This window comes from Pocillopora damicornis, chromosome 4 (assembly GCF_964200805.1).
Source record: "Pocillopora damicornis chromosome 4, jaPocDami1.2, whole genome shotgun sequence".
NCBI classification, from domain to species: domain Eukaryota; kingdom Metazoa; phylum Cnidaria; class Anthozoa; order Scleractinia; family Pocilloporidae; genus Pocillopora; species Pocillopora damicornis.
The window spans coordinates 7,233,127-7,299,127 of record NC_142673.1 but is presented as its reverse complement, the minus strand read 5'-3'; the positions used below and the strand labels follow the sequence as shown (position 1 = coordinate 7,299,127).

At 37.9% G+C, this 66,001-nt stretch overlaps 4 protein-coding genes across 5 annotated transcripts; 3 read left to right on the top strand and 1 right to left on the bottom strand.

Annotated features, from left to right (window-relative positions):
* The first annotated feature begins 7,155 nt into the window (after positions 1 to 7,155).
* LOC149046654 (uncharacterized) lies at positions 7,156 to 8,759 on the top strand. The gene is made up of 2 exons (XM_089204484.1): positions 7,156 to 7,603; positions 8,011 to 8,759. The coding sequence occupies exons 1-2, from the start codon at positions 7,276 to 7,278 to the stop codon at positions 8,754 to 8,756; spliced, it is 1,074 nt and encodes a 357-aa protein (XP_089060610.1). The 5' UTR covers positions 7,156 to 7,275; the 3' UTR covers positions 8,757 to 8,759.
* An 8,711-nt stretch (positions 8,760 to 17,470) lies between these two features.
* On the top strand, positions 17,471 to 44,308 carry LOC113679087 (golgin subfamily A member 2). 2 transcript variants are annotated; one of them, XM_089204483.1, is made up of 36 exons: positions 17,471 to 17,584; positions 17,675 to 17,812; positions 20,168 to 20,205; positions 20,904 to 20,940; positions 21,142 to 21,194; positions 21,837 to 21,870; positions 22,022 to 22,054; positions 22,676 to 22,729; positions 23,593 to 23,673; positions 23,935 to 23,973; positions 24,534 to 24,596; positions 25,128 to 25,221; positions 26,492 to 26,598; positions 27,116 to 27,174; positions 27,692 to 27,728; positions 29,272 to 29,352; positions 30,017 to 30,106; positions 30,341 to 30,448; positions 31,932 to 32,019; positions 32,198 to 32,313; positions 32,923 to 32,948; positions 33,408 to 33,533; positions 34,034 to 34,100; positions 34,622 to 34,735; positions 35,093 to 35,167; positions 35,245 to 35,319; positions 36,242 to 36,316; positions 36,635 to 36,709; positions 37,251 to 37,334; positions 37,888 to 37,984; positions 38,540 to 38,805; positions 39,406 to 39,567; positions 40,148 to 40,339; positions 40,775 to 40,877; positions 41,493 to 41,599; positions 42,293 to 44,308. In XM_089204483.1, exons 1-36 carry the CDS (start codon positions 17,537 to 17,539, stop codon positions 42,740 to 42,742), a joined length of 3,492 nt encoding a protein of 1,163 aa, XP_089060609.1. In that variant the 5' UTR covers positions 17,471 to 17,536; the 3' UTR covers positions 42,743 to 44,308. The 2 variants fall into 2 exon arrangements, with proteins under 2 accessions (XP_089060609.1, XP_089060608.1); XM_089204482.1 differs by having other exon boundaries at positions 27,692 to 27,752.
* Positions 44,309 to 45,731: 1,423 nt separating this feature from the next.
* On the top strand, positions 45,732 to 57,441 carry LOC149046653 (uncharacterized). The gene is made up of 9 exons (XM_089204459.1): positions 45,732 to 45,991; positions 46,078 to 46,174; positions 48,794 to 49,143; positions 49,662 to 50,268; positions 50,549 to 52,650; positions 53,770 to 53,857; positions 54,933 to 55,245; positions 55,809 to 55,918; positions 56,309 to 57,441. The coding sequence occupies exons 1-9, from the start codon at positions 45,936 to 45,938 to the stop codon at positions 56,810 to 56,812; spliced, it is 4,227 nt and encodes a 1,408-aa protein (XP_089060585.1). The 5' UTR covers positions 45,732 to 45,935; the 3' UTR covers positions 56,813 to 57,441.
* A 5,003-nt stretch (positions 57,442 to 62,444) lies between these two features.
* Positions 62,445 to 64,570, bottom strand: LOC113679108 (uncharacterized). The gene has a single exon (XM_027196055.2). The coding sequence runs from the start codon at positions 63,451 to 63,453 to the stop codon at positions 62,476 to 62,478; it is 978 nt and encodes a 325-aa protein (XP_027051856.2). The 5' UTR covers positions 63,454 to 64,570; the 3' UTR covers positions 62,445 to 62,475.
* Positions 64,571 to 66,001: the final 1,431 nt, after the last annotated feature.

The window sequence follows — 66,001 nt, the reverse complement described above, 5'->3', positions numbered from 1 at the left end:
CGAGCTCGAAAGCCTACCCGAGCTCGAGTCACAACCTTTGTAATCGAGCTCGAATCAAATCGAGCTCGATTTGGTAATCGCGCTCGAATCAAATCGAGCTCGCGTCCGACCGAGCTGAATAATATTTGTTCCCGGGCAACTGAGCTCGATATATACTGGCAGGGGGAGGGGGGGGGGGGAAAGTGCAGATCATGCTCGATATAAGACTATCAAGGGGAAGAGATAATATTAAAAACTATGGTGAAGAGAAAAATTTAAAAAAACTTTTGGTTTTTCCTGTTTCATGTTTTTTTCTTAAGTTTAAAACAGCATTTGGACAGAGAACAATTAATTATTGAATGGTTTCCTCATGCAACCAGTTGGACGATTCTTTTAAACTTTGTTACTCAATCTAGGTTTTAAACACAGATTAAGAAGTGAGCACGTAGAACGGTTCTTGTGGTCCTAGTCCTTAAGATCTAAAATTTTTACACTATACATTGAATTAAAGCTTGTAACAACCAAATTTTTAATGTTAAACTCTAACCACCAGATTTACACGTAAGATTCACATTGTTCATTTTTACAAGTTACTTAAGTGATTAACGGACTTAAGCAAAAATTTGAGTGAGACGAAAAAAAAAAGGGGGGGTTTTCTAAAGTTTTAAAGAGTCCAATCGCTAGAGTGGGTCGAGTCTTGTTCCACGGAGGAGTGACCGAGAGGCTGGTATCCAAGGAGCAGCGCATCTACACTTTATTGCAGAAGCTCAAAGACGCGACTGGTCAATGAAGTTTGGGATTAACGGACTTAAGCAAAAATTTGAGTTCGCTGCCACTATAAAAAAATCTCGGGAAGCAGGCGAATGTAAAAATTGAAAATGTTAACTATTCGGTATCATTTTTCTTACGACACCGTTATCGAGCTCATTGTAATGCAGGAACTAGGTAAGAACGCTTTCTTACACTTGTGTATCGCCCATAAATGGGTTCTCTATTCTTTCTTATTTCGTGGCTGCTAAACTACCGAAATTACGAAACTTCGTGACCAGATGATGACGCAACTTTTTTGGGTCTTAACCTCTCTTCCCCTCAACCCCTTCCCCGTTAATATGAGAATAATCCAGAATATTTAAAAGAGATATGGTAAGGGATGGGACATTCATTTTATTGTTAAAACATGTGTATGTTAGTGTCTAACAAAATGCTCTCCTCCTTTGACGTTCCCTTTCTACCACATATTTAAAGATAACTTTCAACATGCCATTGTAAAGTGCACATGTTATTTGCAAAATTTATTAAAATTCATAATTGATAAATACGCATGATTACCAGCTGATTAATCATAACCACTAAATACTTAATGGATAAAAAAACATGAACATAATTAGAATACAAACTATTTTAAACACTTGCATTAATTTTTTAACCCTCTAACCCCTAGAAGGGATAAACATGAAACTTCTCCCCAGAATATCCTTACGTAATCCAACAAATAGGTAATGAGAATACTCATGTTTATCAGGTAGAAATTGTCATCTTGATCTAATACCCAATTTGCATAAGCTATCTACAAGGAATTGTGTAGCAGTTTGAGGGGACAATTAAGAAACAGTTTCAAAAGATTGAGAGTTAACTTTTAATTAACAACTGCTCTACATCTGTTGAATGTGATACAGCACAACAACAATAATTTATATTTTTCTTTGATCAAAATTTATAAACATGCATGATTACTTGGTGAATAATTATAACCACTAAATACTTAATGAATAACAAACATTAACATAATTAAACAACAAACTAGTTTAAAAACTTGCATTCATTTTTTCACCCTTTGACTCCTAGAAGTGATTAACCCTTTAACTCCCAGATTGAATTTTTAATTCTCCTTACTATCAACCATACAATTCTTATGATGTTAGGTCAGAGAATTTAGTATTGATCAACTAATTAACCCAAAATTGATATTCTTCTTTGGTCTCTTCACTTATCTGGTTGATATTGTATTAATATTGTAGGGAGAAATTCTGTCTGGGTCACTCGTGGCAGTTAAAAGGTTAACAACTTCTTCCCATAAAATCCTTATGTTATCCAACAAATAGGTAACAAGAATACTCAAATTTATAAACATGCATGATTACTTACTGAGTAATCATAACCACTAAATACTTAATGAATAACAAACATTCACATAATTAAATTACAAACTAGTTTAACCCTTTAACTCCCAAGATCTGATTGTTAATCCTCCCCTGTAGCTGCTACACATTTCCTTGTGAATTAGTTATGAGAACTTGGTGCTAGATCAAGATAGCAGCTTCTACCTGATAAGTTTTAATATTCCCTTTACCTGTTTGCTGGAGAATGTATGGATATTGTAGGTAAAAGTTTTATGTGAATCACCACTGGGAGTTAAAGTGTTAAAAACTTCCATTAATTTTTTTCACCCTTTAACTTCTATAAGTGATTAACAAGTAACTTCTACCCATAATATCCTTACATTATCCAACATCTGACTACTTCTTCAACTTCTTCCTTTGGCAGCCAGTTCTTTTTTCCCTTTTTTTCTTTTCCCCTTTGGCATTGATTTCCTTTATTTCTTCTTTTTCTACCTTTTCTCCTTCCTCACCTTCCATGCTGGCATCTTCTCTTCTACATTCTCCATCTTTATCTACTCTTGCGTCTTTTTTCTCTTTGCTCTTTTGCTTCTTCTTTTCTCTTTTCTCTTTCCTTTCCTTTTTTCTTCTTTTTTCCATTCTTCTTTCCTTTTTATAATGGTCTTGGTGGTCTTCATCTGTCAGTAAAAGTGATGATGGTTTAATCCCTTTAACAATCAACTCAGGCATTGGTAATGGATTTTACCAAGAAGTCACCATTTCCACCCCCCTTCCCTCTACCCGCCTCCACCACCCCCTCTCCCCCCCCTTATTCTTTTTCCCCTCCCATACTAGGCAGACGGCTAGAAATCATGTCCTCGCTAGCTTTGAAACAGGAAAAACCAAATATATTTTTGAATTTTTCTCTTCACCATAGTTTTTAATATTATCTCTTCCCCTTGATAGTCTTATATCGAGCATGATCTGCACTTCCCCCTCCCCCCTCATCATGTTTTAAGTTACTTTAAAAAACTTGATAATTTTAATCTTACATGTAAATCTGGTGGTTAGACTTTAACATTAAAAATTTGGTTGTTGCAAGCTTTAATTCAATGTATAATGTAAAAATTTTAGATCTAGATGTCTGAAAAGCTGGTGGTTGCAAGCTTAAGGACTAGGACCGCAAGATTCGTTCCAGGTGCTGACTTCTTAATCTGCGTTTAAAATCTAGATTGAGTAACAAAGTTTAAAAGAATCGTCCAACTGGTTGCATGAGGAAACCATTCAATAATTAATTGTTCTCTGTCCAAATGCTGTTTTAAAAAGTAGGATGTTTAGAAGGCGAGAGCTACGAGTTGTCCTGCGAGATATATCTCCTCTGTTTTCAAATAGTCTGATGCATATGCAGTCATGCAATTTCAATCGGAACAACAAATTTTTCAACATCTCTTGGGCGGCGCTTAAAGTCTTATAAAATGCCAAAAAATAGTTATTAAAGCGGTCGACAAAGCCGGCGCTGTGGTCGTTTGGCGGGCCGACCTCAACAAAAGAGAAGCGTCAACTCTTTGAAACCTATTTTTATGCAAAACTTTAAAAAAATCTCACCTACAGAGAACAAAAACTGTCCAAAGCATTGCGAACGGCCTTCTAGCGAAACAAAAACTGCCACAAATTTAATCATCACAAATCTTCAAACAGTGCACATTTCTTTCTTTCTTTTAACCAAAAAATCACAAACCCAACAACCCTGGTCGACCCATCGTTTAATCCTGCAGTCGGCTCCACCACACAGATCTCTACCTATTTATACTCTGGGAAAAGAGAAATCACATGGAGACATATCAGTCTGGCCTAAGCTATGTAACCTTTTTTTTTTAACTGAATGTAAAGCTTTGTCTCTGAGCAGATCTTTAGGCTTCCTGACCATGAAAAACAAACTAAGGATATGGGGATGACGACGCTTGCATAACTTACACTCTGGTGGAAGTTTTGGGTGACAGAACCGCGCGAATGAGCGGCGAAGTAACGGAGAGAATGTGAAGGAATAAACTAACGCTCGGCCGCATAAATCTTCCTTGAACGAAAAAAAACATTCAGTCACGCAAGCTATAGACATACAGAAATCCTTTTCAATTCAAGAAGTCATCATTTCAAACCCCCCTTCCCTCTACCCGCCTCCACCACCCCCCCTTATTCCTTTTCCCCTCCCCCTTATTCCTTTCCCCACCCCCCCACCCCCATATTAGGCACACGGCTGGAAATCATGTCCTCGCTAGCTTTGAAACAGGAAAAACCAAATATTTTTAAAAATTTTTCTCTTCACCATAGTTTTTAATATTATCTCTTCCCCATGATAGTCTTATATCGAGCATGATCCGCACTTCCCCCCCCCCCCTCCCCCTGCCAGAAAAATATATATCGAGCTCAGTTGCCCGGGAACAAATATTATTCAGCTCGGTCGGACGCGAGCTCGATTTGATTCGAGCGCGATTACCAAATCGAGCTCGATTTGATTCGAGCTCGATTACAAAGGTTGTGACTCGAGCTCGGGTAGGCTTTCGAGCTCGAGTCACTTATATCGAGCTCGGTTGCTCAGGATCCTTCTAGTCGAGTTGTGACTCGAGCTCGGATAGGCTTTCGAGCTCGAGTCACCTATTTCGAGCTCGGTTGCCCAGAAACAAATATTGATCCACAAAAAGAAAGGAAAATTAGATGAGTCAAGTTACCTTCTGAATTATTAAGGGAAACTACTTCGTTCTTTTTTTTCTGAAAGCTGATAACCTTTCACTTCATTAAACGATGCAAACTCGCATAACTCTTTTAACCAAGATGGGAGGTTTTCCATGCGGTATCGCTTGCCATGTAATGGATTGATTATTTTATTTTATTTCTTATAATGGGCTTGTAGAGATTTTGTGTATAGCTGTATCATATTTTGTACCTTTGTATAATGCTTTAGCAAATAATATCGATCCAGGATTTGAGTCAAAATTGTATATTTTATCAAGTTACTGTATAATCTCTAAAATATACTTCTGTATTGAGAGTGACGCTCAATTATTTGAAGTTATCGAGTCTTACATAGGACAGCGAATTGTTTTTTTTAATTTTTTTCTGACCTCCACAGTGTGTTCCATTTGTGCTTTCATTATAGAGTCGGCGTTTTGAGAATGCTTGGACGTTTTGCACTAAGAATTTTTATCAGCAACTCATTCGCTGCACTCACAACAGAGGAAACTGGTTTGTACTTAACTCCAAAAGTGAATGAATTGTGGTAGGATCCACTTGAGCGGCTCAATTCAAGCTTAACATGATTTCATGGGCTTTTAAAGAGAGAAAGGAAATCATTTTTTTATTTTACTTATTCGGCACGTGATCGATTTTTTTTCATTCTTTTCCGTCTATCTTTGATTTAACTTCGCGATTTGACTTAATTGAATTCAGTAGGCCACTGTTTATACATACATGCTCAGAGTAAAATAAATGCTATTATTGTAACCAATCAACCGTTTGTATTGATTTAAAAATAGGAAGTATAAATAGTTCTAAAAAAGCTTAACTGTGGTCTTTTGTTGGTACTGTGAGTAACGTCAATACTGTCAAATTTATCTTTAAAACAAGAAATATTTGCCTAACAACCATCAGCGCCTCTTAAGGTTGCATGCACAATAAATAAAATACATCGCAGTTCCTTTTTCAATACGAGACCAAAATAGCAGGTAGAGAAACTTTAGTATCTTGTTGGGACTTGGTGGTTAGTGTTCCACAATATACCTCTCGTGTTCTTATTTTATAGTTATGAAGCTATACCCAAGCAAATATTCTACACCGACAACGTCATTCAAACTGACATCGGCCTGTCTCATCAAAGAAAATTATTATCAGGAGTGAAATATGTGCTTATTAACTGAGTGGGAGAGTCGGACAGAAAAATATTTGGCTCGAGGTCATGAAGTTAAGACCGAGCGCAGCGAAGTCCGTTACCCCATGAACAAGAGCCAAATATCTTAGTGTCCGGCCGACCAAACCTAGTCGGTAAGCATTTCATGATATGGTGTCAAATTAAGGAGGCTCCAAAGGGTTTTTTGACCGTGTGAGATCTAGGTGCGAACATAGTGCGGGCTTTGAAAGTGTCAACATGCAAAACAAACATGGCGGCTCGATGTCATCGCACGATCGTTACCTGAAGAAGTGTTTTAAAACAGTTTAACACGATACAGTTTTTTAGGTGATGGTATCTAGGGTTTCCAGTAACTGCACCCGTAATATTTATAGGCCATCTACGCCCGAAAAATACTTCAACCGAAAAGATTGCCAAAATGCGACAGATTCGAAAGTTTACGCATGCTCAGATATAGATCTCGGCGAAGTTCTATTCCATTACGTAATATTTTGCCACAAAGAAAATAGGGATCTATCGGGCAAGATTTCTCGAGTTTTCTTCCATGGAATTTCCTAAGATTTACTGGAACGTTTAACATGTTTGTGCCCTTCCTCAATAAAAAATAATGATAAAATAAGAAAAACAGCTCATAGGACCAAATTTAAGATGGAGCAAGAAAACACAAGATTGCAAATAGCGAGGAAGCTTCCCTTTTAACCCCGATTTTTGGGACCTTTTAAATAAATCTCTCAAAATGTTCACAAATTGTGAACATTTTGACAGATTTCACCGAAGCAAATTGAGGAAAATCAAAGGCAAAGCCAAATTATTACTTGCGAGCGCCTCCCCTCATGGAGCCTTAGCTTAAAAGCGAAAAAATTTTGATAATATTTATTACAGCAAACGATAGTTCGAGCCTTGCTCATCGCCTTTTGATGGCTTTTAGTGACCTTTAAAAGCCAAAACATAAAAATTTTCTCGAAAAAAATTACGTTGACGCGCGCGACAACATTGAGCAAAAACTCTTTAGAGCCTACTTATGTAAGACGCGATAGATCAGTGCACGTGCGACAACCACAAAAAATTACATAACAATAGTTCTCCTTTATTTTTTTGAAGTCAAAATAACGAAGGCGAAAGAGTCTTATGATACTAATTGTTATGTAATATGCTTCTAACGTCTGAGAACGTGAGTAACGTCTGGTTTCAATTTGCATCTGATTGGTCGAGAGCTTTGCGCTCATGATGTAAACCAATCATATTCCGGATCATTCCCGACATATAGTCCAAAACTGCACCTGCTCTGTATCCGAGCGTATGCAGTCGTTGACCACAGTGACCATGAATCCAACTCGAGAGCGCCTCTTTCCACCGTTATACAATAATGTCGAAAAAAGGCAGGAGTTTCAAACAAACTCGCGCCCCCCTCGTTCAGGATTCAAAGGCGATACTTTCGCTGCCAGCAGCCATTGTGCAACACATGCAGCAGTTAACGAACAAAAATACCGTGCAGATCTTGTAGAAGGAAATAGAGATTTACAATTGCACTTGGTACCAAACCAACGTTTCTCCCGAAGGCATGGGTCGCTAATCTCAGATTGTTCTCACCGCAGAGAACAAATGTTCCTGAGTGATCAGAAAGGAGGTAAGGTGCATTTTTATCGTACTAAAAGATTGCTTGTTATCTTCGAGAGTAACGAATTGCAAAGTTCTTTGCACGATATTAACAGCGGTGAACTTTGCTTCCCATTGCATAATCTGCCAGATGCTAAAATGAGGGCAGGCAACTTTTAGGCTACTGAATTTTACGGAATACCCTGTAAAGAAATAAGCCACAATGAAACGAGGGCAAAACTACTTCACCACAAAGATATTCCACTAAAGGCAGATAAAGATTTTCTGTTATTCGCGACACCAAACCGACGCGTCCCCTAACCGCAACTATAAAAAACTTCGCATTTTCATAAACAAATGGAAAGAAATATGTACTGTGTTCACAAATGTAATGTAGCACAATTTTCACGTCATCAAACAATCCCGTTGCCCTTACAGAGACCGAAGATTTGGACAATTATTTACACCATGCTGACTGCCGTGGAAATTACTTATCGTTACCTCATTGGCATGACTCGGCTGGAATAAGAACAAGTAATTCTAAAGCTACCAATCCTTCTAAACCAATTTGCAAAGAAATAAAACAACTGCAAATGAACGAGAGAAGAGTGGGCCGCAACCATATTTGGCCGGTGAAAGCAATGACTGCTCAGGGATACTGTTCCTGTCTTCAAGAGTGCTATCAACCCGTTCCCGAGTTGCAAACAGACATACGAGTCGGACAGCAGACACAAACAGGCCTGCCGACAAAAAGAGGGCAGGGTTCTACCGTCGGTGCCGCAACGCCTATTCCCTCTGCACAGAAGTATACCCTAAACACAGCTTCTCCTGCCAATGCCAGCACTTCACGATGGATCAGCAACCAAATGATCCCTTCGCCAGGATGCTCACGACAGAGCCTTCAGCATTATGAAGCAGACCTATTAAGGGGAAGGGAATGGAACAACCGTGCTGCTACTGTTAGACTGCCTCCAATACAGAACAGCACAAGAGGCAGGTCATTCCACCCTAGCCAGTGCGAAACTAAACAGCGTCGTCACGGTCAACATATTCAAGCTACGCTCCTTGAGGAAATGGGAGAAGTAAGAGACCACCCAAGGAGCAGAGGAAATGGTAGGTGCCTAGAAAGTGACACTTCTCGTCGAAACCTGATATTTTGTAGAGTGTGGCATAAACGTTTCTAGGCTCGTCAGAGTCAGGATTGAACTTCCATTACGATAGATGTATAAAGTGTACAAAAATTATAAAGTAAATTATTACGCCATAAAAATACCATTTTACCATATTAGGGCCTGGAACGTGCAAAATATACCATCGAATGACATCTTAGAGTAGTAAAAAGTAGAGGCAGCGGTGAGAAGAGTTGGAGGTATTGAACCTTCCAAAGGCTTTTCTTTTTAAGCAACGAACCTTTAAGAATTAAATTTCAGGCCATTTCATTGTTCATTATTACACTTTCTCATGGTTTCATTTTGGTTCTTTCTCGTCTTTCGTGCACGCATGATGTGATCAGAACAATCCTCAGTCGTGAAACCACAGAATGCTTGTACATTTGCCTTGCTCCAATGAGGTTCCAAATAAGATGATGCAACTCGCAAGATATCCGCCTGTAGCCTGGGTTAAACCATCGAATATTCATGTCTACTGTCAATTAAATACTGTTATCATAACCAGTTAGCTGTTTGTATTGTATTTATAGTTGGTACCTAGTTTAGTTAAATAAATAGTAATTGTTGTTTTCTGTTAGTGCAGTGAGCAACGTTTTTCCTGTAACAAAATATGGTCGTTGTTAGAAACGTTGGCCCAACAGGTAACAGTTAAACTGTAGTAAGAGTAAAAGTGAATAAAGTATATAACACTGTTTTATCAAACATATCTAAGCGTTTTATTTGCTTTGAACATAGCACTAAGAGGATGTCTAACTACGACTGACTAACTTAGTTTTTAATGCCAGACTAAAATAGCGTAGTCTAGCGGTTATCGACCAAAATTGTTCAAATTAATGATAAAAGCATGAAACTTTGGCAACTAAAGTAACGGAAGAGAATGTCAAATCAACCAAAGACATAAGCTTTATGTTTCTATGGTAAAAAAGTTTTACCAATCGTGATTCAGAAAATAACATAAACAGGTACATTTTAACGTTTAACCACAGAGCACCCAAACATTATGATAAATATTATAGAGGATAGTCAGGTAATGGCGTAAGATGAATACAAATGGACAGAAAATGACTTGGTTGTTATGTTTGAAGGCTTTTGTCGCAAATTTCCCCAAGCAATCTTGTTAAAGAGGTTTTTTATTCTTAGCCTCGTTTTCATGTTAGCGAATTTCTGACATGCGTGGTTCTCGTCACCAAAAGTTAATTTGGATTGGCCCTACATCAGAAAATGTTAGTCTTCGGGTCATAAGCTTTGTGGCAAAGTTTCATGCTTTTATCATTAATTTGAACAATTCAGTGTTTATTGGTCGATAACAGCTGGATTAGCAGGCTTGTCTAATCACGAAACCAATAATATGCAAGATGAATGACTTTTGTTAGCTGGTGAGCGGTATGGATTTAGATTTCATTCAGAGAAACTTTAGTGTCTCTTCGGGATTTAGTTCCAACATTAGAATATGCCTCTCAGTTTATTCTTATTATAATGCTGATTAAGCAATACTCAAGCAGTCAATTTTCATTCTAAACACCGTCAAATAGCAACCGTATCCAAACTAAATTACAATTTCGCATCAATCTGATTAATCAAAGAAAATTATCATCGGAAGTCGAAATATGTACTTATTGACTGAGCGGGAGGGTCGGATGGGAAAAATTTGGCTCGAGATGCCGTACGGACAAAGCAGCGAGGTCTGCTTTCATGGATGAAAGGAATGATTTTCTTGTCGGCTCGATCAAACTCAGTCATTAATTAAGCATTTTAAGATATGATCAGCTAGTCTTTAAAATTTAAAATTTTCTTTGAGAGATTTCACCCAAGCGAATTGAGGAAAATCAAACAAAAAAAGTAAAATTACCTTTGGCGAGCGCCTCCCCTAGTGGAGCCTTAGCTAAATACTATCATTTTGATAGTATTTATTACAGCAAACGATAGTCCGAACCTTGCTCATTGCCTTTTTGATGGCTTTAAGTGACTTTGAAAAGCTAAAACATAAAATTTTTTTAGAAAAACATTACACTGGCGCGCGCGCCAACATTGAGTAAAATGCCTATAGAGCCTACTTAAGTAGGACGCAACAGATTAGTGCACACGGGACAACCACAAAAAAAAGATTACACAATGTTCTCCTTTATTTTTTTTCAAGTCAAATAATCGGAATAGTCTTATGATAATGATTGTTATGTAATATGCCTCATACGTCTGAGAACGTGAGTAACAACTGAGAACGTGAGTAACGTCTGGTTACAATTTGCATTGATTGTTTGAGAGCATAATGGCGGTCACGTTTTGCTGTAGCTCCAAGGTTCAAAGAGGTTTTCTACTTTTAGGCTTGGTTTTAACACATCTAAATGTCATCCATAATGCAGCTAAGTATCCTCTTCATCAGTACACTACCTTGATTGTACCAGAAACACTAAGTACTGCAATTGAGGGCGTTATTTGTCTTCGGACTCCTGCCGGCGACAACAACTTCAAGCCCGCGACTTCTGGCGGTTTTTGTAAACGCAAGGGTTCCTGGAGTTCATGCAGAGTTTTGTACTATGCAAACTCTGTGGCTACTACACAGATACTTTTACTTTCTGGTGATGTAGAGCTAAATCCTGGATGGCGAGGCATATCTACGGAAGGTGAAGATTATTTACTCAACTTTGCGAGTGAAATCAACCGTGGCTCAAATAATTTCAGTATAGCACAATTGAATGTTCGAAGCTTGAGGAATAAGATGGATGAAATCAAGCTATTACTTAAAGTGTGTCGTTTCGACATTTTAGCAATTACCGAAACATTTCTAGACGCGAGAATATCGAACAAGCAACTACATGTGGATAACTATAAGATTGTTAGAAGGGACAGAAATACGGGACAGGATGGAGGTGGCTGCTTGATTTACATTGCGAGCCATATTTGTTATTCAAGGCTCAAATCCCTAGAGCCCCCTGATGTTGAATTAATCTGGATCAAAATTATGCATAATTCGTCTGCGTTGATATTAGGAAATTGTTATCGACCTCCTTCTGACTTCCAGTTCTACGAACGATTTTGTGATTGTCTGGAGAAAATGTGGCTTAGGCACAGGAATGTGGTGCTTGTCGGTGATTTTAACTCGGACTATTTTCGTAGCTACAAGGGTGTTACATCATACGCCGGTAGAAGATTACAAGATATACTCCAGCAATTCAGCTATAGCGTAATGAACGATAGGAGCCAGCCAACAAGAGTTACAAGTGAGACAAAAACACTGATTGACTTGGTTATTACCAGCAAGCCGGAGATTATCAAAGGAACTATTAAAACAACTGAGTTGGGAATCTCAGATCATAAGCTGGTTCTTGCTACAATATGGTCCAAAATAAAAAGGCCGCCTCCAAAGATAGTCAGGGCCCGCACCTTCAAAAGATTTGATCAAGCTACTTTTGTGAAGGATATCGAGAGTGCCCCGTGGTCAGTATGTTCAGTGTTTAACGATCCAGACGATTGCTATTGGGCGTGGTTACGCATATTCAAAGATATCTGTCAGGTGCATGCGCCTTACAGGGAAGTTAAAATTAGGAGCGTCTCGGTACCTTGGATAACACCGCAAATACGGCACTTGATGAATAAACGTTTCAAAATGCTTAAAATGGCACAACGTCTGGGTGATCCAGACCTGTGGGCTGAGTATTCGGAGTTGCGGAATAGAGTGACACGGGAAGTGAGGCTTTCTAAGAGCAGATACTATTTGGAACTGTTCAATGAAGTGAAGGATTGTAAATCCTACTGGAGACTGGTAAAAAATGCGACAAACGGCAAATCGATTACCCCGATATTAGGGATCAGGAATGCGGATGGAAAAGTTGTCACCTCCGATCTGGACAAAGCGAACATACTTAATGAACATTTCTCAACTATAGGCGAAAAACTGGCCAACGAATTGCCGAATACCAACTCGACACAAAGTAACGTTCATGTATCTACCGTCGCGCCTTGTGTTATGAACATAAATTTATCGCAGGAGGTTATTGTTAGTTCGATGGCTAAGTTGAGAGCCGATAAAGCCTCTGGGCACGACAGAGTTGCTCCAAAACTTTTAAAGTTTGCCGGTGACTCAATTATTCCATCTTTATTGTCTGTTTTTCAAATAAGCGCCACCTGCAACAGTGTACCGGCTACTTGGAAGGCTGCAAACATCTCAGCTCTCTACAAAAGTGACGATGAAACCGTTAAGCAAAATTACAGGCCTATCTCGCTATTAAGTGTACCAGGAAAACTGATGGAGTCTATGGTGGCGTCAACTATTACCACGCATGTCACTGAACAAGGACTTGGGAACCCTCACCAGTGGGCGTATAAAAAAGGTCATTCCACCGAGCTGTTGTTAGTGAAAATAACGGATGACTGGAGACAAGCGATCGACAAGAAACATGTTGTAGGCGTGGTTTTTGTAGACTTTCGTAAGGCGTTTGACGCAATTCCCCACTCCATTCTGCTCCGAAAACTTCAAAGTCTTGGTGTAGCTGGGGACTTGTGGTGTTGGATAAGAGATTACCTCTCTGGAAGAACACAAGTAACGACGATTAATGGGTGTCAATCTCAAGCTATGCCAGTTACTTTTGGTGTACCTCAAGGGTCGGTGCTGGGCCCTACCCTGTTTTCCATCTTCTGTAATGATCTGCCCAATATTACTGAGGGAATAGATGGTGACCCACAGCTTCACATGTACGCAGACGATACCACCGTCTATGTCTCAGCTCCGACCTATGATCTGGTGGCCTCCAAGTTGAATGAAGTACTAGCAAGGCTATATACATGGTGTTGCGAGAACTGTCTCACTCCACATCCCACCAAGACGGAATGTATATTGCTTGGTGGACGCGGAAAATTTACTGGGCCAAAACAAGCTATTAAGATGGGTGATTATGTTGTCGGGGAGGTTGTTTCTGCAAGATGCCTAGGTGTTCAGATAGATAATGCTCTTAAATGGGATCATCATGTACCGGAATTAGCTAAGTCATATACGCAGAAGTTGAATTTACTTAAATCCTTGTATTTCCTTCCTATACAGGCAAGAATTGATTTCTATTTTAAGGTTATTCTGCCGTCTGTGACATATGGTATGTTAGTTTGGGGCTCTTGTGGTCGAGTATTTTTCTCAAGCTTAGAATCTATACATGTTAGAGCGGCGAAAATAATATTTAACTTGGATTGGTGTACTCCAAGCAAGGAGGTTCTTGCCACAGTAAAATGGAATACCTTAGAGATTATGTATGAGAAACGATTACTAATCTTAGCGCATCAGGCTTATTATAATCTTTTGCCACGTCCTATGAGCCGTCACTTTGAAAAGTATGTAAGTAGCTACGACTTCAGGAGGAAAATGACATTTAAGTTACCTAGACCTAAGACCGATATGGTCAAGAAATCATGCTCATACAAGTCAATTACTCGGTGGAACGCTCTGGAAAATCAAATGAGATCAATTCAAGACGTTGACGCTTTTAAAAAGTCACTCAAGTGTATTTTTAAGCCACGCATGTTATAATGATGTACTATGTAGAATTTTTATTGTTGAAAATATGTAGAAATCTTACATTAGTCTTCTTATAATTAGTTAGGAATTTAGTTTTATTGGATTTAGTTAGGAATTTAGTTTTATTGTCCGTACACGACCACATCAGCTTTTGCTGAATTTTTTATCGTGTTTAAATAAATGCTGTTGTTGTTGCATCTGATTGGTCGAGAGCTTTGCGATTATGACGATGTAAACCAATGATATCCCGAATCATTTTCGACATACAGTCCAAATTTGCATGTGTCAAGATTCAAAAGTGGTATTTCTTTGTATCCGATTGTATGCGGTCGTTCACTACACTGACCATGAACCCACTTCAAGAACGCCTCTTCCCACCGTTATGCAATAATGTCGAAAAAAGGCAGGAAATTTAAACAAACTCGCGCCCCCCTCATTGAAGATTCAAAGGCGATACTTTCGCTTCCAGCAGCCATTGTGCAACACATGCAACAGTTAATGAACAACAAAACCGTGCAGAACTTCTAGAAGGACATAGAGATTTGCAATTGTACTCGGTAACGAACCAGCGTTTTTCTCGACGGCATGGGTCGCCAATCTCAGATTGTTCTCAACGTGGAGAACAAAAGTTCCCGAGTGGCCAGAAAAGAGGTAAGGTGCATTTTTATCGTACTAAAAGAATGCTTGCTATCTTCGAGAGTAACGAATTGCAGAGTTCTGCGCACGATACTGACTGCGGTAAACGTTGCTTCCTATAGCATAATCTGCTAGACGCTAAAATCACGGCCGGCAATTTTCGGACTGCTGAATTTTATAGAATGACTTGTGAAGAAATAAGTCACAATCAAAGGAGGGAAAAATAACTCCGCAAAGATATTCCATCAAAGGCAGATAAAGATTTTCTGTTAAACGCGACACCAAACCGACGCTTCCCCTAACCGCACATATCAAAAACTTCGTATTTTCATAAACAAATGGCAAGGAATATATGTACTGTGTTCACAAATGAAATAAAGCACAATTTTTACGTCATCAAACAATTCCGTTGCCCTTTACAGAGACCGAAGATTTGGACAATTATTTACACTATGCTGACTACCCTGGAAAGTACTTATTGTTTACTCATTGGCATGACTCGACCGAAATAAGGACAAGTAATTCTAAAGCTACCAACCCTTCTAAAACAAATTGCGAAGAAATTAAAAAAAAACCGCAATTGAACGAGAGAAGATTGCGTCGTAACGACATTTCGTCGGTGAAAGCAATGACTGATCAAGAATACTGTTCCTGCCTATGAGGATGCTATCAACCAGCTCCCGAGTTGCAAACAGATATGCGAAACTTCCTTCCATGCTGTCAGTTTCATGCAAGAAACAGAGGAAGGATCCGAAAATGCCAAGGTGGAAGATCGTTCATACACGGACAGCAGACACAAACAGGCCTGCCGACACAAAGAGGGCAGTGGTCTACCGTCGGTGCCGCAACGCTTATTCCCTCTACACAGAAGTATACCCTAAACACAGCTTCCCGTGCCAATGCCAACACTTCTCGGTGGATCAGCAACCAAATGATCCCTTCGCCAGGATGCTCACGACAGAGTCTTCAACATTATGAAGCAGACCTGCCGAGGAGCAGGGAATGGAACATATGTGCTGCCACTTTTAGACTGCCTCCAATACAGAACAGCACCAGAGGCAGGTCATTCTACCCTAGCCACTGCGAAACTAGTCAGCATCGCCACGGTCAGCATATTCCTGCCACGCTCCCTGAGGAAATGGGAGAAGTAAGATACTCTGACCACCCAAGGAGCAGAAGAAATGGTAGATGCCTAGAAAGCGACACTTCTCGTCGAAACCTGATATTTTATAGAGTGTTATATAAACGTTTCTAAGCACGACAAAATCAGAATCGAACTTTAATTATGATAAATGTACAAAGTGTACAAAAACTATCATTACTATTAATAAAATTATTACTACAAAAAAATACCATTTTGCCATAAAGGGCCTGAAATGTGCAAAATATGCCACGGAATGACATCTTAAAAGAGGAAAAATTACAGACAGCGATGAGAAAAATTGGTGGCACTGAACGACTCAAAGGCTTCGCTTCATAAGCAACGAACCTTTAAGAATTTCAGATTATTCAATTGTTCATTATTACACTTTATCGTGGTTTCGTTTGTGTTGTTTTTTGTCTTTCGTGCACGCCTTATGTAATCGATACGAACCTCAGACACGAAACTATAGAATTCTCGTATATTTTCCTTGCCCCAATGGTGTTCCAAATAAGGTTACGCAACTCGCAAGATATTCGCCCGTAGCCTGGGTTAAACCATCGTATATGTATTTATTTATGTTTACCGCAAAAGAAAGATACTCTTATCATAACCAGTTAGCTGTTTGTATTGTATTTAAAGTTGGTATTTGGTTTAGTTAAATAAATAGTAATTGTAGTCTTCTGTTAGTGCAATGAACAAAGTTTTTTTATGTTAAAAAGCATGGTTGTTGTTAGAAACGTAAGCCTAACAGGTAACAGTGAAACTTTTCTGAAGAATAAAGAAGAATAAAATATATAACACTGTTTAAAAAAATCAATCGTCCTTGCTCTTGTACGACAACGAATCCGTTTTAAATTTTTTTTAGCTGATTCTTCTAAATTATCTTATGTTAATGAAATCCTTTACTCCTCTTGTCACTAGGAGCCCACTCTAGGGTTCAGTGATTGAAAAGAAGTGCTATAGTAAACAGCGTGGAGGCTTGGGCAGGTCGTGTGACCCGACCCGACCCGACCCGACCCGACCCGACCCGACCCGACCCGACCCGACCCGACCCGACCCGACCCGACCCGACTCAGATCTCCTCACATTAGATCCTCGTGCACCAAGCTACTGAGATCTCGTTAGTGAGTTAAGCTAGTGCGTATACAAAGTACATATCAGACGTACGTTCTACATTTTATGGAAGGACATAGGTCAGCTATGTGGAAAGACTAGAAAGCGTCACGTGTGTGTTAAAAAATGAGTGTTTTCCTTTTGTTTTTTAACTTTGAAGCTATTTTGGTCATTTTTTTAGGCAGTTTCATTTTTTTTTTTTGTTTTTTTTTTTTTTGTTCCTTCTAACAACCTTTTCGATAACTTCCCGATTGACAGTTTTCTTAAAAAGCTGGGACACTACGCGACGATCCTTTGGTTATCTAATGGTATAATTCAAAGCCCGCGCAGCATGATGGGTCTGTGTTGTGAAGCGAGGCAACTAAGCTTAAATGTATGTGGCAAAATGTCGTGAACTTGTAAATGGCTGATAGTGGTCGGGAAGAAAAGCTGGCCGCGGCCAGGAAAAAGGTACAACATTATCGCAATTGTTTTTTATCGGGAAAAAACTACATTTTAATTCATGGTCGTGAGGTTTGATTTCTCTCTTATGCCTTGTAGCTCAAGAAATTTCAACAAAAACGGACTCCTTCCTCGAGTCCGCTGGTAAAGGATGTGGAACGTAGTGTAGATTGCTCGTCGAATTATTCACCGAGTTCATCAGAATCCGGAGGGAACTTGTCAACAGCAAACGAAAATGTTAGTATAAATCTTTCGTGTGTGTCTTTTTCTTCTTCGCACACACAGATCCTTTTAGATCGGTAGGCTCTATAGTTACTAAGAGTGTGTTTTAAAAAGTGTTTGGGTTTTGTAGCGTTAATGTGGAAGTTTGTCCTTCAGTTTAGAAGATATTCACGCTCACTCAGTCAGTTACTATCCACTGACTAATTATTTGTAGTTTACTTTTTAAGTTATCTGAATTTATGCCTTCTTGTTTTCCAATCTTGCTCGTTTTCCTTGGGCCAGGTACACGAAAGCAAAGCTTGTTTCATTCAGACATTGTTTATATACAGTCTCAGCTGATACCACCTAAGGGCGATTTGGCGTTCTCTGGTTGGTTTATGATTTAGCAGCTCGAATTTTCGGCAAAAAGTGGTCTGCCCTCGCCCAAATTGAATATATTTGGGTTCCTTTTCGTTTGAACAAAATTTCAGATCAGAACTACAGGTTAGCTGATTTCTAAGTGAACGTACTTTTGTAAATACTTTAGTGATCTTGCTTACTGAATGAATATCTTAATTGAGCTATTTAAATTTGAATTTCAGTGTTTGTTGTAAATTGTCTCAAAATTAGTCATTTTTAATAATAAAATAAATGTACAGCCATGCACTAACCATAAAAATCTGCATTGACCAGCAATCCACATGTGGATATTGCCAAATTTTCATTCACAATATCATATCAATAAAATTGTTTTCAAGTATCATAACTAGTTCTAATCTGCCTGAAGCTAAATAAGAGCATAGCAATTTATACCTCCCACAGGTAATTATCTGTCATATACATTTTGATCTAAAGGGATTTACCCCTTTTTGCATGGTAGCTGTTTGTAAATGTTGTCCATTTGAACCTTAAAGTAATCCTAGGTAATTTAGTGTTAACAACTGAGTTGAAAACGTAAATTGGCTACCATAAAGGGTAAAAAAGCTGACGTTTTAAATCACTCTGATGAAGGGCTAACACTCAAAACATCAGCTTTTTTATTCTTGGTGGCCAATTTACATTTTCAACTCAGTTGTTAACACTAAATTACCTGACCTAAACTAAATTACCCCACTAACACAGCACCACAGTTTCTTTAGAAACTTACCCCCTATAAAGTAATCCTAGTTACTTGAAAAGATCTGTAGTTTAGTTGTTAAATTCCAATGATGAGACCAATGGAAACATCCATGAGGGTACCGTATTTATTCAGTTAAAAGTGCAGTGTTTATTGAAGGGTGGCATTTATACGAGGGAGGCATTTATTTAAAATCCAGTTTATTTCTTACAAACAAAAACAATAGTATGGTCACTGACCATTTTAATTTTAAAAAAACAGAAACATGCTTGTCTAAAAAAATCATTTTTTATATCATTCTCAATTTCACAATCTGCATGTTAATACATGAAGGTAATAAAAGTGAATAAAGATCTAATGTCAGGTATGCTTTCTCAACATCACAACTGGTACATTCAAAAGGATTTGTGTCTGGTTCACCTAAAATTTCCAACAGCGATCGAAGCATTGATTGCTGTGTACATTTTGAGTCTATTATTCAAGGGCAGCTTTTATTTAATATTTTTGCCCTAAAATGAGGTGTTTATTTGAGATGGGCACTTAATCAAATAAATATGGTATACTATTATTAGTTGATCCAGTACCAGATTCTTAGAACTAATATAATCAGAAATGTATGGTGAACAGTAAGGAGAATTACTAATTAGATCTTGGAAGTTCAAAAAAATATAAATTGCTGAGGAATTTCACCTAAACATTATGTGGAAATACACTGTTGTTATCACCTTTCCACCAGAGCAGGGGGATGGACAAAGGAGGAGGTTTACAAGATAATTTTGGTTGTATGAACTGAGATCATAATCATGTAAATTGGCCACTGTAAAGAGTTTCTAATACCAATGTTCGAGTATCAGCCCTTCATCAGCACTCGGACAAAGGGGTACTAACCATCAAAATGTCAGCTTTAGAAAATCCAAAGTGTCTCTAGGTGACTTTGATTTAACTTCATGTAAAATTAGAAAAGTGTTGTAATTTATTTCAGCTTGCACATGTCATGTTATTTATATGTATCTCTTCATATGATCAATTCACCTGTATTACCACACTGAAACTTAACTATTTACACAGATGAAATGATTCATTTGTTGTCTTTCAGTGGTGAATAAAAGGATAACCATACATGAAATAGGCATAGCTTTGTTGTACACATATATTATGTTTGGTACAGTCTATATAGGTTAAATGAACCACTGAGTCTTTTTGCAAACATTTGTAAGTAATATTGTTGAAAAAGTGTACTTACTCATATTTGTTCTGTTTTGTTTTTTTCAAAGGTAAATCATCTCAGCCCACCATTATTACCTGTAAATGGGTATGTAAAGTGTAATTATAATGAAGTTTGTGGATGTGGCTGCAAAGTAGACTGTTTTATTTCAAGTTTTGTAGCTAATGTACTCAGACATCGTAACTATGCCAACTCACCCAGTTAAGATTGTCTTCAGTGTAGAAGCAGTAGTCTCCCAGTTACAGAATGAATTGGTCTTTCAGAGATTTGCTAAATCTCTTACCTAAAAGTAAGCTGTGATGATTTTTTTTATAAAGAGAGAAAACTGGTTTTAATGTTACAGTATCATCTTGAAGAGCAATTGGATTTTCTATTGGAGGTTTTATTTTTGTGGATTCTTTTTCCAAGGGTATCACATCATACTATCAGTACAGTGCTGAACAGGAAATTCAAACAACAATATTACCTGTATCTGTTTCAGGTTTTATACATTTTGTTACTGACAGAGGAATCTTCATAAAAAGAGACATTTTCATCAATTTAATGGCAACTTGATCCTTCAGTTGAGGCTTCCCCCTAACAATTTAATTTAAAGAAGGGATGACATTTAGTCATTTTGGATGTGGTTCATGATCCAAAATCATCTATCCTGACCTCAGATTTCAGATCTCAATTGGTTTTCATAAAAATTTTTTTGTCTGCTGATAGACTTACCAACATCTTGGAAGAGTGTTAAGCAAGAAAGCCAGGAGATTGGTGATTAACTATTTGTTTTTTATTCACAGAACACATCTTTCAGAGGAGCTCAGCAATCAACCACAAGTTAGTTCATCTTTATTACTCACAAAAATTTTTGATATGATTAAATGCATCTAGACAAACAGACAGTAGGTAAATTTTAACCTTTCTTAAATTCCCAGTAGTGACCAACATGAAACTTTTCAAAATTTTAATGCATTACCCAGTACAGAAGTAAGGAGAAAAGACATTATTACTGATCAGGATTTGCCTGCTCTCTTTAAGGAATTGGTTGGTGGAGCTGTTGATCATCCTCTTCCATCTGGTTCAAATGACAGGTATGTGGAAAAAGCCTTTTTCTCAAATTAACTTTCCATAAAAGTTAATTTGTGAGCATGTATCCTGTGTATTTTACATGTATTTGTCTCCTATAATTTTCTCCCTGGTGTATTGTTTTTGAAATGTATTAGTCCACAGTCCAAAAAAAAATAAGGACAAAGATCAAGATGGTGGTTTTTTTTATCACAAACTTCAACCTCATGTACAATGGAAATATGGAAAACTGGTCATGTGACCTGGGATATGAGAAAACTAAAGCAGAAAGATCTAACAGTTTTAGTCCCTTGTTTCCAAATGCTGTTGTGCAGGAGGTAGTTAGGAGAAAAAAAAGAAAGAAGGAAAAGAAAATACTCCCTTTAAACCCTGGTTAAATGTGAAACAAGCACAAAGAGAAAGTATTACATGTATGCTTAACCTGACCAAGAGATGGCATCATTTGCCCTGCACCCTTCTGCTCTTAAAACTCCAGTTTTTATGTACACTCATGCCATGAGCTTCTCATGGTGGCAGCAGATGTTTTTGGTGAATTGCACTTTCTTACCTAAAACATGAAAGGGTTTTTCCTTCCATAACTTTATCCTTGTAATACTGTGGGATTTCTGATTGTCACCAACAAACTGTGGTAATCTTTTATTTTGCAGAGAATACTCAACCACTGAAAAAATAAAACAACTCGTAAGTGCTAACATGTACCTACATGTGTGTATGTGTGTACAATGTCTTCAAATTAAGCTGTAAATATAATTTGTTTTACCCATAGAGTACATGATTTAGCTCTGCAAAATGAAATGCTAATGTCTTTGAAATTTTATGATTTGTTTCTCAGTGTTCACAAATAAATGGACTTACAGTCAGCCAGGTGAGGAAAATTGACTTCTGATTTAGTGATACTACTGTGCAAAGTAGTAACTAGTGCATGTATACTACAGTGTTTTTTTTTGTAGAATGCAAAGATTTTGCCATTGCCATGGTAACTAGTAAAACTTTGCCAACAAAAATTTACATAAATTACTAAAAAAGTAGGCAATTTGCTGGTCTGATTGGACTTAGTATGGAAAATTTGATTGGTCAAGAGCAGAGTATTTTAATTAATCAGTATACAAAAGCATGTGAAGTTGACATATAATTCAATATTTGCAGCAGGTATACATTTGTCATTTGGTTTCTTTAAGATAATTTGAATGATCAAACCCCATGTCTTTGTCATCTGCCAAAGCTGAAGACTGAGGCAGATAACTCAGACCCAGTTTAGCTATTATTCATGATATCATGCCTAACCTCATGCAACAGTTGCTTATTATAAGTGATGCAGAATTCTAAAAACTTTGAACTGTAAATATATAGGGCCTGGTACTTTATTGAAAGTAATACTTGGAATATCATTCCATGGTTGCAATATCCAAACATTACTGTACAGGTATTACTCAGTGTATATGGTTGTAACTTAATATTTTCATGAACTGTGATGTTCTCTTGGTAGGATCACTATATCAATGGTGAAGATCCACTTTTTCATGAAATCAAATCTCTTGAGGTGTGTGAGTCTGCTTCTACAGTATTTGAAAAATGTTTTGAACTGTGTAGCTCCTGCAGGTCAGCAATACATGTACTTTTTTTTGTCAAGTGGAGGGAATTTTCAGCAATTCTGCTTGTGTTATTTTAAATTTTCATGCTCATACTTTTATCAAAAAGCCAATTTCACCCAAATGCAATTATTAAGTCGATTTGTCTTTTGTTTTGTTTCATTGTTATTGTTTCTATTCCTGTCACAATCATTACTCAAGAATACTGTATTTGTGAATTTTTCTTACTGGTGTTGTAGAATCGTGTCACAAGCAGTCATGTTGTATATCAATTTGTCACAAGTTGATAGGTTTTGTTTGTTCAGGACATTATTGATTTTAACTTAATTTAATGGTTTTGCATCATCATCAAATAACCAGTATATATATGTGTGATTTTTCCGACACATGTTGTTTAGTTGATTTGTGAGTTAAGAGTTGTAAGTATCTGCAATTCAATTAAGGGATAGTTTATTCAATCAGTACACTATTGTCCAGTTTATAAAAGGTGCGATATTTGAGAGTAGGTTTTGCTGTTTGATGAACAGACTTTATATACTTCTTAGTACCATTCATTTTTTTTTCTACATGGGTGACTTCAACCCCATACTAGCTTAAAACTAAGTCAATGTGTGTACTGTAGTTCTTCATGTTCAGGTGTACTGTATTAATTAGAAATTTTTCTCTTACTGGTCAACAAGTTTTTGAAATAGGTAGTTACTTGATCTTTGTACTGTAGGATAATGATGATTAAAATTTCAAAAGCAACCTACTTTTAGTTCAAAGGAAAGTTGTTTACATGTATTGCAACACCTCTTTCTCTTGTGATTTTCAGAGTAGAAACCATGAGCTTGAAGATAGAGTACAGTCTTATAAGAGATCCAATGAACAACTAAACAGTCAAGTTAATGAACAGGTAACTTGTACATATTAAAATATCTGTTGAGATGCAGCAATTGAAGAAATTGCACCATGAAAAATTTGTAATGATTTTATTTAAAAGTGAGCTACAAGTCTCGTTGAAATGGTTCAAATTGTACTGTACATAAAAGTGTTAGAGTAAACAATAGTTCAGCATTCCTTAAACATTTCTAGGGTTTTATTTGTTTCGTTTTACTCTTACATTTGTTTTTCCCTTTCATATTGTTTTATTTTTTATACCCTTATTGTATTGCAGAGAAGACAAATAATACAGTTTCAGGAACAGATAAAACGAGTAAGAGTATCAAAAATTAAATTTTTAAAGTTAATGATATAATACCTGTGGATATATGTGCAGTTATACATAAACTATTTGATTACTGAGTGGCCATGATCTGTGTGCTTGATGTACAATACTAAATTTATAGTTAAATGCAATGATGGATAAGGTAATCAGTGTGTATAACAAAGCAAAGCATGATTCTTTGCCTTCTATTTCTTTTCTTCTGGGATGTATTACTTTTACATGTACATGCTGTATCCTGCTCTTACACATGTACTGCAACAACCTTTTCCAGAAATTGTTTTCGCAGCCAGCCATATGCATGAACAAATGCTAACTGGATAGGTTTAAATTTATTTCTGATCAAGATAGGTATTTTTGTTATTGCTTTGATAAATCAAAGTAGTCTGTAGTATTGAAACAAGTGGTCATGGAAAATGCTGACCATCTGTGTCTCTGGAGAACACTGCTTAAATTCTTAAAAAAAAAAAAAAAAAAAAAAAAAACTGTGAATTTCATGTACTTGTAGCTGTTAAAAATTTTAGGCATGATCCATATCAACTTTCCTTTAGGAAAGAACAGAGTTGGCAAACAAACAGCTTTTGGAACAGAGGTCACTGAAAGAACAGCTTGAGGTGAGAGTTGAAGAAATACATGTATATGTCATTTTAACATGTAAAATAAATAAATATAAAAAAACTGAAGAAATCTATAAACTATTTTTAATTATTGCTGTGAAATATTGCACATGAAGATGTTTCTCTTAGCAACAGATATGGCCATTGAAATATGCTCCTGATAAGAGGTGTCAAAGCCTGATGTAGATGGTCATTAGCCTTTGCTTCTATCTGTAAAATTAATAGCTTCTACATGTCTATGCCTGATCATTATAAGCAATTATGGAAGAGATATAGTGTATGTTGGTTTCTGAATCCGTTCTTATATTTTGTCAACCTCTGTTATTGTCATATCCTCTTAAACGTTGAAATTTCAAAGTACAACCTACAGAAGTGATTATCAGATGATTGCTTTTGGATGAAAATCCTTCAATGTGTAGATTCTGTTTTGAATTTGTTGATTAGTAAATAGTTTGTGAGTCACTGTCGTTTTTTGTTGTTGTATTTTTGTACAGTATTTTTTAAAGCTGTGCTCTTGTTTTCATCCAGGTTCATATTCAGACGATAGGTATTCTAGTGGGAGAGAAACAAGAGCTTCAGAGCTCTGTGTCACAACTGCAGAGGAAATATGAAATCAAACAAAGTAGGTTGCTTGTGATTACACTGAATAGAGATGATAATTGTAAACTTGAATGTAACTTAGGCCTGTGCCACAGGACTTGATGCTGTATTTTCAAATGCAAATGCATAATTTCCAGCTTTGTGCACTTTGCACCCAATGATTGTTCACTTTCAAGATGGTGAAAGGTGATTAGAAATTCTTTTGCATATTGTGGAGGGATGTCCAGGTTTGGTTTGTTAAATAAATTGGTTATGTATAGTGACATGCATACTGTGTGTATGTGTCTATAGTAAAAGGCAGCATGTTCTATTTGGATCCAATGATGACTTACTTACAGCTGCATGTTAGGAATGCACTTAAGTATACATTAAGTTGTCATTCTTGTAGTTTTTCTCTTCTGCCTTATCTTTAACTCACTGTTCAAACTTCTTGTTTTTCTCTTCCTATTTTTTATTTTTCTGCCTTGCTAAGTATGTCCTCTGGTGGTGTGGATGATGGTAGTCCTTAACCCTCTCACTCCCAAGATCTCATCAGTAATTCTCCTTAAAGTCTGCTATACAATTATTTTACTGTTGCTTCAGAGATTTGGCATTGGATCAACCAATAATCTCCTAATTGATATTTTTCTTTATTCCCATCACTCTTCTACTTGATATTGTATTGATGTTGTAAGGGTGAGTTAAGGGTGAAAAGACTATTGAAAGTGAACAAGACCATTTATTTTTTTTACAATCTCAGTGGAGATCATTGTCAGAGTTAAGGAAGTAATTGTCTGGCATTCAAATGCAGCGCATTGAGTCTTGCAGTCAGTAACATAAATGATTATTGAACTGTTAGTTTGTTTGACTTGGGATAGCACCATGTTTCAACTGCTATACTGCTAGTTGTAGTCAGTGTAGGAATTAATAGATTTTGGGTCACTACTTAAGTGACACACTGTCATTGGTTTGTTTCAATTGTCATCATCATCCCAACATGTTCCAATGAGCTTATTTTGTTCCCTTGTGGCATCATGGCCAAGCTAACAAACTCAATTTTGACAAAACCAAACTTATAACAGTTGAGATACCAGAAATCTTCATTATAATCTGAATTAGATTGGAATACATGAAGTACTGTCATAGAGAAACAAAGTTTTAAGGACTACAATTACATTACTGGATAATTAATAATTAGGATAATCAGGCTGTAAATTCAACTGTTTCTCCTCGGCTTAGAACATTTACTTCATTTGATTTCTGATTTTCTACTGTTGATTCAATCAAAGCCTCTTTTCTTCATTCCATGTCAGGTGAAAACACAGAACTAACAAGCAGGTTACAAACTGTTCGACAAAAAGCAGCTGAGCTTGAGAAAAATCTAGCAAATGTCACTGCAACCTGTGAAAAGTATGAAGATGTAAGTTTATCCACTTTAAAATGTATCAGTTTTTTGTTTTATCCTTCAATATAACCATATAGCCAGATTAATTATGTTTCTGATACACTGCACTCAGCAACCTAACCAAGCCTTGTTTGCAATAGTTCATTGTATGACCTAAACAGCCCTGGTGCACTTTTATTGAAGGACATCTCAAAAAGACCTTAGTATAAAGGAGTTATGCAATCTGGTAGACTGGTCCAGAAATAGCTGCTTGCTGCAGGTGCAGCTCATTGGAATGCAAGCTGTGCACTGATATGAAATCTTGAATGATTGTTGGGTTGTGAGTGAGAATGGGGTCATATCATTGGATCTTTGAAGAAAAAAACAGGGAAATTACTTGTAACTAGCTCAACCATTGTAGGATGGAAAACATGCAAGAAGAAAGGAAGAAAAAGAAAGAAAAGCAGTCATATGTTAACATTTGCAACTTTGTAAAATTTGTTGTGGCTCCGCCAAAGTATTCCTGTAATCAAGCAATCATATTTTCTAACAGGATGTGAAGCAACTTCGGCAAGAAAGAGATAAATATCAGACAGCTAATTACACGCAAAAGTAAGTTTCCCTACGACTAATTTGTACGTGGAGGTTTGTTATGCATGATGTTACTTCACAGTCCTACTAAAAAGATAGACATGATTCCATAGATGTTGGTTTTCCATGCATAGCATCTGCATAACAAGGTAGTATGATGTTCCAGAAAATACTGTTAGGCTTGATATTATATTTTAATGTAACACTCACCTCCAGAGAACTTCTTTAAATAAACTACAGAGAATTTAGATAATTTTTCTTTGAGTTTCATGTCTACATATGCACGATATAATCATATTATTTACTTTTCCACATATTGAAAAAATGTAAGCCTCTTTACTTCTTATATTCTCCTTTTCCTATCCTTGTGATTGCTGAATTATTTTATGAAACCCTGCCCCAGACCTTGTGTTATTTTTTTTTTAGCCCTTTGCAATTTTCTCTTTCTTGGGGTGTTTGAATGTTTTTATGAACTGCACTGATTTATGGACTTCTACTAATTTATTGTTTGTATGCTCTGGGGTGTTTCTGGTTTCAGCCAAGAAAAGGAAGAACTTTTACAACAAAATGCTGAGCTTAGAGTGAAGTTAGAATCCAAGGTTTGTCCCAAGGCAGCATTGTGAACTACAGTGATAAACCCATTCAACTTGACACATCGCTACATTACACTCTATAACAGATCATAGAGTAAAAATATTTTGTCACTTAAAACTTGAACAACAACTCTCAGTCCCGCAAGACTGAGGATCCAGTTAGATTCAAGTTTAGAGAGGCTCAAAACTGTGAGAGGAGCAAACAAATCAAAGTTTAGCTCTTCTATCATATGTTCAGGAATTTTCTCTTTGATGTTACAAGCGCATTTACTTAAAAGATTGCAACTTTTAAAGTCTTTTATTGGAACACATTATGTCTTGCTGATCCAGACACTTACATTCATTTACATGTTTGTTTCTCTGTAGACTCCTAGACATGTTCTCATGATTTCGATATCAGTTCTCTTTGCTGTTTTTCATACTTTATCACTGTTGCTCTGAAAATTTTACATGAAAGAACTATTCCTTAGTTCAAATTTTCTTTCTTCCTATCACCTTTCTGTTTGAAATTGTGTTGATATTATAGAGAGAAATTATGTGTAATTTGTTGAATGCTCCTGAGAGTGAGAAAGTAAACCCCTTCACTCCCAAGATTGACCAAACAAGGGAATGACTAATGAGGAGCTTCTCTTTACATTATCAATACATTTCAGGCAGAAAGGTGTTGAGAAGAAAGAAAAAGATCAGTTAGGAATATTGTTAGGATTAATTTCCTCCACAATTTCCTCTACAATTTCCTCCACAATTTCCTCCAATATTTCCTCCAATATTTCCTCCACAATTTCCTCCACAATTTCCTCCACAATTTCCTCCACAATTTCCTCCGCAATTTCCTCCACAATTTCCTCCAGTGTCCAGTATTTACTTGAAGGGAGGAGTACAGGCTCGTATTCCCAAACAGCAACTGGTAATCAAGCCAGGGATATTGTTTGATTTAGCAAAAGCAAAATTTATGAAAAATAGATGACAGACAGTGCTGGGAATGAACATTTATTGCATCCATTTTGAAATCACTGGTGATCCTTGTAATCTGCTTGGCTCTCATTGGTTTTTTGCAAATCGCACCATTTTTTTGCTATAAATTGCATCTTTTTCCTGGCCAACTGGGAAGCTTCACTGAGATGGAACAACCAATTGCTTGTTTAAAGACACCAATGAAACTGCAGGAAAATGAAAAACAACTTTGCTTTCAAATTTCTACAAATCAGCTCACTACTGGATCAACAAAATATTTGTATAGACTAGGAAATCCAGTATCTGAGCCACTGAATTTTGTGATGAAATAAACTAGTAATTGAACTTTGTGCCATGCAATTTTGGTCTGAAATCATACTTTTGATTTCAAATCAAACTCATGCTGTGCACTTGTTTGATTTTGAAATAATGCATTTGATTTTGGGCCAAATTGTACTCCACTCAATTACTATTATTAATCCTAGGTTTGAAAGGGTTAATAAGGCTAGTGAAATAAAAACTCTTTGGTAAATGAGGTATTCATTATTTTGTTTTGATCTCAACCTTCTAGGTTTCTGAGTGTGAAGATTTGAGCAAGACTGAATCAGAATTATCATTTAAGTTGAAACAGGCTCAACTTGTGGTTCAGCAGGTTTGTCCTCTCAATTTCTCACATTGATTAATTTTTTCACTTTAAGATGGCAATATCATTTCTCCTTACTATCTGCTTGACATTCCTTATCCTTCTGACCCTCAAGAGTGACCAGCATCTAATTTCTCCTTACAATATCACCATAGAATCGCACATCAAAGTAATGAGAATAAAGGAAATGATCATGAACTAAAGAAACTCTTGATTGCAAGACAATTTCTCCTTGTCAGTACTATTGTAAATGTATAAAGAACAGTATGAAGAATATGCATAATGATTTTAAGGACCTGAGGATTGATATTTTAGCTCTGAGAATTTGGTGTGAATTCTGTTACTCCCAAGATGTCACTAGTACTTCTCCTCACTATCTGCCAAACAATTCCCCAGGTGTCAGTTTGGAGAATTAGGTATTGGATCAACTAATAATCCCCTAATTTGTAGGAATTTGAAGCAGAGCGGAATAAATATTTTAAGAGGAAAAAAGGACGCAACTTAAACCCCTGAAGAGTGAAGCGATTCACGAAACAGGCTTGTCGGGAAAATGTAGTTGCGTCCTTTTTTCCTCTTAAAATATTTATATATAATATATATTTTTTTTTTCTAACTGCCAGTTGCTAGAGGGGGTGACGGATCATTTAACTTTGCCTTTGTCCCTTTTGTAAAGCTTTCAGGAGAGCCAAACTCTTCAGCAAGCCACCAGTTAATTGAGCAATTACAATGCGAGAAAACCGAACTGGAGAGTAGATTAGAACAGGTAAGCTGCACTGTATATTAGTTCATTTTCAGTTGGTCGAATAAAGGAATAGTACAAACTAGATAATATTTTGATGCTTAAAATCACAACTTCTGCAAAATATTAAGATGTAGGATACCATCAACAGCAAAAAAAATTGTGGTATTTACTGTACTGGAACCAAGAAAAATTGTTGTGGACCAGATATGGGGATGTTATTCTGACTATTGTATATTTTTTCCCTTGTCATCAAAGGTTAATAGTACTGTACAAAGAATTGCAACAGATAAAGGAGAACTCCTACAACAGCACGCAGAAGAAGTAGACCAGTATGAGAGAAAGTTAAGAGCCTTGACAGATGAGGTCAGTTCAGTTGCTTTGAAAACATTTACTTCACTCTTTATTTACCCCTAAATTTCGAAGAAGTGCTTTTATAGCAGACGTATTTACATGTAGGTTCTGGAGAGAGCATTTTCTAACCTAATGACGATTTTATCGGGAATTTGCATCACATTACCGCTCAAGAGTAAGTTAACATAACCACGAAACTTGATCCTCCTAAACGTCGCGGATCAAGGCCCAAGTCGAGTTTCGAGACGTTCGAGTCGAGTGTCCGGATGCTCATGACGAGTTTTGAGAAACTCGAAAAGAGGAAACAAAGGAATTTTCGCGTGATTAATTTTTCACTGGACTTGAAGCTTCTTACCTTTAGTCGTATTCACGGGATGAAAATCCTAACAGCGTGCATCGTTGCCGGTCCGGCGAAACTTTTCCCGAACAAGTTGTGATAGTTTTGACAATAAACTCGTAAATTCTTATTTTTACTCTTCGTTGTCTCGCCTAATTATTGTTAATATTTTGCCGCGTCGAAGAGCATCGCTGCCACTCGGCCATGTCAGAAATTTCCTTTATTAACAAATCTCCCGTTTCTTCTCACTGCGCTCTTTGTTTGGTATTGGAAACTCTTGTCACCCTTTTAACCAGGCAGATGCAAAACCTTCCCCATCCAGACTTGCTTTTCTGACTTTCTCGATTTGCTGCCGTAGATACAACTTTGCTTTCAATAATATTGGCTACGTGTGAATTTTAACTCTGTTTTGATTGGCTCTTGTAATTGTTTTGGTTTTAGTTTCCCAGTTTTCAATCGTAAATTTATCGAAAGCTTATTACCTAAAAGTATTAACTCTAATAATTTCAAAGCTGCACACTTTTCACGAATCAACGTTAAAGGGAAATTATGCCTTCAAAAAGGTTGGCCCTCGTCCTCCTTTAAATTTTGTGTGATCTAGTGTTATTAACGCCGCGGTCGAACGTCTGCGCATATACGAACGTTGTAAGGAATAGGTGGCGCGCTTTCAGGCCGTCAGAATCAAGTTGTCTCGCACGAGTTACAAACAACTACACAAGCCAGTAAGTCACGGTGTTTTCAAAGCTTATAACCTTTTTGCCAAAGCCCAAAACAGACTTTTAAATCAACAGGATACCCGTACTTGAATAAGCTTTGTGTTTGAAAAGTCTCGAGTTTTCCTTTTCCTTACTTTTGTTTCCTTTTACAGATTTCGATGAAAATTTCAATTTACTTTCGCTCATTTAGCGAGACAGCGGTTATTTCTTACGTTTCCTTAGAAATTTGGCGCGGGAAATTGGCGCGCGGGCGCCCAAAATTTATGTATGATCAATGTTTGACCGCTGTGTTGCTCTGCCTCAGCAGACACTGCAAGTGAACCGCAGACTGTTTAAATGCAGGCGCTACTCCATTGTCTTCCCAGACAGACGGATGCTAACAAGTATGAACATGCGCATAACTTATGATAACTTTGCTTTTTTTTTTTTTTTTCTTTTGAAGGTTGAGTCACATGACAGAGAAAAGAGGTTTTTGATTGCGAAGGAGAGTGAACTTCAAGATGCAGTGCAGAGTTTACAGAAGGAATTGGGTCAGTATGAGTGCAGTGGGTAAAGTTCATTTACCTACATGTACACCGTTATTTTGAAAGAATTTCAAATCACATTCGCCTACAGTTCGTCCCTTAACGAATACTTCAAAAAATCTATTGTGTTCACAATTCAGTTTTAAACTTACGTTCATGCGCTCCCTCTTCTTGTTATACGCAGCTGATCTGCGAGACAAGGAAGCAAGTCAGCAAGTAGAATCAACACAGCTTGCCGCAGCAGAGATTGAGAGATTAGCGGAGGATAAACAGAGGCTGGCTGAACACTTACAGCAAGAGGTACATGCATTGCCTCACTTTTTTAACCCAGTTTTTTTTCTTTTTTGCGCCATAGCAATTCCCTAATATTTTCTCATTATTCAGACTCATTAATGTCTCCGTTTTGTCATGCATCAACCTCACTAGGCGATACCCATTTCCAAGTCAAAACCATTTGTGTAATACTGATATTTCAAATGACTCATTTGTTACATTAACTTACACAGACCAACAGAATAAACTGACCTTATCGAGAGATTGAAGCTGACTACTCACAACCGAACTTCGCTGTTTAAGTCTTACAACCAATAACAGAACAGCAAAACTGACTAATCAGTTTCAACGAATCAGACTTCAAACAAATGAGTGACAACAACTTATTGCTTGATCCTGGTAATGATTCCTGCTCAGGTTGGAGAAATGTCACTTTGTCAGTCACAGTCTTTTCTAAGGGTTACGCCCACCCTAATAATCACTCCAAGCGATCGATGACCAGTGTTTTCTTTTTCCATACAAATGTGTGAATTTTCCACACTGTCTTATCGTCCTTACGTGCTGTTTTCATCAGATCTTTTAGCACATTATTACAAAGGTTTTTTTAGATGCATGCATTTCTATGTCTCTTCATAGGGTAAAGAAAATTCAAGACTCGTAAGGTAAGTGTTGTAATGCAATGTACCATCGTGCTGTATTTAAATGTCTCTGTGCATGAAGAGAACTTCAGGTCTTGACAGTGCATGAAATTTCTAACGGGGAGTAGCCTGGGGACTAGTCATCTTGCAAGGGTCGGAGGAACTTTTTTTTGGAGGGGGGAGGGAGAGTGACCACATGGTTTTCAGGGGGGTCAAAAGGATACTGTCATTTTACTCATAGAAGACATCTTGTTTCCACTGCGCTCCTCAACAGCAGTCGATCTTTCAAGTTCTATACGCATCACTGAAATGAGTTTTTCGCTTCCTTCTAACACGTTGCGGACCTCTTAAGGAAACATGTTCTGTGACTTTTAGGGTTCAACAGATCATACTTCAGAGTTGTTGGTGGCTCTCGGTCTTGAGGTTTGTTGTTCGTGGAAAAAGGCGCATTGAACATTGTTGATTTATTTATGCCTTCCTTAGGGAGCAGGAGAAATATCTACTAAGAATACAGGAGCTAGAGACAGCTGTAGCCCGCCTGGGTGAGGAGTCTGTTGATAAAGCTACTCTCCTGGAAAGTGTTCAGAGTGACAAGGAGACTATCAGCAGGTCAGAAAACCTCATTTTTTTATTTCCCCTTTCACTCCCAAGATTTCCTTTCTGTCTGCCATTCAATTCTCATGATGTTAGTTCGGAGAATTTGGCATCGGATCAACTTATAATCCCCTAATTGATATTTCTCTGCATTCTTAGCACTTGTCAGCTTGAAATTCATTTTGTTAGTTTCTCAGCAAGAGAATAAGTGGCAGTAAATGGTCTAAAAAGCGGGCACTCGACACTAGCTAAACTATGTGAGAAAATCCAGTTTGAAATTGTTGATATTTACATCAGTACCTATGACTAATGATTAAGTTTATGAACCCCCTCCCTAGGTCTAAATGCCTTGAGTGTCAAGTTCAAAATCGAATTTTCTCGGATAATTAATTATTATTCACCAATGTAGAGGTAAAAAGTGGTGGATATTTCCCTAGCCGCGAAGCGGCTAGGTAAATATCCACCACTTTTACCACAAATTTCATGCTGCAGCTATTTATTCGTGTTCTTTACAGGGCTTTGAAACAGAATAAAGATTTAAAGACCAAGACGGAAGAATTGGAAGAGAGATTTATAAAAATGGTATGTATTTGTATAATGCTTAACGTCATTAAAAAGTTCTTTTAACCTTTGGTTTCCTCATATCTTCTAAAATATGAACTAAATCCCCCATTCGTTTCGCCTTTTTCTACTTTTGTCACTCCATGACAGATTTTTTTAACTAAATATATGCCGCCTGTCATGAGGATGTGATCATTTTTTCAAGCGGTAGTCTTTGCACAGCCTTTTTGCCTTTTATCTCCCTTTTAACCCTTTAACTCCCATGAGTGACCAAGATTGAATTTCTCCTTACAATATCAATACAATATGAAGCAGACAAGTGACGAGAATATAGAAAAATATCAATTAGGGGATTGTAAGTTGATCCAATACCAAATTCTCCAAACTAACATCAGAAGAACTGTATGACAGACAGTAAAGAGTCTTGGGAGGTAAAGGGTTGCTTGGTAATCAAGTACACCAGAGCGCGCTGAGCATAAGCTGAAAAAGCATAAAGGCGAACAGACTTGAACCTGAACTTGTATAAACTTGTTGGTTGACAGAGTCAAGAAAACATGGAGCTCACAACACGTTTGGAAACTGAGCAACATATGGCTAAGGAACTCGCAACAAAACTGAGCGATGTGGGAGTTGAACTGGAAGAGTCCAAACAAATGGTGGGTGTCGTTAGGATCCAGTAGTAAGGGAAGGAAAGAGAATTAGCGAGACTATAGAGCTCTTTTTGTTTTGTGAGGCGAATGAACCGCTGTTTACACAAGGCGCGGCCTGAATGAGACGCGAATGTTAATTTGTGTAAATGGCATATTTTGACTTGTACAAGCTGCTGTTACGATCAGTGTTTCAGTACAGGAGGAGATCTGTCCTTGGTAGACACTAGCGATATTGTGTGCATGTACTGAAAATGTTCAGAACACTATTAGAACAAATTATAGCCAGGAAAAAAACATCTTTTATAAAAAACTTGAGATTCGCCTACTTCACAAATCGCTTATTGATTCTTCTGTTGTATGTAGCTCCTTGTGAGGAATTCTGAGGTTCAGTCACTTACAGAAGAAGTGCAAACTGCTAACAACAACCTTAGAGAAGAGGTTAGTGAGTCTGCTCCATTGTATTGGCCATCTTTTTTAATGGTACAGCTCATCCGCCATTTCGTCTTCCTTAACAGGTAATCAAAGGAGAGAGTGTGATATCTTCACTCCGAGATGAACTTGATGTATCGTCACAAACGTTCCTTGATCAGGTTTGTAACGCTTTGCCACAAATCAAGAGTAACCTACCTATGTGAAAATTATCTTCAAGACTTCGACTACGGCCGCTGCCATTTTGAATCCTGCTTAGCAGCTTAGCAACCTGGCCCTTGTGACGTATTTTATGGCTGATTCCGTCTTTTTTCCATCTTTTTTCCATCTTTTTTCCATCTTTGGCGATCTACTTGAACAACGAGGAGCTACAACATTCTTTACACTGATAATTAGTTTTCGCGATAAACAGACAGCAGCTATTTGCGAATTGCACATCGTGGCTCCCACCTTTACAATTGTCGAACATCGTGTGTGTGTTAACAAACCCTACTATTATGGAATCGTTTTTCTATGAATTTGGACCCGTTCTGTGTTGCTAGAAATCGTTTCGTCAAACCTTTTAAAAGTACATTAAAGATTTACTAAAGATCTTAGTAGCCAGGCTAAGCCACGTACTGTTTGATACAAATTCTCGTGGTTTTTTTTCCTTGGACTTACGGTCTAAGGGGGAAGCAATGAGGAAGAATTCGTTCCGGAACGTACTCTACGGAATTCCAACTCGATTGTTGAGAGCTTATCTTATTTTCTTTCTCAAGATGACTCACCACTTCATTTAACTGAACCTAATCAGTAACGGGAGTTTGTTGGTACAATCACAGCGATGATGAAACATCTTAAAAATATTGACCTTGATTACAAGATTATACGCTATCCTGAGCTGTGGTAATTTCTGTCAACTCCTGTGTTGTGTATTGCCGTTCCCCTCGGTTACACTTCCTGATGACGATGTGGGGCGGTCCCTTCTAGCAGAACTAATTTGATTTGGCTCAAGCTATTTCAAATACTTGACTTCAATCGCGTTCAAAGCAGAAGTTGGTGCTCAGTGAATTGTCCCTTAAATGTTTACATTAATATTCACAGATCAAGCAGAAGGACTTTGAAATTTCCGCTATTCGTGGAGAAATCGATAGATCATCAGAACCACTCAGAGAACAGGTAACTCTCTTTTACTATGATATTCCTCTCTCTCGTTGATCAGGTGAAATATTCTCATAACCCACACGGTTCAAGTTATAGAAACACTAAGAAAAGAAATAACTTGTAACTCCAGCTCGCAGCGGTAAATGAGAAATAGTTTCGTTAGATGTGTGGAGCATTATAACAACGTTTGTTGCAAAATACTTAATTGATGTTCTCCTTCTCAGTAACTTTATTTGGTATCTGAGTTCAAAGAGGATATAACATCTAGAGTGTGGTTTATCAGTGAGAAAATAATATTAGAGGTAACAAAGAATTGTTCCTTCTTACTTGTAGCTGGCCAAGAAAGAGTTTGAATTGGCCACTCTTAAGGAGGAGCTAAGCCAATCAGAGGCGAGGCTGACTGAACAGGTACGACGTGGTACGGCACATTTTATGCCTCAAAGCATCTGAAATTAGTAACGTACTTAAAAAATAAGTAAAAACCCAGTTTGCCTAGCCTATTGTTCAGGCGTCTTGTTAGGGAGAGTAAACGTTACAAGTTCGCGATCGTTTATTCGACCGGCCACGTTCGATTCAGAGTTAGAGTAAACGGTGGGGGAAGGGAAGGGCGAGAAGATTTCTACTGCCCCACCTCCTCCCCCCTCCTTCCTTTTTAATGTTGATTACCTCTTTCATCACCCTGCCTTCCGTTGGTGTAAAAATCAAAGAAGGCAGCTATAATTTTCATCAAGAAAATACTGAGCAACTCGCTCGCCAAAATTACGCTTGCTCAGCAGGCTACAGTTTGCATTGTATTAGGGTTTATGATAGAAAAGTGAACTTTCCGAAAATTGTCTACGGCAGTTCATCTAGTTTGATCAACTTATAGTTGACAGTTCGCCATAAAATCTGGTACCATCATCATATCTGGTTTATCTTGAAACTCACCGGTTTGTGTTTTCACTTCTAGTTCCTCTTGAATGAGGACAGTCAGACGTACAGGAATGAGGCTGAACTTACTAACAGTTTACGACAAGAACTGCAGTTAGCCCAGGTAACAGATCCACATTATGCTCTCGTTAATAAGCTTCTAAAACCAAGTGACTCAATAATATACTACCTTCAAGACCCGTGGAACGATCATGGCTAATACTTTTCTACCAAAATTCGGTAAATGGTTTTAAAATTTTCGTCCAGTTTTGAGTTTGTATTGTTTATCCAGAGCAAAGGGAAGACGTTGGACTGCACTGGTTAGTGTCCACGATGGCGTTCGGAAAACTGTTGATGACAAGAAATTGGTCATTCGGTATTACCCGTGTTGTCGGCTGCTTATGACACCGTGGATCATACGCTTTCGTTTCTACTAGTTCAGGATTATATCGAACGCTTTTTTACTGACTTATAATGTTATAGAGGGACTGGCACCGAGCGGGAAGGGAAGGTCAAGGGGTTTCCTGCAGTGGACGAGTATTGCATCCAGAGGGAGTAGCTTTGCTCTTAGTCTTTCTATGCTCCTAAAACCGTGCAAATTAGCTCCGGAGGCTCTGCGAGTAAGTCTCTTATAGAGACTTTGCACTAAGATGATGATTACCTCCGTTTCCGTTTAGGAATCGATCAGGATAGCAACAACCGAAAATTCTCAGCTGAAAGCAATGTTATCCAGTATAGAGAACCACAGCAGCATGGAACCGTCACCAGGCGAGAGTAAGTTTACTTATAAATAAAGGGAGTAATTTTCTAAAGAAACTGTGGTACTGCGTCGGCGGGAGAGTGTAACAGGGTAATTTCGTGTTATCAACTGAGTTGAAAACGTTAATTGGCCACCGTAAAGAGTTCAAAGGCTGACGTTTCGAGCGTTAGCCCTTCGTCAGAGATAAGTTTGCTTATAACTTGGTATTGCGTCAAAAGCAATACCAATAACAGGAATGGCAACAAGATTGCCAGTGATGATGATGGTGTTAGTCGAGGAGTGAGTTACTTAGATTAGAAGAAGTTTTCAGTTCTTCAAGTCCTGGCAAATCGCACGGATTATTAACCTGTAACGCTCAGAAGATATCAACATGTAATTTCTCCGTACTGTATCAATTTATCATCCACCAAGCAGGTGGTAAGAATAGACAAACTTATCAGTGTAAAGGTGTTTTCTTGTATCGACATTAAATTCTCCTAACTGATTTACCAGGAAATATGCAATACCCAGAAGGGAGAATTAGAAAAAAGATATTGGTAATTAATGGAGTTACACTAATATATACTCAGGTTCAGATGACTCAGATGACCCAGCTGTGACTCACGCAGGTCACGTGTACAACGGAGATGCCGCCTTTAAGAAGCTTCCCCCTGAGGAGACCTCGATACAAGCCACGAAGAATACTTTGGAGGAGTCATCTTCATACATGAACGGAGACGTGAGCGAAGGAGAGAGCCCTCTGGACACGGACTCCAGTGAGGATATGAATATGGCACCTCGCAACAGCTCCCCGCCCCCTCCCCCACCATCCAAATACACCAGCAGAGAAGACATGGTGAGGATAAGGTGTAGTTTAAAGTGGACGAGTGAATGGGGAAGTAATATGCAAGCGCCCACCCCCCGATTTGTTAATGAAATATTGAGTAGAGAGTAACGGGGTTAGTTCAGCAAACTCTCCTGTGATCCTCTCCCCACCCCTCTCCTCTCCTCTCCTCCCTTTCCCCTCTCCTCTCCTCCCTTTCTCCTCTCCTCTCCCCTCCTCCTCTATAAACTATTTGTGAAACCACTCAATTGACGTGGCTGTGAATTTGTCTTAATTACATCTTGCCCCTATTACAGCACCTAGCCAATAGTATTAGAGGGTCAATACCTTAGGTTATGACAGAGGAGGGCAGCATTTTCACCAATTCCCACCATGGCAACCAAGCTACTGCCTGGCAACATAAAACTGCTGTGTGGAATAAATACTCAGCCAAAAAGAGGGAGGGAAGGAAACAAAGCAAATAAGCAAATTGTGCGAAATCATATGGCATTGCCTCTGTAGACCTCCCAGCAAGCCCTTCCTCCTTCCCCCCCCCCCCCCCCCCCATTCCTTCCAACCTCCAACCTTGCATTGGTGAGACCGCTGTATTGACTCGGTTTTCACCACTTTTAGGTTGATTCATTGTCTGCGTCCATCCGACAACTTGAGATGGAGCGAGACCAGCTGGCTGATATTTTACATCGAACGCAAGATCAGCAGGAAGACGACATGATGAGATTACAACAACACTTGGAACTACAGCTCAAACAGCAGCTCCAACAACAATATAGACAGGTACGTAAGGTTTTACCCTCGAGCTTTCTTCCTTTCGTAGCGTATTTCTTTGCGCGAGTCGGTGGAAATCAGTGAACAAAGATATTCCGGTGTCGCGTGTTGCTCACAGAGTCTGCGCCGACAGACTCTGCGTCATCTGTGTTGGGTAATTGTTGGGAGATTTTGATTAGAAGTTGCGCGTTAGTTGCGTCTGGAGAGTAACTGGTGAAGCTAAAACTTCCGTTTTTATTTCCTTCATTTTAAATTGTTATCTTTATGCCTAAGTTTTATGAAGGGATTTTCCAACAAAATTCTTACCACGCATAATCTTAGAATCTTAAACGCTCCTTTTCTCGAAGGCGTTCTTGACCTACCAACCCAAACTGATGTGACCCAAGAAAAAGCCGCTTGAAATAGCATATCTAGAATGCCGTAATTATGTAGTTTAGTCATCATGCGTGACCGATATTGATTATCCCATAGCGTGACAATCACCTTATTTCTTGCAAGGTTTAGCGTGGCATTTCGGTACCTTATTTCTAAGTGCACGCTGGAAAATTAATTTTTTGCTTGTTGTGTGACGAATCTTCTCATGTGACAGGTGCAAGAGCAGTTTCAGCAACAACTTCATGAGCAGCAGCAGAAGATTCAACTGCTGCAGGCTGTAGTTGAAAAACAGAAGGATCAGATCGAGAGGAAGGAAGAGCCAGAGCTACCCAATATTCCACTTGATCAGCTCAGTGATAAAGATATGTCACACGAAGCAATTAAGATGGCTTTCAGCAAATTGCAGGTAATGTGCCGATAAAATTATAAAGCTGATCGATACTCAAAGTGGAAAGACAAAAGAATTAAAAACGATTTAAACCTAGACGATGAATGGAGATGTTTTGTCAGAAGTCATGGGAACTCAGACTTTTCCGTTGTTGAAAATAAGCAGATCCCAATTGTTACTTTCTCTTTATTACTGTTCCTGTTGCTTGTAAGATAACAACGAAATTTATTTTGTTTAAAGCATCCACCACCTCGGAAAGAAACTGCGCTAAGAAGTTTCTATCGCTTGATGACAACAGCCCAATTTTTCTGCAGCACTGTCGACTTTTTCATCATCCTCCCGAAGACTTTAAAGAGAAAAAAAAATTAATCCTCCCTACTGCGGCATTTTCCTCCAATTTTAGTGAATATCCCTTTGTTTATTGTCCATGTCCTTGATGACTATTTATTCCAGGCGCGGTTCATGAAATTAATGAATGAAAAGGCGTCCCTCATAGAGAGAATTCAGGAACTTGAACATGTCACCATACAACTGTCCCACGAAACAGAGACCATCGGTGAGTACCTCCTATGAGTTCATTGAGAGAAGGGCCGGATGAAGAAGCTCTTGTGAATTTACTTTCTCTGGTGACGTTGGATTGTTTTGATTATGATTATCGTTATTTGGTTTTGTGATACAACGGCAGACAGGGTGGTGAGGATGGAAGTTGCGCTTTTGTGTTGAAGCCCGAGTACTTGTAAGATTTCTATTTTACATTGACAAGGCTGTGTACAATCTCAGGGGAATGCAATTGCTCAGCAAAATTCGTCCCAACCCATTGCCCATAATACTGCTCGTAGCTCTTAATTTTTCTCACCACGATGCAAAATACCACAAACTTAGCCGGTGAATGCGAGGAGCTAGTGCCCACTCCACCCTTTCTGTTCTATCGCGGTTTGCTTGTGCTTACTGTGGAACAATTTTAGTAAAGACGCAGCACTTTTTGCGCCAATTAAATGCAGAGCTTAAACGAGTCGAGAAAACGTCAACGTCTTAGGTCGTCATGTTTACGTGCAATTTTCCCACTGACTCCGTGGAGTATAAACTTTGATGTTGTGATGACTTTAATTTTGACTTTACATTCCAAACTTCAACTAATACCTGACATGTTTCTTGGCTTTAATGTATGTAGGGGAGTACATCACTCTTTATCAAACCCAGAGGAATGCTCTGAAGTCTTATTACAAAGATCGAGAGAAAATCATTGCTCAGTTGTCAAGCGAAAAGGCCAACATGCAGGTCTGTGGTACATAAATAATGTTTCTAAGTTCTGAACTCGTAATGATATCATTTCATAGGCAGGCTCTTTTATTTTCATCAGCTGAATGGTTGAAACTACAGTATTGTGAAAACAGCTGAGAAATAGTTTATTCATCTATCCCGCTGACTCTAAATATAAGATGCGTCCTTTTACTGGAGGCATGTTTCTCTGCTTAGACATAGAAATCTTAAAATAAAAAGGAGCAGAGAAAATAAAACTTTTGCCTCAAGAGGTTGAATTTATTTCCTCACGCCGACAGAACGGGAAATTCATCCAACTTGTCAAGAGCTTTCGGGTGACGTCAGGGTAAACCTTATACCATCCTAAAGACATCTTTCCACATTTTCCACAATTTCGATCTTATAAAAAATGTCAATCATTTGCGAGTTGGACGAAGAGAAATCTTGCGCCTCTTGTGAGGGTCTAGGTCAGATTTTCTCTGTCCTACATCCTTGAGAACTGTTATCAAAACATTCTTCTTCAGTCAACGGATGAGCTTCAGAGTGTACGATCTTTCTTGCTCTAATTCCAATCTTGTCACTGCCTGCCCCCCTACCCCCTTCCCTCCGGCCCCTTAGCACGGGTGACTTGAAGTTCTTAACAGTGCCTGCAAATTTCAGGGAAACTCTCCCTCAAACATTTTTCATCTGCTATCCCTTGTTGGATTTCAGGATAAGATGAACCAACTGCAAGAATTGGTCAAACGTATGCTGGAGGAAAGAAAAGAACTCAGAATTCAGCAACATCAGTTACAAAACGTTATAAACAGTCGGATGGTGGCGCACGAACATGAAGCTGTCATTTCTGGTACTCAACATGACGACGACGTTGTAGTACCGCGAGCGGAATTAAGCTTAGAAAGCGAAACGAACAGTCAAAGCTGGGACGACACTGATGTGTCGAAAAGTTCAAGCGTGGATGAGACAGAAAACGAACTTAATCTACTTCAAAATGAGGTGGAGTTAGATCAAAATGATGGAACTGCTCGTCAAATTCTACAGATTTTAGAACAGTTAGGACCTACAGAAGACGGTGCTCATAAAGGCGGGATGTCTCCTGACCTACTGAGTAGAGAATTTTTACCGTGTCGATCTTGCGGAGGACGCGTCCTTAGATTATAGTCTTAAAACAGAAATATTTTTAGCTCAAATCATAAATAATGGCTACAACAAGTTGGAACTGAGGTCGTGAGTAGACTGCGGAATATGTCAGGCCAACATAGGTAGGATATACAGGGTTTGCACGAATCATGAACGTCTAGAAGGTCGTGGAATTTCTCAGAATCATGTTCCAAACCTGGAAATTCTTGAAATTTGAGTGTGGGTCATGAAAAGTTAACGAAAATGACTAAAAAAGGAATTTTTGTGATTGTTAAGGAAAAATGCATTCGTTACATGAACGTCTTCGCGATGTTCTGAAGCCAACTTCTCGATCGTAGGACATGGAAAAGGTTCGGGAAAAAGTCCCTGGGAAAGTCATGGAATTTTGTGATTCCTTAAGAATACGAGCCACGATAAAGTGAAGCTGAGTAGAGGGTAGAAATCTAAGAACGGGTTAAAAGCTCTAATCTCTTGCTTATGAGATCTAATAACAGCCTCCGCAGATCACAATTAGTCATTATCGCATTTACCATCCGCGGCACAGGGCATCGTAGTCAGATCACTATTTTCTTAAATCTGATATGCACGATCTTCACAGGAAATATCGATATTGGACAAATTTCTATTCATTGATGAATTCCACCTTTGTCTTAACACAGCCGCAAGTTTCTTTCACCTAATTTTGACTTTTCGAGAGCTGCAACAGGGTATTGTCGTAAATTTGACTTGTCGAACATAATCGAGAAGCACTCTCTTATCCGATAAACCACTTAAAATTGTACAAGAATGCAAAGTTGAAAAATTCCATATAAATTCAACCAGATTTAGCAGTAGAAGTAAAATTTATTTATTGGGGAATTCGTTTGATCATTAAAGCTCGCGTTTTACGTATAAGTAAATTCGTCAATACCGTTCATAAGCATGGGGTCCACGACGACGAGTCGGCGGTGAATAGCAGTAGAATCTTAAGATCACCGGCTCAAATTTCTTAGATAATTGAGATAATTGAATATATTCATATTTATTCCATACTTTGAACCTTGCTGTCAGTCCTGGTTGAAAAGGCGCCAGACAATGCCAGAGTGATCGCAAGAAATCAAGGCTAATTTCTTGTTTGTTTCTACTCAAAACAATACCTCAGTAAGCACTAGACAGAAATTGCATGCAGTACGAACTGTACATGTTTTATACACTGGTAAACGCGTTATCTGGATCGCGAATTTTGGGTGAGGTATTCGACAGAAGCTGGACAAGACACGCAAGATTTATGGATTTATTTTTTGAGTTAGCACTCATCCAAAACATTTGAGCCTGTTTGAGGAGCATGGAGTAACGATATGCAGTGTTTGTTCTCAGTTAACAGTGTTTCCTTGATGACCAGATCTTTCTTTCCTAAATAGATTATCAAGGTACGAATTTTTTTATACTGTAAAAGAAAGCAGGTCACTCGGGGGCATTTTCACTGTATTCCATTGGAAAACAATACGTATCTCTAAGATGTTCTTAAATCATGAATCAATTTAGCCTGGTGGTTAAAAATTAAATTATAATTTTATGGAGAACCAAATAAAGTAGTTTTAAACTTGTTCCATTTTTTCTGTTTTGAAGTGTTTTTTTTCTTGTTTCATTTCCTTTTTTACGCATTTAGTTTACAATTATCGAAAACTCGTTCACAATTATATAAAAATACACAGTTTTCCGTATAGTGCTACGATAGAAATTAATTCTTGGTTAGCGATCTAATTTTATTCTTAAGCGCTCCCATAAATGACTTATCTCCTTCACAGCAGTTGTTTAGTTTCGTCTCGCTACGCTCTCTCTTCCCCACCAATACGCGCCGATTGAAGCAGCCATTGGTGAGAGAGAGCGTGTGTTGCGTGACGACGTCAAACAACGGCTTGCCAAGGAGAGTGGTAGAAGACGGGCTCTAAAAGCCCTCACGCTAAGGGAGATGTCAAGGCATTTTGTATGTGCTTGCGTACTTTGAATCAATTCAATGATCGAAGGAACATTTGTTAGATCTTGATCACTTTCAAAAGGCGCCATATTCACCAATTAGCTCGAGAAAAGGTAAAAATTGCGAATGGAAAAACAAGTTACTACTTTTAACTGTGTTTTCATTATCATTCATTACGAATGTGATTGGATTCTAAGGCCTCTCCGTGTATAAAGTAAGGGAGGGTATCTCGAAAACTAAGACCCTTGGACCTAAGGCCTCGTGAACTAAGGCCTCGGAAACTTGTTGATGAGCTGTCTTTGACTCTAACGCTTTAAACCAACTGATCCTAACAAGGAGAGCCGACCTCAAGTACATTCCAGTTCACTAATACGCTAGGTTTTCAAGGACTTAGTTTTTGTGGTCTTAGGTCTTGGTTCTCGAGACACCCCAGATAAGGCGGAGCATCGAAACAAAACAACAAATGAAATGCATTGCTTTATATTTCCTGTACTTCTTCAAACTTTTTAAATACTTTTTCGTTTCCCCGGATACCAAGCCTTTTTCAATCACACGTTCATTTTTTATTCTAGGTCTTTATTTCATAATTATAATTTTTTTTCTCGTTCAGTTTTACCTTGTCGAGGCATTTACTCTATCACCTCACAGTCACTTGTCGATGTCCTGATCTGTTTGATCAATTTTGCTTCTCCTACTTTTTTCCCTATAAGTATCAAGTTTTATTTTTTTATGATTAGCGTTCTTCAGATTCAGTTCCTCGATTTCTGAGATCAACGTAATGTAATCTTCCTGTTCCTTTCTTGCTTCTTCCTCTTAACCACATTATGAAACTTCATTCGCCGCATTTTGTTAACCAAACGTGCTTCGTATCACAGAAAACTCTTTGAATAATGAAGTTTAACTTGATAAAGCAGAGAGGTCCAAAATAAATGCAGGAATCATAATCTATTCTTTCCTCATTCACCAACAGGAATTTTCAGGTTTTCCGTCTGTTTGTTTGGCTACGGTTATTTGCATGTCTGTGTGCCTTTTGTTTGTCAGGGTTCAGCGGTTTCTGCGTGACACTTGATGTTAACCAGTCTGACCGGTCCACAACAACACGTCACCATCATGGAGCCTGCTTCTGTCGCAAGACCCAGATTTTGTAGTAGGATGACTAATCACATTGCCCGCATCCTTTCCTTCTACAATTATTTTTCAATATTTTGCAAAATTTCACGGATGTGTTGACAAAGGCTATCGCGCTTCCGTTTTGCTATGAATTGTTTTCCAGCTTTATTTATTTCGCTTTTATTTCTCAGTCTTATCAGGCGGTGAGTAGTCTTGTAGCTTGTGTAAATTACACGTTGTTTGAGAAAGAGGACTTTGACTCGACCGTTGCCTTTGATTTATTTCGCAGACTTCAAGCCCCGAGTGGGAGCGAGAGAGCGTCAAGTACTCCTGTACAACTAAAACTGGAATTATCACTTTCATCCAAATTGGAACTTTCCAAAATAGTAAGTATTTGTGTGTTGCTTGGAACGACTGTGAAACAATGTCGCTCTAATTAAGGCCCACATTTGACTGTTAACCTCTAGCTTGTGATATATTAGAGCGTTGAATTGATTGATTTACAAGATTTAAAAGTACTATAGAACATTCTTTGCGTGTGACTTTCAAAAAGAGAAGGATAATCTTTCTCCTAGAAAAGTTAGCAAGCCAGTTACACATTTTAGTTTTGTCTCCATGACAGGTGATAGTAGTACGTTTGTGTTTTGATTTAGTTCCTGTTTGATGGATCGTTGAATGTTCTGAGTTTCGTTTTATTTCAATGACTCCTAAATTAATGTACGAGGAAAGAAAATTTTTGCGAGGTTTGGGCAGTCGTTAGTAAAGTACGTCTTCCTTACGATGTGAGTTCTCAAAACTCGACACACAAGCTATTTACATATATCTTCTTTTCATTTGTTTTCATTCATTATTCTCAAAACTTTCGGAAGATCTTAAAGCAGAGAAAACTATACTCTTATGACCTGCTACTCAACCGAATTCTAAATAATTTTATTATTTCCTTCTATAATCATATTTGCCGTAGTATGATACTGCATTTTAGGTTTTATAACGTATATAATGTTTTTAAGTTTTAATTTCGCAAGACCATTTTGAAAGATCACCACATGTGAAGAGTCACCTAAGTAACTTATGTGTAAGAAAGCTATGAGGTCTTGATACACCTGCCTCAAATGTAATATTCTTAAATTGCAAATTTTTGGATCAGCTCTCATATTAAAATTATTGGTAGAGAGCAAATGGTCAAAAATGACATACAAAATACATGTAGGAACATGGGGTAAAATAGACAATCTTTGTGCGAGAATCCTACTTTAAGAAATACTTTCTAGAGGCCTGCTTAGAGAGTAGACATCTAGAAATTGTCTGTGGGTGCTCTGCTGGAATATTTCTGGCTTCTTCATTTACGGAAACAAAATGTTGCCTAGAATATACATGTACACATATCTTGCATGTCTCCTTTTGCTGCTGTTGTTTAACCTTATCACATGAGATATTTTCACTTCAAGACCAAACAATGGCCGTAGAGGAGACTAGTACAGCATTATAATGACTTAACAACTTGACAACCAAGACCACAATTTTTTCAGCATCATCCACCCACTTAAAACTTTAAGAGAACCTTGCTCCACAGCTGACAGTTGAGATGAATGGATAACTGTATACAAAGTTCGTTGTAGCTCAAATTTTACCTTGGTTTAAAGTTTTTTACTGGAAACAAAGGAATCTTTAAGTCCCAAGAAATTAGTCTTTTATTTGATTTTTTATTTGCCTCAGATAATTCATCCACCTAGTCTGACTGGGCTGTATGGCTTAACTTGATAATCTTTAACCTGAATCTCCATAGAATGAATGAAAAAAGTTTAAAGAATCTTTCTAACTCAAAACTTTCATTAGTACTCGTCCTTGTTGGCATAGTCATAGAACATTCTTGAAAAACTCAAATAATTTTTGCTGTCTCGAAATTTAATACCCAAAGACATCTCCCTCCCTTCTGTTTCCACTCTCTCTTTGCTGAATTCTTAAACACTCAATATGGCTCAAGTTTTTAGCATAAGTATTATGAAATTAAGAATGGGGAGAATTTTTTGAGGATGTCGCAGTCTACGCACATGTTCATGGATATTTATCTCAAGTTTGATCCATACAAAAAAGGAAGATTGGTCTCAAAAAATAGACTCAATGCATTTGGCAGTACATGTATATAAAATGAAGGACAAATCTAGAAAGGAGATACCAATATTTTGAAAAAAGTTTACTTTAAACTTGATATTGTCAAAAATTTTTAATATCCTGTGGCTTTTCACCATATGCAAGTTTGTTTGTTTACCAACTAATGGAGTTTTTCCTAAGTGTTTGCTTATTTTGTCAAACCTGTTTTGTTATTCTCACCCACATGAACTAAACCTGATTTGAATAATTTACTCTAAATGGTTTTGACATGTGCTCACGCCTGTTACCTGTTCAAGTGTCAATACTTTTAGCACTTGTTTGCCTGGAAAAAAGAGAATCCAAAATATTTTAACAAAAGGGTATGAATTTTGGCCTGAATACCTGATATTTCTGACAAATTAATCGAAACAATTTGCACATTTTTGTGTCAGATTCTAGATTTTTACATTTCTAAGAGTCTTTTTGGCCCTGAAGAAATTTAGTGTTAAAATACAGTTGGATAAAACTGAAAATTGCTTGATGTGTATCTTCTTCTCATCAAGTGGCTCTTGATTCCTTAAAGCTTAATACATTATAGATAGATCACTTTTTTACTTTTACTATTGCAACTAAAATTATACTTATGATACAAATGGCATGTTAACAGAGAAAGAAGCAGCAACAAAAATTTAGGGGTATCTCTTTAGGTATAGATGTACCTGTACTTTAGCAGTGGGCACTAAACTGCATCACCACAGTTGTGACTCGGTTCTTGACAATATTAGCTCTAAATTTTCAGATAAATACTGGAAGAAGTTCAAGATGTTATTTTTTTGTTACTATCTTCTGGGAGTAAAGAGGTACACCACATCATAGTTTTTCATTATGTTTATCTTCGATTACCTTTCTTTCAGGATGATGTTAAACAGTCTGAATCATCCAAGGATACACAAGTTCTACTGCAACAATCATCATCAGCTTTGCCTTCTTCCTCATTACACCTCGAAGAGCTTCTTACTCCAAAGGTGGCTCCTGCCACTCCAAGCTATGATATAGAGTCTACTGCAACCACAATCATTGGTAGTACCATTGCATTTAATCCACAGGCAAATGGTCATGTGTCATCATCTGTGATCCTTATTCCTCCCAGTAATTCTGGTCAGGTTCAGGCATCAGACCGCATGGTTGATGTTGAGGAAAGAAGTCACTTTGAGCCTTTCCCTACAAAAGAACCAGAAGTTTTGATATCAGTTCTGGACACTGCGTGAGTTGATTTTACTATATATTTTGCGCCCTACATAAAACAGTTTTTTCTTCTTTTTCTGCTACTTGATAAGGCTAAAATAAAAATGATTTCATTAGCATTGTGCAGTATTGTCTTTTGTTCTTCTTTAGACAGTGTTGTAGAACTGTATATTAATACATTAAGATGCATGTGTGTGGCTGTTTAGAAACTGGATACCTTTAAACTGTTAGAGAAGCCTTAATAGTGAGGTCATTGTGCTTACCTTTATAAAATGGACTGTTCTCTAAAATGGACACTTTGCTCTGTCTTTTCAGTGTTCAAGACAACAGCAAAGTTAAACTCTTTTCTGAATTTCTTATTGAACCTGAGGTAGTAAGGTCATAGTAGCCAATTTTTTTTGCGGATTGTTTTCTTTTGGGAATTTATTTTGGGAGATTTAGGACAATCCGTTCTAGCTTACAAACTAGACTGCAAAATCTCTACGCCAGATGGTTAAATTAATAATTTTTGACTCAAGCAATTTTGCAATTTTGTAGCCCTCCAACTCCAATCAGTAACACACCAGTTCCCACTCCACCTACTCCAGCTGCCGTTGCAAAGGAAGATGAAGACAGCATTACAGCTGAGTTAAACCAGGCAGAGGAAGAAAATAAACCAAAGGAAGATGAGATGCCATCATTTGATGAATTCAAAAGGAGAGTTTTGCAAGAAGAAGAAGAAAAGAGCAAACAACAGACTGCCCAGAATACTAGTGGAACTGCACACAAACCCAAACCCAAAAAGGTAAAGGAGAGAAAACAGAGCAACTATGCATCTGTGGATTGTGGTGCCAAGATTCTGGATCACAATAAGGAGGCTTCTAATGCTGACAGTGTTTTAGTGGAGAACAAAGACTTGTATATGTTAAATCCATGCAGTGCTAAAGTGTGGTTTGTTGTTGAGCTTTGCGATGTAGCTCATGTTAAGAGCATTCAGATTGCAAACTTTGAACTGTTCTCTTCAACACCAGAAAGCTTTCGGGTTTATGTCAGCACAAGGTATCCAACAAGAGAATGGACAATGCTTGGAACCTTTGAGGCTCGCGAAGAACGATCAATACAAACATTTCCTTTAGATGAACCAATTTATGCCAAGTACCTTAAGGTAAAGTGTGTACTATTTACATTTATATTATGTGTACCATTTATATTTATATTATATTACGTATTAAGTGATGACACATATGAATCAAATCAGACTCAGTAGACAAAAAAGTTACTAGAAGTCCAACAGTCACTTTATCCAAATTTTAATTGCTTCACTTTCAAGCACAGATTGAAATGTTGAGTCACTTTGTTTCAGAGCATTGGTCAGTAATGAAAGAAGTTGCTGGTAGCACAACAGTCACTTTATCCAAGTTGTAATGATTTCTTCACCTGTACAGGTTGAGATGTTGAGTCACTTTGGTTCAGAACACTATTGTCCACTTAGTCTTCTGCGTGTTCATGGCAGTAGCATGATGGAAGAGCTTGAAGATCATGAGATTGGGGGACAAGATGACACTGAGAACTCAGAGAGTGAACAAGATATTCCAGTCTTGCCTCCTGAACCTGGGTCAAAGGCTCAAGATGAACCCAAAGAGCCAAACTTCCTTGAGCGCGCTGCTGATACTGTTATGAATATTGTCAAGAAAATTGCTGGAAAGGAGGATGAAAATAGAAATGGTAGTGAAAAAGGAGAGCAATATGATCATCCCTTAGAATCTGTTACCAGTGGTGGGACAGCTTCCAGTGAGATTGAATCCAAATATAAACATAAAATTGTTACTCTTGTTGGTCATGAAGAACTTGAAGAAAACCAAGTGGAAAACAAGACTAATAATGGCAGCAATACTCTGGTCAAAGAACATCATGAAGACAAGAGGACGTCTCATACACAAGAACAAAAACCCATATCTGTTAACAGTAGTAGTCAAAAGACCTCACTGTGCGAGGATACGGAAAGTGATTCTAAATCAAAAACAACGTGTCCAGCTTTGACTCCTTGTCAGTCGTTTGCCCAAGTGATTGGCCAATATTGTTTAGGATGTTTCATGGGACAATTGTTGTTCTCCAAGAGTGGATATCAGAAGTCTACATTCCTAGTGAATGCTGTAAAGGATAAAAGAACTAATCTAAGTCCCATTCAGAAATCAAAATCTGGTGAGAAAGATGATGATTCCTCTGAAAGCCAACAAGAAGGAGAACAAGGAGAATGGGACAAACTGGTGATACAGGACAACAGCAAAGAAAAGAAATCTGTGAGTGAAAGTATCATGCAGCAGAATGCCCCATCTGAAGAAAAAAGTCCACAATTATCTGTCATCATTCCCAGCTCATCCCCCAGCAATTTGGATGGAAAAAGTGGAGTTGCTGTTTCTAGTCTGTTAAATGTTGAAGATACTGTCTCTGTCTCCTCCAAAATTGTAAAACCTAGTTACTCAGGGAGCCCTTTGGATGTGAAAGGTGAAATATCCGACATCAAAACACCTTCACTGGGGAAAATTTCAGTTGTTTCCGAAGCACCTTTGAATTCTGTGCAGTCATCATCTTCTTCCTCTGTGACACTTCAAAGTTTAGAGTTACCTGTCATTAAAGAACCCGAAGGCAGTAACAGTCTAGAACCAGTAGATGGTAATAATGTACAGGAACCAACCACTCATGGAAGTTTGTCATCAGTTAGTCTGTCATCTACCCATGACAGGGAGCCTACCTTGTTAGTACAGAAGAATAGGTTTAAAGAAGTCCCAGAATCTTCTCAGTCAGATGTGAACCCTTTTCTTAAAGTTGAAGAGAAGAAGGAGCCTGATACACCAGATGAATTAAGGGGAAATAAAGACAATGAAGTCAGTGCAACACCAACAGAATGTAAATCTCTAAATTCTCTACACACTGTGCCATTTTCATCTCCAGATATTGATGTCTTGGAGACAAAACTCACTGATAAAGAAGGGCGAGAAGGAACTGCTCAGCTGCCTGAAGAAACTCAGGCTGAGAAAGACAACCTTTTACCAAATGAGAAAGGTGAATCAAAAGATAAAGAAGGGCAGGTGACTGATTTTTCAAACAAGATTGTAGAACCTGAAGAGTCGGGAGACAAAGGGATTCTTCCTAACATGGAAAGCCAGGATAGAGTTGGTATTGGTGAAAGCACATTATCAATTACAGTGGGGGAGTCCCAAAGTGTCAGTCCAACAGCTCAGCCTGGTGCTGGGTCTATAACTGACCCTGGTGACCAGTCTGAGTCTGTTCTTCCATTGCCAGCTCCCCCCGTAGCTAGTGCAAGTAGCCATGAATTTATTGCTGCAGCTTCATCAGACACCAATCTGGATGCCACCATGCTTAGTAAAACACAACACCAAGCATCAGGCTCATCAGCTGGTGTGGCGTCAGCAGTTGGTTCTGGAGTACATAAGGAGTCGATTTTTGTGCGACTTAGCAACAAGATCAAGGCCTTAGAGCAGAACCTCAACATGAGCACTCTTTACATGGAACAACTAAATCAGAGGTGAGTCTATCATGCAAGGAAGTATTGAGGGAACAGGGTTGGTATTGGTCTTAAAAATGTAGGTTTTTTTTTTTCAGTTTTGGAGAGGTTTAGTTATGCATAGACTGAAGAGTCCTGGAAGGTGCTGGCAAGTCTCAGAAAGAGTTAGTTCTTGTTGGAAAGCCCTATAGGGAAAAACAAAGACTAACATCTGGAGTTGGTGTTAAGCTATGATATCATTACATTTTAGAGTCATGAAATAAATATATTAGAGTCCTGGAAAAGTCCCTGAAGACATTTTCATAAAAGATGTTCAAACTTTTTGGAATGAGGTTGAGAGGTTGTGAGTTGTGGAAAAACTTGTGAACTACACCCTCCCCTCCCCTCCCCCCCTTTACCCCCCCCCCCCCATATCCCTCTGTCTGTAGAGGTTATTTTTATTGGACCTTACTGCAATCATACAATGTGCAGTGAGGAAATTTGGATTGTGTGTTTGGTCTTTGATGTGTATTGTTTTTTTCATTTCATATCTTTTAAGTAGTGTTCATTGTTCCTTAATAGAAAACATTTCAGAATGAAATAAACACAGCACAGTTAAAATGTCATCTTGATGTCAATTTTAATTTTAAAAAAAAAACATATATATGAAATAAGGATTTGTTAAATAGTTGTATGGGAATGAAGTAGTAACCATGCATAAACAGTTCTACATATAGGGTGTTTAAAACAGCAGAGTCAACTAAAATTACCTGTGCTGTTTATACACCAAGTGCATGTAGTTGAGTAGTACTGTTGCCCAATACTGTCCAATTGTTTACAACATCTTAAAGACCAGACAGTCAAACTTTCCCTGAAACTTTCTCTCAGGAGTGAGAAGTGTGTAGCATATACTTAAACTTTTACTTGAATCACTTGTGACGATATCAACATCATTGTTAGATTATGCTGGTATGTTTCCACTAACTTTACATGCTAAATATGAGGTGGATTAGCTGCAAATAGCGGGTTGACTTAAAAATATAAGTACACTGTATGCAGTGTACATTAAACTGTCAAGTATTTAAGCCTTGGAAGGTAACATTTTCTTTTTTTTCTATTGAGTTACTCTGTTTTATTCACAAGCCTTTTTTCTGAACACAGGTACCGGAAATCACTGGATGATCTTCAAAAAAGCTCGGACAAAAAAGTTGCCTTGTTGACAAATGCCACAAAGAAAGCAGAAACTGTGGTATGTATACTTATGAAAATTATGAGTTGATTTTTAAATTCTGGGAAATGGTGTGCCCTATTGCTTAGCACACTTCAAAATTTAGGATATAAGATACATTTCTTTCATGATTTTCTCTCCCCCCAGTAATATAAATCTTCTAAGACACTTTGGTGTGTAGTATCGCTGAGTATTTTATGAGTTGTGCCTATAGGGAGAGTAAAATACAACAAAGAGTAAAAATAACAAGCACTACTACACACCAAAATGTCTAATAAGTTGTTTATTATCCAACTGCTTTTTTTTCTGCTAAGTGATTATGCTCATTTTGTATATGTTGAGAAAAACAAAGTGGATAGAGAAGCATAGCAAACACAACCGACTGTTTAAACAGATTTTTTTTACAGTACAATATTGCAGGATATCTGTACTCTATTGGCACAATATTTTTTACTCTACTTTGTGCAGTTGGATACTACTGTATGTACAAGTAACTGTCATGAAAGTTGGACAAAATGTCTACCTGCAATGGACTATTTTTCCACCGTAAGGGGGGGGATGTCAAAACAGTTCTAGTCACCTTATCCTTCACAAACTGTAGTAATGGGCCACTGTGTGTGCCACTGGATGGAGAGCAGCCTCAACCATTTTTCATGTGATAAAAAGAAGAAACTGTGGTCTGTCTACAGATGAAAATTATCAGTTAAATTTTCCAGTTGTATGGGTAACATTTTTTTTTGGAGGGGGGGGGACTTTACTGCTCTGGTTTAGACAGTTAGACAACAATTGTCCCATGAAACATCCAGCACATATCTGTGTATTTTAAGGTTGTTTAATGCTATAATTCATGCATCACTTTGTTGATTAACCCTTTAACTCCCAAGATCTGATTATTAATTTTCCCTTCCACATTTTGTTACACAATTCCTGGTGAATAAGTTAGGCGAATTTGGTATTAAATCAAGATATCAACTTCAACCTGATAAGTTTGGGTATTCTCTTTTTCCCTTTGCTTGATAATGTACGGATATTTTAGAGAGAAGTTTCATGTTAATCACTTCCAGGAGTTAAAGGGTTAAGTAAATTTTACTTACAGATTAACAACCAAAAGGAACAAATTGCCAAACTGCAGTCTGAGCTTGGTAATCTTACCAGTATGATGGTGGAAATGAAGGCTCGCATGGATCCTCTAAACAAGGAAGTTATGGAGAGGCATGTGATTGGTCTGTGTATAGAGATTGCTTTGATCCTGTTCTTGTTTTTGGTGTTTACTAAGAGGAACAACAATAATAACAACAACAACATTCCTGAGGCCCGAGGGGAGTCTGGCCACTTCGTGAATGGCAAGGGCCCCCCTAGGTTTGCAATCGAAGAAGATCATAAAAAGACCAGTACAATCCACACGACAGGCAAGTTAGATGTACATTATAGATGTGTTTGATACTGAAGAATACACAGTTTACAATTACAGGGGCATTGACTTAATCAATCTTTATTTTGTACCAAATAAACATAAGAATCTCACCCTTTGGAATAATTGTTGTGTGGTGCCATCCTTCTTGTGAATCAAAATAGATAAAAGTACGAAGATGGGTTGTAAAATTTATCTGGCATATTCATGATTGGTTGTTCTTCGTCAATTGACAGATAGGAATTTTTTTTGTTTTTAAGCAGGGGTGGGAGGGGGGGTGGGGGGGACTGTAGAGCCATGGAGAAAAATATTATAACCAAGTACAGTAGGAACTCATTTAAATGAAGCTTAGATAAAACATCCTCTCTGGTGTAAGGAAAGGGGCTTTACCACAACAAAACCTTTGGAAGATTATGTACTGTACCTCCACTGAATAGATTGGAGTTTCTTGGTATATTGGATTTGTGTAGTGACATTTGTTTGCCTATGAAAAAACAGGTTTTATATTAAGAGTTTATTAGAATGTTTAGATAACTTTTTGGTCATTTTTTATTTTTTTAGCCTGTCTCAGTGGAAGAGAGCAGCTCCTTCATAGTTTTGGAAAGCCCTCAGAACCGGAGTCTGTCGGTTCTAGTAATATTGCAGATGGTCATGAGAACAAACTAAACAAGGTCAGATAAAACTCATATCGCCAGTGGGGAGAAATTCCAAAGTTTGCCACAAAATGCACATTAACCCATCAGTTGCTACATCACAGCTAATGCATCTTGAAAAATTTACCTCCAATTTTTTAATTTTTTTTTTTATTATTTTCTGTCTGTCTTGATCTTCTTTATCATTGATCATTCCAGTTCATTCAAAGTGTTTTTTTGTTTTTTTGATTGTTTGGGGGTTTGGTTTTATTTTATTTTACCATACTTGTATTTGTGATCTTTCTGTTATTCAGGTGCAGATAATTTTTGTCGCTAGAGCAATTACTCAAACGCGAAGTCAAGATGATTTATGCAAATTAGTATTGAGGTTTTAAGTATTAAACCGAGGGAAAAATTTTGTCCTTGCAGGCAGAACCGTTCAATTCTAATGACAGTAAGAAGAGACGTAGCCGCAAACGCAAAGTATCCAGCCCCGAGCCTCCCCCAGACAGTACTTCTTGTGTTGACACACCTAGTCCTGGTAGTTTTCTCAGTCGAACCGCTGGCTTACTCTTCTCGAGTGCACGTGGACTCTTTGGTAGTTTTCACAATCCATGGAAATTGAAGAAGCCATCGACTGTGCATAGCGATCCTATCCTCTCTACAAGATCGGGAGACAGCCTCGATGGTGAAACGGAAAGACTGAGGCATCCTGTGCTATTAAGAGCTAGGAGTTTAGACTCAGTTCCAGAGGAGACACCTTCACAAAGACTTGCACCTCCGCACACACAACCCCCTCTCCCACCGGAGTTTGGGGTCGTGTTTAAGCGCCCCCCTGATTGTTATTACTCCAAGAAGACCGGTGTTAGGAACATATCCCCTGGCCCGATAAAATGTGGAAAATATGGCGTCTTAGATTCCCAGCTGGCGTAACTTGGGCCCCTCGAAGACCACACCCATTCTTCAACTTATTTCGGCAGTACGTTTCACTGGCGAAGTTGAGGAATGTGATTGGTTTTCGAGGGATTTCCGACAGAGAGAAATGAAGAAAAGGAGAAAAATATCATGGGGTGACCCTTCTTGAGCAGCCTTAGAAATTTTACTCAACTTGGAATGAAGGAATCGATTATCGGGAGCTGAAGCTTAAAAGAACTTTCTCTTATCAGCCTTAAAAGGTGGATAGAAATCTTATATTTTTGCTGAAATGCGTATAAGGCTTGGTAGACTAGCTACCAATTGAGTAAAATTGTATTCAGTGGGCCATTTTCATAGACCAAAGAACTCAGTAATATTGAGGAGTTCGTTTAGACCAAATATATCTCTAAAATGCTGCGTGTAAATGTTCTTTCTAGGAAAGCAGTATTCAAATGGTAAAGTCAGTTTTTGCAGCAAAATGAATTTGTATAGGTAAACCAGAATGTGTCATAGGTAATACAAAAAGGAAATTCCGCAATTGGTATCAAGAAGTAATATATATTTTCATATTTAAGACAGAATTGGTACAAGTTAAGATAATATTAAATTAGTAGGAAAAATAAAAGAGGCTCATGGTTTCATTTGGATTTGTGTTTGTGTGTAGTCAAGTTTGCATTCCTAACAGTTTTGATTCCTTGTGCTTCTACTCATGAAAATTGGATTTGTACCCTGTTTTAACTTTTGGTTTTAGAAGTACTTTGTTCTGCTTCGTAACTGCGATGTAAATTTTCGGTGAAGTGGTGCACTGTCTTCATCATACATAGACTTATAAATGTAAAATGTAGATGTCCAACGTTTATCATAACACTGGCTTGTAATAGTGCTTCTATCCTTCGCCGAAAGACTCCTTCAGACGATGAAATGCAAATAGCTAAAAATGAAATACGGGAAAAGGTCGTTCCTTCCAACAACCACTTTTCTAAAATGCCTTCCTCGATGATGCCTTCCTCGATGATGCCTTCCTCGAAAAGTGTCTATCCGTTGGCATTTTTAAGTTCAAGTCTAAACTTGACTCTTCTTTATAACTGTAGATTTTAATTCTAATTCTGTGGTGACGAATTGTTTAAAATCCGTCCTGAGGAGCAGTTTTGAAATTAACTTAAAATCACACGGACTTATGGCCTCTGCACGAAAGCCAAACGATTGGTTTAAACTCAAAGCATCTGTAAATTTTAGCTGTTTTGAGGTACCAGGTGTTTCGCCATCTGATATCTGACATCTGGAAATATTGGTCCGCAGTTCGTTCAAACATGAAACCGTTTCAACGCTGACTCTGCATTAGATCTTAGAACACCTGATGTGCTAGAAAAAAAACCTGTCTTTGCTGTGTTTACATTCGTTGAGGTACGGGACAAAGAGGAAAAGTCTGAGGTTATGGTTTTAGACAAAACCTTTCAGTTTTTCTTTTTGTCTAATAAAGTCAAAAACATGTCTTTAATACTTTTTTGTGTAGCAAAGAAAGACTCGGTCCAACTTTTTCGGATGCCGAACGTAAAGATTTTAGACTCAGATGTGGTCACGTATTGATATCTTGGTTCCTGCTCTCCCATGCTTGGAATCTTACAGGTTTGGCTCTGAGATATCGGCAATATTTCAGCTGGTCCATAACGTTCACAGAGGGATCAGTGAAGAGGACTGTCTTGGACGAGTGCTTGCGATGAAACTTAGGAACGCAGCCATCTCGTATTGGTGGAAGAATCATAGATTGTATGGTTTGATTCTCTGGTAACAAATGCCAAAGTTTTTTCGTCACTTCATCGGGTGAGCTTCGCGCACTGTTAACGATACGTGTACCAGCTTCGTCCCTGTTTCCAAATGGTTCACTTCGTCTCCGTAGCCATAACATGTCAAAATACTCTTGTGAGTTTAAAGGTGGCTTTTTGAGGAATTCTTTCACTTTTTGTGTCAGTTCTTTGTCTTGATTGTGGTACAAAGAAGGGATGTATCTTCGCTTTAAGTTCGGCAAACCCGAACTATATGCGTTTCGTGTCAACTTGGAACTTTTCACCGTCGATGCAGCGGATGACAGATGTTCGTTTCTATATTGAAAATTGTAAACTGGCGATGAATTTTGTTTGTTCTCGGGTAACCGCTGGTAATCGGCCATATTTAGTTCAGAAAAACTCTCTTTACTGGTCCTTGGTTTTTGATTCATCAAACATTTTAAAAATAAAATCAGGGCGGTTTTCAACTTTTGTTCCGATGTAATAAAACAGGCCAAGTGCAAATACCATTTAAAAACGTCGGGCTTCGCCGCACAGGATAAACATATCGGTTTCCTTGCGAACGAAAGAGCCTTACTCATGAATAAATAAGTCAATTCCTAAGCTTGGCCTGAATGATTTTAGCCTTAGGCGACTTCATTGGCTTATGGATTCGTAGCAGGAGTCCGTTCAAGGAGAATTCATACGTAATTTAACATATTCTTTACCGTATGTAAAACACAAAATGTATATTTAACTCCCCACCGGTTAAATCTATAGTTTCGAATCGAAGTTTGAATACAAAGGACCTAGGTTATTGTTTATAAGTTTGATACTCGCGATGTTTTGAAATGTGTTCCCGAACTACGCCGGATAAGTAGGAAAAGCGTTCAGATAAGAGAATATTCTTATTTTAATAGTGTCTCGTAAAATATTCCATTCAGCTAGCAGGATGTTTACACGTACACACGCATGGAATCTTCCAGCCTACTAGTTTCTCAATATTTGGCTTCAATTGCCAATGTATTTGTAACAATAATTGTTACACTCTTCCAGTTATAGGAAAACTTAACACTGGTTGGGTAATTTGAGCAAACTGAATGATATACGTTTAGCCACCACATTCGAAATGATATATTCCTTTTAAAAGGTACATTCACCCACAGTTATCAGGATACGTCGATTAACACCTACCGCTTGAACCGTTACAGCCAGAGTATGAAAATGAAAACATTTATTGCCTAAACATTTCAGCGTGCAAATATTTTTGTTCACTAAACTGCTTCAAAAAGTTGAAGAAGTATATTTCTTTGTTCCATATCTTTTTTTGATGCTTTTCTGGCACGCAAGGAAAAATGTCGTTTGACACAAAAGTCACATAAAACCCACAAACTCCCACAGAAAATGGAGAAAAATTGTTGACATTTAGATAAACGGCTGTAGTTATGATAAAAGGCGAGTACTTGACAGCTTAGGAAAGGTAAAAGACACCATAATCAGGGACGGGGAGGAAATAAGCAAGTCGGTGATGGGAATGTCAAGGAGGCCAGATCAAACATGGGAAACGATTAACAGGGTAATTTAGTATTATCAACTGAGTTGACAACGTAAATCGGCCACCCTAAAGAGTTTATTCACCATTCGCTCTGACGAAGGGCTGACGCTCGAAACGTCGGCTTTCAAACTCTTTACGTTGGCCAATTTACGTCATCAATTCGGCTGATAATACTAAATTACCCTGTAATACTCTCCCACCGACGCAGCACCACAGTTTTTTTAGAAACTATACCCCCTCTATTCTTTGGGAGAACTATTAGTCGATTTTTCTGAAAAAAGAGGAAGCTTTAGCCGCCGTGACTAGCGCGGAAGGGCACAAAGCAAACAGGAAGGAATAGAAAGAGTTCGAGGCGGTATTGTAACAGTTACCTTTCGCCCTTGCTTTAGTTTTTCCACTTTCTCCCCTTTGAGCACTGACCGCTGAGGCCTAAAAAAACGTTAAACATTTTCGAACTCCCCGACAGTCCGACAGTCAAACTTCTTTTACTTGGACAAAGGATTCCCCTGACCAGTTGGTTCGCTTACTCACCCAAATTTTTCATTCCAGTTATGGAAAGACCTGAAGACGAGGAGTAAGAAAAATAGATTTCACGTGTGTAACGATGCACGTGGGAAGGTTGAAGGACACGAGAGAAGCTTGCGAGTTGTTTGAGGCGCACTCGACAGCAACTTTAGCTTCTTGAATGCACTTCAAATTTCAAATAGCATCCGTGAACCAATTCTTTTCTAGCAAAGCCGACAGAATTGTCCTGTTTCATCTAGTTGTCTTGATGTTCGATGAAAGTTCGCTTCTTTGAACAAGTTCTCTCAGAAAATGTACTTTTTTAAGGAAGCTGCAGACAAAAATTGAAGGTCAAAACACTCAAGATTTAGTAGAGTTATAACCTATTGGAAGAGTCTTAGCTCAATAAAAGTCCGAGATTCAAAGGGTTTTGATTCTTCGTTCTACGTACATCAAGTTGTTTTGTGCTGTTTAATCAAATATTTTGCGAAAAATTTATTGTTTTTTCGATTATATAATTCTAGTGGTTAAATGGTAAATGAAAATGGAGAATTGAATGGGTACGAAAACAGAGCAAGTTTGATGAGAACGTTAAACAAAACACACAAGTTCCCTCCAACTGCAACCTTATCAGCTTAAAACGTCACAAACAGAAACAGCCTGAGCTGAATTTTACCACAGTCCGATCGGACAAAAACATATCTATAAAATTAAAATACGAACAGTCCCTGCTTTTGGGCGAAGTCCGTTGCACGATTAAAAAGAATTATGTCAGCGGGCCGCGCCAGTAGGAGTAAGCGTGCCTCGCCCCCAATGCTCTGCGCTTTTTTTTTTTTTTTTTTTTTTTTTTTTCACTCGCTCGACGGACTTTGCCGGAAGTGAGGGACTGCCTGCAGTCTAGAATAATTTGCATACCAATGATTATTATTAGTCCGACTTCGCTTTGAGGAAGCGATATATCGCCAGGCGATAACAGTATACCGGAAGTAACACGGTTTAAAATTTTATCTGACTGTAGTTACTGAGTTGTGGTAGACAAAGCTTGGCTATGTTTAGCTGGTTGTGTTCGGATTTCTCAAAGTAGTGCCAGGGGCAAAAGCTTCCTTCAGATCCATTTGCAGAATTAGCGTCAAACAACAATGTAGCACCAGTTCTTTCAAGCTAGTAAAAATGAGAATATTTTTTAAATTATTTTGCGCTTGTTTTAGAAAATAATTGATAGACATCTTCTTGAGCTGGAATCAAGCTCCTTCATTTCAACTCAGCGACAAAATCTTCAAATTATGGCGCCGCCTGTCCGTCAAACTGCATGTTTACAATTTCAATAATCGCTCCAGGTAGATGATGAATTTTTAGTGAATGTTTCGGTACGAAAGAGGAAAACAGATCATCTTCTTTCCTTCTACATCGTAAACGAACCGCAAATTCGAAATGAGTCTAAGAGCATACTACCTAATTTTTAGCATTGATTCTTGTGGTTTGAGGCTGAAAGCATGCGTAACTCTCGCGTATCTGAAGGAGCTAAAATCCAATTATCATTAATATTTAATAACAGTTTGCAGTGAAATATTCGTCTTCTTAGCTGGTGGCAAAACTCCTGTTAGCCTTTTCTTTGTGAAGACTGTGAAGCTGGTATACACAGAATATTGTCTTCATATGCAAACTATATTTTCCAAGTCATAAGCGGGTTAAATTCAGAAAAAAAAAAAAAGGAAATTGGCTCTGTGTCTTCTTGTTTCTAATAAACCAGAAACATTTTAGGGTGCTAGTAGCTTATTCCATTTTGCTGCGAATTTCAATGCCAACAGCTACATCCATTAATCCATCATTTAACAGGTGAATTAAAAAGCAGATTTTAATCAAGTGTTTTCTGAACTTTCTGCTCTTCCCAGAGCAGTTTCAGGCTTGACATACTTTCGTAATTTATTAAAAGTTGAGTCCAGGTTTTGTTCCACGCGTCGCAAATTATCCTCTAGCCTCTCCTGTTGCCGTCGAGCAAACCACTGAAAGTTTATTCCTTCTTTTTCTGTTGTGGGGGTTAATTCATAAAGTAAAGACCAGCTCGAAGTCCTTGGGATAGGAAAAGGCTCTTTAAAATTCCAAGACTTACTTCCATAATTTTTATTTCTGTCAAGAGAGCAGCTTGTGTTGGTTCTTTTGCTTTCAACGTTCCCTTTTTGCGTATAATCTAATTCGGTGAGGCTGGTGCAACGACGAGGTTGCATGTCATACACGGTTAAATAATCGTCGTCATTCGAAAATATGTCGAAGGCACTCGAGCTTGGTGATACAACGTTTCTTCGCCTTTCGTGTGCTTTTTTCCTTATTTCGGTCTTTTTCCGATGATATTGCGAAGGCGCCGACGGCGATGAGGGGGTGGATTGTTCAGGTTCTGTAGTATCAACAACAAGCGAGATGTTTATCGTTTCCTTTTCCGCCTCTTCCCTGTCACAAACTTCAGCTGCTTCCTCGGAATATTGTCGTCGTGTCCTCGATGAAAAAATACTCTTATTTCCCTGGACATATCTAGGGATTTTACTCGGCTTGGATTTATCAACTTCCCTACAAGTCTTGTAAACGGTAGGCAACCGGCTTTTTAAATTTTCATTCACCTTCTCCCGGCACGCGACTTTAGTATCTTCTCCATTTCCAATACGATGGTGACGTCTTAAATTCAGTAGCTCCTCTTGATCAAATAAACTAGGTGTATCTTTACCGGCTGATACTACACTACCGTCTGTAATTTCAGTTGTGGCAGATGAATGTTTCAACCGCTGCAGAATCTTTTTCTTTTGAGCTCGAAGATTTGCTTCTCTCTCAATGGCCGTGGTGGTCATTTCCTGAGAATTTTGCTTATTGCGGTGACAAAACTGGGTCTGTATCCTCTTAGAACTGACTTGTTAATTTTAATTTTCATCTGGAGAGGATGAGTGACAGGTCTTTGATCGTATTGTCAAGTATGGAAATGGGTGCTTCGAAAAACACCATACATGCGTCAGAATACAGAACAAATATGCCATCCATGCTGATATTAAATATATAAACTTTTCATTCATACATCAAAAGCTCTAGATAATTCTAAGCCCCAAACAGATAAGGCAAAGATAAATTAAAGAATATAAATTTATTTACAATGAACTCATCAAAAATTCGGATATTTATTCCTGGACGTGACAAAAGGCAATATCAAGGAATTTTGCTTCCTTCAAAGCTGTTAACTGCTATACGGCTTCCTTTATTAAAGCTTTTAACTTGTTCGGGCAACCGCAACAATCCGCGAATTGATTGAAGCAACCGCGAATTTCCGAATACAATTAACTGTGCTACGTTTAATTTTTAATTTGCTTCAAATGAAAGACGGTTGGAAGCAAATTCAAATTTTGTTAAAATGCAATTTAAATTCGAAAGTAAAGATAAACCGCAACGGTGTGTCCGAGTTTCCATGGAAATGCAATGAATTATGAATTCTGATAAAACTAACAAAGCAAAGCGCATGTTTGCAATGTCTCGTTACTGAAAACATTATTCTTTTACTCGAATACCCGAGGAAAAAAAACACTCATTAGGATATGTAGTTATGCTCCAGAAACGTTTGTTATTTATCTCACCCGTTTTTGGCCTTTTAAACAGCATAGGGCAATTGAAAGCTGTTTCTCGCATATTCCGTTACTGTTCTGAATGACGCAGTTAGGCAGCATTTGTGTCAGTTGGTAACGTCACAACTAAATACCTGCTTCCACGCAATCCCGTCAGCGCCTATGCTAAGGGCTATGATATTTTTGCTTTTGAGACGAACTATGACTGCAATGTGCCAAAGTTTAGGCGAGAGTCTGACAAAGCTTCCATCGGTCTTGACGTTGTGCAAAATTAAGAAAAAAATGGTGGGACATCGCTTACTCTTCTTCCCTTATTTTCTCTTGGCAAAGCACGTTCTTTCCGTCTGTAAAAAGGAAAAAAGTTTATTTTTGAATCTACAAGCTTATTTATAGAAATCGGTGAACTGAAGGGATGATGCAATTTTCAAACACTGAATAGAATTTTTGAATAGAAAATGAGTTCAGCACATTATTGACAAGTCTTTACAAAAAGCTAAAAGGAGTCTTTTCCCACGTATCTTAACAAGAAAAAATGAGATACTGATTAATTTTTTTGTTCTCTTTTTGGGTAATTGCTGCCTTTTTAATTCTTTCCATTTTTTCTTCTTTCATTTCTCGGCTTTTAGACGAAAAAGCGAAGAAGAAAGCGTCGGCAAAGTTTAAGTTTTCACAGTGAATTTTGAGTAAAAACCAGTCAATGCAGATGAAATATAAATCCAGTAATCCAATTTACCTGTTTCAACGGGTCGCTGATCTGCAACGAGTATTGTTATCATCGAAGCAACCCATGAGTGACCAAGACAGAATTTCTCCTCACAATATCAATACAATATCAAGCAGACAAGTGATGAGAAAAGAGAAAAATATCAATTACAATTCTCCTTTCTGTCTGCCATACAATTCTCAAGGCACTACTTCAGAGAATTTGGTATTTTATCAACCGATAATCCACTAACTTATGTTTTTAGTTATTCCCTTCAATGGACTTCACTTGTCAGCTTGATTTTGTGTTGATGTTGTAAGGAGAAATTCTCTCTTGGTCATTTACGGGAGATAAAGAGTTAAGCAAGGCATCTAAGGCAAACAGTGAGCTTCTCAGGATAATTCTCAAATCAGCCCTGAAGAGAAATAGCTAAGAATCTCTTGCTCACAGCCACAAAAATAATCCCGTTTTTATACGCAAACAACAGAAAGCAGACAATGAGAAGTCCACCTTTTACCGTTGGCTATAAATCTGATGCTTATCTTGTCTACTATCACTCCAGCACAATTATTTGACGCGAGACTTATACGGCTGCGTAGTGATAAAAAGGTCAGCGAATGAAGGAAAATTATCTTCATTGGAAAAATTTCCATACAACAATGAAGTTAATCTGTCTACACGACATCAGGGTTTTAGAAGGTTTAACACATAAAAATTTTAAGTTCAACGGATACTTTCACTTAATCTTCAATGCTTCACATAATAAAGCTCATGAAACAAAAGATGATGGCTTGGCTGAACAGTTAAATATCTTAATCCCGAGAATAATCGTCTATTCAATAGACATGGTATTACCTTCCTAATTACGGCATGTAAACATTAAAAGCCAAGAATAAAAAGATTCTTTTTAAAGGTGTTTTGTACATTTGTCACTTTTTATTAGTTCAAAACTTATTCCCGAATTAAGCGAAGAGCCTTCGTTTAATTTGCACGTTGCTTTCGACTCCGTCGTGAGTTGACCTGAGAAGACTGTTGTAAGAAAACTGATAGTGAAATCAAAAGTGGGACGTTTTTGTATTTCACTTG

Excerpts from the sequence above, each read along its gene's own strand:
- LOC149046653 (XM_089204459.1), top strand. The coding sequence starts at position 45,936 with ATGAATTGTTTTCCAGCTTTATTTATTTCGCTTTTATTTCTCAGTCTT. Across the intron at positions 46,175-48,793 it reads AATTGGAACTTTCCAAAATA|GATGATGTTAAACAGTCTGA; the intron begins GTAAGTATTTGT and ends CCTTTCTTTCAG. Across the intron at positions 49,144-49,661 it reads ATATCAGTTCTGGACACTGC|CCCTCCAACTCCAATCAGTA; the intron begins GTGAGTTGATTT and ends GCAATTTTGTAG.
- LOC113679087 (XM_089204482.1), top strand. The coding sequence starts at position 17,537 with ATGGCTGATAGTGGTCGGGAAGAAAAGCTGGCCGCGGCCAGGAAAAAG. Across the intron at positions 24,597-25,127 it reads CACTGAAAGAACAGCTTGAG|GTTCATATTCAGACGATAGG; the intron begins GTGAGAGTTGAA and ends GTTTTCATCCAG. Across the intron at positions 25,222-26,491 it reads GAAATATGAAATCAAACAAA|GTGAAAACACAGAACTAACA; the intron begins GTAGGTTGCTTG and ends ATTCCATGTCAG.
- LOC149046654 (XM_089204484.1), top strand. The coding sequence starts at position 7,276 with ATGCAGTCGTTGACCACAGTGACCATGAATCCAACTCGAGAGCGCCTC. Across the intron at positions 7,604-8,010 it reads CCTGAGTGATCAGAAAGGAG|AGACCGAAGATTTGGACAAT; the intron begins GTAAGGTGCATT and ends TTGCCCTTACAG.
- LOC113679108 (XM_027196055.2), bottom strand. The coding sequence starts at position 63,453 with ATGACCACCACGGCCATTGAGAGAGAAGCAAATCTTCGAGCTCAAAAG.